We start from the raw sequence: 64073 nt of genomic DNA, 5'->3' as shown, positions 1-64073 counted from the left end.
ACTATTTAGGTATACTTAATATGTAATGACTCATAATAGCAGCCTGTATGTATCAAGTCTGTCACAATACTGAGACCTTGGAAGAAATGTCAATGTTTTTCTCAAATAAAATCAGACAAATGTTTATCTGTTTCTGTGTGGGTTAATAACACTTCATAAAAGATGAAGTTCAGTTCCACCCATGTACTATTCACTCTAAGCTATTCCACCCCGAAGCTGACTTGTTACTGCAAATGTACTTGTGGAATATGTAAGTTCATGAGATAGTATGTAAAACATACTGCAGTGTACTTCAAAGAAGCCAGTATGTATGGGAAGTATATCTCCATCAAAAGTTCAAGTACAAGTATAAGCCAAATATACTTTCCTGTGTACTTTTCAGTATAAGCCAAGTATACTTAAGTATAACTTTGTTAAGTATATCTCTGATAAGCACATCAAAAGTAAACTGAAAGTATCCTCTCTTATTTTTAGTTTAAAAGAGGTATACTAATAGTATACTTAAATAAACTTATTTTTTGTAAGGGTTCTTACTGTGGCCACTGTGACTGACGGGTAGTGAGAAGTCATGATTCTAAATACAAACATAACTGTGAGCGCCACTTCATCACCATCATCATCATCAGCAAAAGCAGTATCATTATCACTTAGCACCTAGCACAGCCAACAAAGCCCTCCACAGTACATTACAATGCTGTTCATTGAAATGCATTATGATGGCCTGGTGAGCGGGACTTGGATGGCCTTAAAGCTAGGTTTCACCATGCATGTAATTATAAATACCTGCCTTTTATGCCATGTTATTATCCTTACATTCTAAAAGCTGTACACGCAGCTTTGACAATAGTGCACTTATGGTCATACCAATAAAGCCAATTTCAGTTAAAATCTTGTGGTGCTAATCTTGTTCCAGGAAATCACTCTATTTCTGTCATATTGCATAACGCTGAGAATGTGACAGGCTGTGCTCCAGTAAGTAAGTGTTTTATGGGAGGGCTTTTATATGGAACTGATACGAGCTCTGCTGGCCTTTAAATACGTGCAAACAGCAGATGGAGATGTGAGATAAAAGGTATCAAGACCACAGGTAAGACCTTCACAGTAATCTTCTACTTCTGGCCTGTCCAGTTTTTCATTTTCCTTTTTCATTCCTTCAAACTCTTGCTACAAGCAGTACCTCAACTACAACTAATATTGCTTTTTGCATTTATTTTAATAATCCATTTTCTTCCCCTTTGTTCTATTGCCTTTCTACAATTTTCCTGCTTTAAAGCACCTATAATCAGTACTTTCATAACAAAATCACATGACTATGTGAAAACAATATGACAGTGTAACAGGGGTCACTCACACTGATTAACCTATAGAGAATTATTGTGGTGGCACAGTGGCGCAGCAGGTAGTGCGTGTGCCTCACAGCAAGAAGGTTGCTGGTTTGATCCCCGGGTCAGGCGGGGCATTTCTGTGTGAAGTTTGCATGTTCTTCCCGTGCATGCGTGGGTTCTCTCCAGGTACGCCGGCTTCCTCCCACAGACCAAAAACATGCTCATTAGGTTAACTGGTGACTCTAAAATTGCCCCTAGGTGTGAGTGTGAATGGTTGTTTGTCTTGTCAGGCAATAAAATGCTAAATTAAAGTGACAAAAGATGCTATGTACATGTTTTTCACTGATATTTACAGGTAGCTGGTTATGGAGGACCACAGATACCTTGTAAGCATTCAATTACTTGGAATCTAATTGGACACTAAAAATAAATTCCTTATTAGGTATTTCATTTCATATATTTGAATGGTTAGAATAAACCATTTACATGACACCTGTGGTCCTCCATAACCTGAGGCTATATAGAAACATAAATAAAAAAAAAAAATATGACAAAAAGAGTCAATTTAAGAAATCAATGCAGAGATCAAATTGAAAAAAGAATACTGAAATGATTACAAAAGGTGGACCTCTATAAAAGATACAATTTGTAAATCAGTTTCTGTTGAAAACTATGTTTGCATCTGCAGTCTGTTTGCTAACCAGTGAAAGCTGTTCTCTACTCCATGAAGGAATTATCATAGTTTAACCTCAGCCTGTACACACAGTGCACAGTGAAGCTGTGATAGGTTTTGACTGGTGAGTGATCGACTATTATAAAATCAAATTTCACTTTGTAGAAATTCTATTTTAACAAAACAAAACAAAACAAAACAAAAACAGAATTAGCCATTCCTGTTAAATACCACATTGCTAATCTTATTTACACATTCAAAACAGTGATGATATGATGTATTGTTGCTACTTTATGTCTATATGCTCTTTCTTCATTTTCATGAAATGAGTGACCAACCGTGTACTAAGTACAACAGAAAAATAAATTTCAATTCTTACATTTGCAGGAACTAACAATAAAGAAATCAAATGGAACCCAGACTGTCAACTGGCTGTGACATATTGTGGACGTACGCAGAACAGTGAAAGGACAAACAGTCCAAAAACGTCCAGCTGTTGTGGAGCTAAATTTTCTCACTCGCCTTCAGTGAGGGTGATGCAACATGTTATGTCAGACTCAGCAAGTTTTCTGTGCAAACACGGCACCCACAGAGGGTCATATTATCTGTCAGGGAAGGAGCTGTCTTTCTGGGTAAAAGCAGTTGGTGCCACATGGCCTTTTCACAATTGCCCTCATATCTGCAGTGTCTATAAAAACATATGATTTCAATATCAGTACAGAATATCGGCTCTTCTGTTTTATAAGGGTTTAGTTACATCCAATAATGGATCAAGAATATTCCAGAGATCCAGTAAAAATAATGATCAAAATGTAAAAAGCAGGCTAGATATCGAGATATCCTCACTTTCAGTCCCTAGTACAATCCAAGCTCCAAAAACACTGGATCCTTCAATTGGCTATAATGCAGCTTGATTACCTCCTTCAAACCCCACACCTGCAGTCTGTAATGCAGGCATTGTTTTTTAGAAATCTGTAGTCTCCCTATCCAATCTGACATAACCTCGATGGCATCACTATGATACCACCAGAGTTGTTCTGTCAGACTTGACAAAGCTCCACCAAAGCCACAGAAAGCACTATATAAAGGCTGTATGGCACTCTCTATTATTAGAAAAGACTGCTATGCAAAGAGGTAAATGGCAATACAAAACGTCCTCCCTATGAGAATAGCAAGTTAGAAAAAAATATAAGATGGCAGAACAAGCTAACCTATGAAGAACAAAGTGTTAGACCACACCTAAAAGTAGTTCCCAACAAATGCACTATTCCTTCCTGTTTGAATAACGTTTGCTAAAAACCACAGTGACCAGATGTTTTATGAAATTACTGAGCCTTTTTTAAAAAACTGGAACTGCTTTAAAACACTCAGAAGCAATCAGTGCCACAGACAGGGCAGGGAGGCCAGAAAGTACCGACCGACAAACATACTGCTGGTTTAGGTATTCTATGGGATTTGCTGTCACTAAGAAACATATAACACTGCTCATAACTTTAACAAAATACTTTAATAAATATTCTCATGGTAGTGCTGGAATCGTGTTGTGGTTCTTCGAAGTGACCAACGACTGAACTAAGATTTTTGGTTAAATCTTTCACAATAAAAGAAGAACAGACTGGGATTCTGTTCGTTCATTTCTAACTGAGTCACTTTGGTCACTTTATTTTGAAAGTAGACATGGGAAGTGAAGAAGAGAAATGTGGTGTAACAGCAGGCTTATCCTTTACAAAAAATTATTTTCATTCACTTCGCCAATAAAAAAACATCTCGTTATTAAGATAGACATGAACAGAAACGAATCAGACTAGATTCCCCTGTGTGCCAACTAATGTCTGAAAGGAAAGTCAAAGTCACAGTGTTTTATTGTCATATGCACAGCATAAACAAGTTTCCTAGTACAATGAAATTCTTACTTTATTATTTTAGACTGATAGTACAAATTAAGAGTCTCTTCGATGGCCGGTCGAAGAAGGCTACAAAATTAGTATTACTTGCCTAAATTTACTGATGTTAAAAACAAAACGTTTGGCTAAATAGAAAGTTAACTTTAAAGCTTATGGCAAATTATAAGAATACGTCTTCTGAAGATAATTTACGCTGCTCAGAATGGCTTTGAGTAACGCGAAGACGAAAAACTTAAAGAGCAAAACGATTGTGCAAAACTTAAGACAAAGAGTAAGAAAAAGAACACAGCTGAGAGTAACTAGACATAGAAAGAAGAAAACAAAAGAACTACTAAAAAAAAAAAAAAAAAACAACTAACGCGCACTACACGCAGTTTTTAAAGGTCGCTCCGGGGCGTGTCGAAAGGGCAGGCCATCGAATCACGTGAGACGGTTTGTGACGCGCGATCGCCTCAAGGAGCTGAACTAATCAATGATTCATACGAGGGGCTCATCTGCTTCTCACTATGGTCAATCACATATAATTTCAATGACAAATTTTCAATGACATTTCAACATTGTTCACAGCATGCATTAGACACTTTCTTTGGTTGGGTGACAACATTAAATGATAATCATGGTACAGTTTTATCCCAACAGGTATAATGACTCAATGAATAACTAATACAAAAATAAAGATAGGAATAAAGAGAGGCAGACTATATTTGCCAAAAATGATTATCACGATTACGGTTACTTATCGATAAATGTGCCAAGTCAAGCATATTCAATCTGATGGTTAAGAACTTCTGGATGGCAGTATGGTTTTGTAATGACAATTCAATTCAATTCAATTTTATTTGTATAGCGCCAAATCACAACAGAAGTTGTCTCAGGACACTTTCCATATAGAGCTGGTACAGACCAAGCTCTTTTATCTACAAAGAAACCAACAGTTCCCCCATGAGCAAGCACTTGGCGACAGTGGCGAGGAAAAACTTCCTTTTAACAGGCAGAAACCTCGAGCAGAACCAGACTCTGGGTGGGCAGCCATCTGCCTCGACCGGTTGGGTGAGAGAGGAAGAGCAAGAGAGGGAGAGTGAGACAGACAGACAGACAGACAGACAGACAGACAGACAGACAGACAGACAGACAGACAGACAGACAGACAGACAGACAGACAGACAGAAAAGCAGTCAGAGAGAGAGAGAGAGAGAGAGAGAGAGAGAGAGACAGAGACAGAGAGACAGACATGCAGTCACAGTAACAGTGACAGTGGATGTAATAATAGCAGTAGCAGTTGCAGTGGATGTCAGGCAGGGCCAAGGCAGGAGATGCAGCTGAAATCCACAATCCAGATTCAGCCACTGTCCATGGGAACCTGCAAGACGACAAAGCATAGAGACTCCGGGGAAGGAGCTAAGTTAGTAACACGCCGTGGTAGGACATGAGAGCGTGCGGATATAGAGGGACAGAAGGACAGGGGAGCTCGGTGTATCTTTGGATGTCCCCCGACAGTCTAATCCTATAGCAGCATAACTAGGGGCTGGTCCAGGACAAGCCTGAGCCAGCCCTAACTATAAGCTTTATCAAAAAGGAAAGTTTTAAGCCTACTCTTAAATGTAGAGACAGTGTCTGCCTCCCGGACAAAGACTGGAAGATGGTTCCACAGGAGAGGAGCTTGATAGCTAAATGCTCTGACTCCTGTTCTGCTTTTTGAGACTTTAGGAACCATAAGTAGACCTGCATTCTGGGAACGCAGTGTTCGAGTAGGGCAATAAGGTACTATGAGCTCTTTAAGATAAGAAGGTGCCTGGCCATTTATGGCTTTGTAAGTAAGGAGGAGAATTTTAAACTCTATTCTAAACTTTACAGGGAGCCAGTGCAAAGTGGCGAGTATTGGAGAAATATGATCTCGCTTCCTGGTTTTTGTCAGAACACGTGCTGCAGCGTTCTGGAGCAACTGGAGAATATTCAGCAACGAATTTGGGCAGCCTGATAGTAAAGAATTGCAATAATCCAGCCTGGAAGTTACGAATGCATGGACTAATTTTTCTGCATTGAGACAAAATATGCCTGATTTTTGCGATATTACGTAGGTGAAAAAAGGCAGTCCTTGAAATTTGTTTTACATGGGAGTGAAAGGACATGTCTTGGTCAAAGATAACTCCCAGATTCTTTACAGTGGTGCTGGAGGCCAGCGCAATGCCATCCATAACTGCTATGTCATCAGAAAGTGACTTTCTAAGATGTTTAGGGCCTACTACTATAACTTCAGTTTTGTCCAAGTTTAGCATCAGAAAATTGCAGGTCATCCAGGTCTTTATGTCATGAAGACATGCTTGTAGTCTAGTTAACTGACTGGTTTCTTCCGGTTTCATTGATAAATATAGCTGGGTATCATCTGCATAGCAATGAAAATTTATTGAGTGCTTCCTGATAATCTTAGAATTGGTCCAAGCACAGAACCCTGCGGAACTCCATAGCTGACTTTAGTGAGCACAGAGGAGTCGTCATTAACGCGTACAAACTGAGAGCGATCTGACAAGTAGGATTTAAACCAGCTTAGCGCAGTTCCCTTAATGCCAATGAAATGTTCCAGTGTCTGCAATAGGATGCCATGGTCAGTGGTGTCAAATGCAGCACTAAGATCCAGTAAGACTAGTACAGAGACAAATCCTTTATCAGATGCAATTAGAAGGTCATTTGTAACTTTAACCAGTGCTGTCTCTGTGCTATGATGCACTCTAAATCCTGACTGGAAATCCTCAAATAAACTATTATTGTTTAGAAAGTCGCACAGCTGATTGGCAACTGCTTTCTCAAGAGTTTTTGAGAGAAAGGGAAGGTTGGATATCGGTCTATAGTTGGCTAAAACCCCTGGATCAAGAGTAGGCTTTTTCAGTAGCGGTTTTATCACAGCTACTTTAAAGGACTGTGGTACGTAGCCTGTTGATAAAGAGAGATTGATCATGTCTAAAACTGAAGAGTCAATTAGAGGTAATACTTCTTTAAACAGCTTAGTCGGGATAGGATCTAAAATACAGGTTGATGATTTTGATGATGAAATTATTGAAATTAGTTGGTGAAGGTCAACAGGAGTAAAACAGTCTAAAACTGCGACAGACTGAGTAACAGTTTCTATGATTTCTGCGTTTGAAGACACAACAGTACCTGTTAACGGCAGGAGTCGATGAATTCTGTCTCTAATAGTTAGAATTTTATCATTAAAGAAGCTCATGAAGTCATTACTGTTCAGAGCTAAAGGAATACATGGTTCAACAGAATTATGGCTCTCTGTCAGCCTGGCTACAGTGCTGAAGAGAAACCTGGGATTGTTCTTATTTTCCTCTATTAGTGCAGAGTAATAGGCTGCCCTGGCACTGCGGAGGGCTTTCCTGTATATTTTAAGACTGTCTTGCCAGGCGGACCGAAATTCTTCCAAATTGGTGGAACGCCATTTCCTTTCTATTTTCCGTGAAGTTTGCTTTAATTTGCGGGTTTGAGGAGTATACCATGGAGCTAACCTCCTATGTTTAATTTTCTTCTTTTTTAGGAGAGCAACAGAGTCAAGTGTCATACGCAATGATCCTGTAGCACTATCAACCAGGAAGTCAATCTGGGAGGGACTAACGTTAGCATAAGACTCCTCTGTTGTATTGAGACATGGCATTGAATTAAATACTGATGGGATCATATCCTTAAATTTAGCTACAGCACTATCAGACAGGAGTCTGGTATAAGAATTTTTGCCTACTGGCTGGTAGTCTGGTAATATGAATTTGAAAGTTATTAAATGATGGTCTGATAAAAGAGGATTCTGTGAGGAGACTATTAAGTCTTCGATTTCAATGCCATATGTCAGAACAAGGTCGAGGGTGTGGTTAAAACAGTGAGTCGGTTCATGTACATTCTGGCGGAAGCCAACTGAGTCTAATACTGAGATAAACGCAGTGCTAAGGCTGTCATTATCAACGTCGACATGTACATTAAAGTCACCTACAATAATTACTTTATCTGCTTCAAGAACTAAATTTGATAGAAACTCCGAGAACTCAGCTATAAATTCGGAGTAAGGACCAGGAGAGCGGTATACTACAACAAATAAACGTGGCTGCGCTGTTTTCCATTTCTCATGAGAAAGAGTGAGAACAAGGCTTTCACATGAGTTATAGTCGAGTTTAGGTTTAGGGTTGATCAAAAGGCTTGAGTCAAAAATGGCTGCAACTCCACCTCCTCTGCCGCTGCCTCGAGGAATGTGAGTATTAATATGGCTCGGAGGAGTAGCTTCATTTAGGCTCACATACTCTTCAGGACACAGCCAGGTTTCAGTCAGACAAAATAAATCAGCATTATGGTCTGATATTAATTAATTTACTAGAACAGCTTTAGAGGACAGAGATCTGATGTTAAGGAGTCCACATTTAATTCTCCTATCTTGTTGTACTATTGCAGAGGTTGTTCTAAGTTTAATTAGATTCTTATGTTTAACTCCTCTTCTCTGTACTTTTGGTTTACTTAGTTTACGTGGTCGGGGGGCAGACACAGTCTCTATGGAGTGTTGGGTGGGTAACTGCTCTAATGGAGGCGCAGAGAAGCGTGTAGGACTGCAGCTCTGCCTCCTGGTCTCAACTCTGAGTTGTCAGGGATTAGGTTCATAAATAAAATCGGTCAGATTTCTAGAGATGAGAGCTGCTCCCTCCAAAGTGGGATGGATGCCGTCTCTCCTAATCAGACCAGGTCTTCCCCAGAAAGTCTGCCAATTATCAATGAAGCCCACACCGTTTGCTGGACACCACCTCGACAGCCAACGATTGAACGATGACATGCGGCTAAACATATCATCACTGGTCAGATTTGGCAGGGGTCCAGAGAAAACTACGGAGTCCGACATCGTTTTAGCATATGTACACACCGATTCCACATTAATTTTAGTGACCTCCGATTGGCGTAACCGGGTGTCATTACCGCCGCCGAATTCAGACAAACTTTTATAAAACCGTTAATATCACAACTTGGTCATACTTCAGACCAGGTCTTCCCCAGAAACTGGAAAAATATCAATATTATGCGTACAGTGAGTCCTGTAGGGTGAAAACATCAAAAGTTAAGTTTAACATAAAAGTCTGGTTATCCTGGAGTATTGAGAAAAAGCACACAAACATGAGTCACTAGTTGCTTTAATGGATGTCCGGTTTACGACCCATCAGCATTTGCTGATATTTGTGGATGATCCTCTGGAGCCTGGCATTTGTCTCTCCAGACGGTTTTATTGTCTTGATCTCCCATGGGCTATCAGGAGAGAATTAGCATTGCCATGAGAAACATAGTGAGGAGAAGGTGAGGAGAAGGCCACCTTTGATGTTGAGGTGTCTGTGTCCCTGGCTTCCCTGAAAAGAAAACATGGAGGAGATGTCTCTTGTCCAGACATCTTGTCTCTGAAATTAACACCTTCCTTGTAAGCAAACCAGGTGGTCTATAACTCAACCAGTTAGACTGGTTTACAACTCCATTTCTCTGGAGTATTGCAGAGAGGGTAAGAGAAGGTCAGTTAGAGGCCAGTTCTGCTACAACAGTAAACATTAGCATGTGCAAATTGGTAAAAGTAAACATTAAACAGTAAGTGTGCAAACTGGTAGCAGCAAACAGTAAGCAGTAAAAAGTCCAAAATGGTAAAACTAAACCGTAAAAACAGTAAAGTACACAGTGAAGAGTAAAGTGTGAGCTACAGTGCAGTGATGAATGCAGCTGAATGAATGAGGTAGTCCACAATTAGACTCCAGTTAACTGTTAAGGATGATGGCTGCGGGAAAGAAAGAGTTCTTTAATCTGGACGTCCTGCATTTCACACTTCCTTACCTCTGGTCTGAGGGTAGAAGTGTGAACAGTCCGTGCTGGGGGGTGGCAGGGGTCTTTCAGGATGGAGGCAGCTCTCTTGTGGACCCTGTGGTGGTAAATGCTCTGCAGAGAGGGCAGTGGAGTCCTGGTGATCCTCCCAGCAGTCTTTACCACTCTCTGCAGGCGTTTGCGGTGACATTCCAAACTTCCTCAATCTCCTCAGGAAGTACAGCCGCTGGTGAGCTTTCTTGACCAGTTGTGTGGTGTGAAGTGTCCAGGTGAGGTCCTCAGTGATGTGGATGCCCAGAAATTTTAGGCTGCTCACCCTCTCCACCTCAAGCCCCCGGATAAACAGTGGACGATGTGGTCTCTGCTCCCTTCTCATGACGACCATAATCTTCTTCATCTTGTCCGTGTTTAGGGTGAGGTTGTTGTCCTCACACCATGACACCAGACTGGCCACCTCCCTCCTGTAAGCTGCTTCCTCTAAGCCAGTGATGCGTCCTATCACTGCGGTGTCGTCTGCGAACGTGAGGATGATGTTGTCCATGTGGGAGGTGACACAGTCATGGGTGGACAAAGTGTAGAGGATAGGGTTGAGGACACATCCTTGTGGGGTGCCAATGTTGGTGATAATGCAGGCCCAGGTCCTATTTCCAATCCTGACGGACTGGGGCTATGCCAGTCAGGAAGACCTCCTCAGAGTTGTTTCTGGTTTTATGTTAAATAAGGTCCAGGAAACTTTTGAAAAAAAAAAAAAAAATGCAGCGTTACCACAGTTGTGACTGAATTTAAATAGTGAATAATTAGATTCGAGAAAACATTTCAGAAATAACTACAATATCTACATTTATCGTTCCTCCTCCACAGCGTCCTGTGAAGCCATGGCCTCAACTTATCTGCTCCCCTTGCTGGTCCTATGCATTCTGAGTATGGCTCAGTCCGATCTCAGAGTGTTTAACCTGCGAGCCACCGATCTTCCCTCTGATGTATTTGGAATCACAGACGGCTATGTCAAGGTGTACTGTGACGCAACCTCTCTGGGCACTACAGCCACCCGTGATGACGAAATCAACCCCTGGTGGGCGGAAGAGTTCGCCTCCTTCGTTGCTCAGGAGAACTCCATACTGACGCTTGAGGTTCATGACAGTGACCTCTTCTTCGATGACCTTGTGGGAACCTGCCAGCGTCAGATCAAGCTGGGAACCCATGAGCATGACTGCTACCTGAAGGAAGGCGGCACCCTCCATTACGCCTACACCCTCAACTGAGACATTACAGTCATGAGTCATGTACAGATGTATGTGGTCTTTAGTCTTTCCATGCAACCTGCACATCTCTCAAACTATCTCTGAGGAATGTTTTCATCCTAATGTATGACCTCCAAGCCAGGAGCTGTGAGTGCTTAGATTCTCTGTCCCAAATCTGTGATTCATCATTGACACACAACAACTGTCACTCAAACTCAGTAACTTCATCAATTAATAACCCTTGTTCTAATGCCTTTGTCACATTATATCATTGGCTATTTTACCTTGTTTCTAAGATTGTCAGTGAGAAATAAAGTGTGCTGCAACAATCTGACTTGCTCAGTCATTTAAAATAAAATTGTGGTAGTGACACAGAAATAATCAGTTTATCTATTGTATTTGACAATCATTTACTACGGTGGATACAGAGCTTAGGTTAATAAATTCCTTATGACATCACATGCACGGTCTGGCAAAACCAAAAGACATTCATGAGAATAGATCACACCTACGGGACTGATGCAGAAAAATGTCCTTTTTTTACTCTTTTTATACACATTTCCCATTCCCTCTCAGGCTTTTAGTCCAACACATACTGTAACTCCAAAAGAGGGAACCCTACACATCAACAGGTTAAACAGCCCAGTGTCCTTTGGAATTATGCCCACATTGGACTGTTCCCCATCTCGTGATTTTCATCCAACACCAACATTACTAATGCAGGAAGTAGTGGGCCATATATGTAGCAAGACGGAGCATTAAGTGGTGAGGTTGGGGTGAGGCTGGGGTGTTAGACTTCTGTACAGGAGACTGTGCATTCAGTCCGAACCCACAATTAACATTAGCATATTTATTGATAGTACAATCTATGCCTAACTTTAACCATACTGTAGTTGTCACATGCCGATATAGTAAAATTAGACTCATAAAACATTGCCATTAAATGTAATCCTGTCAAAGAGCCACAAGATGAGCTGAGTGTCTTTACTGACACATCTGCACACATGGCACATTATTTAAGAAGAAAAAGTACAGGTGATCCATTTAATTCATGTCTGCCAATATTCATGCATGCACAATGCCAGAGAGCTGGCACTGGGACACCTAAATGGAAAGTGGCCATGCTTTTAATAGTTACACACGTGTTTGACAAGTGAACATATCTGCTGTAATAAAGGTCTATGCAGAAGCAAAATGTTTCACAAAGGTTTTACAGGTTGGGAAGCGACTCAGCAGTTTTGTAAGATCATCAGGGCACACGCTCCACATGTCGGTGAGATTTTTTATTTGAAATTTAGAACACACACACACAAAAAAAACAGCGTTTCGGACTGAACTTGTCAAGATGAAGTCAAGCTGCAGACATGGCCACTGAAGGTAAAAGCACAATACGTAAGGCACAAAATCAGGGAAAAAACAGACAAGTGAATTAAAGCTGAATAATTGGAGTGAACACACATGCACAGATGCATTATTGCCCCAGTAGAATTAAAAAAAAGCAAAAACTATAATAACTCTTTGGATGATGCACAGATGTTAGCCGTTGTGTTACTACACATACACATCTATACATTACAAGTACAGTCTCCTGCCCTTACAGTGATGCAGGGCAGCAGCTGAAAACACAGAGGACTAGAACCTGTACGACCTGTCATCTGTGTTTGAACAACCTGTACAATGCTGTTTTCTGTTCACCTACAACATAAAATAAACAGAAAACACCTATGATGGCTGTCTTGCTTACCTCGCAGAAGCTGGAGGGACATCACTGCCAATCTATTAGATTAACAAGCAGTTAACTGTTCTCAATAGTGGCTTTTTCAGCTGCAAAATGATTAGAATGACAGCTGGGTCAAACAAGCCAAGCCAGAGCCAAAAACTCTACCTGTCACGTTATGCAATGCTGGGAGTGTGGCAGGTTGTGCTGTCAGTGTGTTCTGGGAGGGTGAGATGAAGCTGATATGAGGTCTGCTGGCCTTTAAAAACATATGGAACAGTACACAGCGTGGTGAGAAACTAGGATCCAAGATCCAGGTAAGACTACTGTTACTGCAGTTTGTTCAGCATAGAATCTGCGTGTTCTCTACTAATTTCCTCAAACTAATCGAGTCATCTCTGCCCTGCATCTTTGGCAAGAGGCATCTACACTCCTTGTCCAATCTGATTGAATTACTCGAAGGCCTTGTTCAGACTGCCAGCCTAGGCTCTTTTTTTTTTTTTTAATCATTTTGGCATATCCAGAGTGTATTCAGATTGATTTTAGAACACCTGGACAGCAAAAAAAACAAAAAAAAACAAACAAAAAACACAAATACAAATTTTGTAAATGAGATCAAAGCCACATGTTGAGCTAGTTTGAAATGTGATTCCATTGGGATTTCTACAGATGCTTCTCAGTCCCGACACTCTGGCCACTCAAGTCAGATTTCATATTACCACTTGATGACATCAAATCCAGAGTGATGGAAGTGCATCAGAGCAGCTGAGCAGAATCCATGCTGCTATCAGCAGAGTGCATATAGGACTGCACAGAGAGCAGCAGTCCCTGCACAGACGCTGAAATAAAATGTCTGCTGGCACTTTGAGGGAGTCTGTATGGGCAAAGCTGGAATTTCATATGTTTCCACATTGGAAACATGGAAATTAGAGAAGATGGAAGGAGAAGCACAGTAAAACCCAACATATCTACATCACAATATGTTTGATGAAGAAATATGTCTACCAAATGAAAGAACACACCTGAGAGAATAGTTACTGACTGATTTTTCCAAATGTGCACATTGTTTTATTTGCTGTCACTAAATACTATTCAAAGATTATTATAGACATACTTTAGAGGACTCATGGTGGGAACTAAATATCACCATACCAAAATCTTTATTCTTCATTTCTTCTCTCTTTATTTCTTCCTGGAGACTGCTTTACAATGATTGACAGGACTGATAATAACCTATGGTATGGGAATATCACATATTTAAATGCATGCATTGGGAGAATATAAAATAATCCCTAGCTTCAACACAACAAAGGTGTCCATTTCATGGTTTTAAGAAACTTTTAGAAAAACTTGATCATCACAAACTAATGAAAGTCTCTGCTATGATAAAATCAACACCTGGCTTTTAATCCCACTTGTCTGGTGCCCTGCTGTGGCTAGTTTACGTCACGTCTGGTCACCATGTCATAGCTAAAGGGCTCAGAAATAATTTGGTTAGGGTATTATCACAGTCGAGCTATATTACTAACATTAGTCTGTTTGTAACTTCAACCACATATGCCGCCTGTTATAAAACTAAAACAGGGACCCCAGCGATGTCACTGAGAGCAGGTGAGACAGTCATTCAGAAACATGAAGTGGAGCCAGCCTGTAAAGTGCTTTATAGAGGATTAAAAGAATTTTAAGCCGAGACACAGAGGAGAGACTCAGGGAGGTGAACAGTGAATTATAATAATAAAGACAGAGGGAGATAAAAACATGGATGACAGTTCCACTTCTGGAAAAGATAATACAGCTTTGATTCTGGAGATGTTTCTTAGTTGGAAGAAACAGAATTTAAGCTCTTCCTTTATTTGACACTGAAAGCATACATTCGCCAAAGAAACCTTGTTTTTTTTCTTTTGAGATTTGCTTCACATCCAAAATAATGTTTTTTGCATATAATAATAATAATAATAATAATAATAATAATAATAATAATAACTAGAACATTGTGAGAGTGATACAGTGCGCAAACGCTGGGGTGTGTGGCTAATGCTATAGAGGTCAGTGTCCAGTACTAAAGACAGAACACTGACCTCTATAGCACTGCAGTGCTGTTAAAAACACACACAGAAACACACACATCTCAGCTGTGTAGTAAACACCACAGACAACTCTGTGCTAACAAGAACACACAGAATATGTATTAGTTAAGTGAAGCACACCCTGAGGAAGATCCTTGTAAATGTCCCCCACTACATACAAATAAAGTTTAGGCTCCATTCCTTCCTGCCTGGAGAGACTAAAGGCATGGTAATGGCCCCCACCCCTGGGCTCGCTCTCCTAGCCCAGCCGTCCCCGTGGTGATGGGCCCCGTGAGGGTCTGAGAAATGTCTGAGTTTGGCCTCGGCGCACCCCTCGAACACATGTTTCTCACGTAAACAACAAAACTCCTATTGCTGAAATTTCTTCACCATCAAAGCTACAAGGCTTTGCTGTACACACTGATCGCTTTGTTTTTTGCTGGGGTCAAAAATGTGGATTTTAGAGCAAGTTAAAAAATGGCTGGCTTCTGTCTCTCCTGTTTTTGATTTGTATTGGACCCTATGGGCCAGGTCAGAGTTACTCTCCTCGCTCAGAGGTGCAGAAGTCAAACATCGTAAGTGCTATTGTTTAGCCAGGCACATTGTGAGAATCAGCACAAGCGGCACTACAACTTTGGAAAATTTCACACACTTAGAGTGAAATTTGTGCTTTGGAGGAGTGTGGAAAGACAAAATTTCAGACACTTTTCAGAACGTCTCCTCCACTCTAGCACAAACATTCCGTGCAATACACACCCATTATAATCTCAAAATTTCTCCAAAATTGATCATGGTCATTGAACAGTGATTGATCAAAAACTATACGACCTATCAAAACGTGGAATGATACACCAATGTACAAGACTTGTGTCTACATTTTAAAGTTGGAATGGCATCTCTAGGTGAAAGTATGCTGGAGCAGTAGTCCTTTGAAAAAGGTTGATTTTTTTTCACTTTTTTCGCCTCGTCCCATTCACTTTGAATGGGAAATTTTACGGAAGATGAATAATAAGAAGTTGAAGAAGAAGAAACGCGCAGAATAACAAGAGTGTTCAATGCTCAGCACTGTATCACTAATGATAATTGTTATATATAATATAATATATAATAATATAAATGTTAATTTTAAACTAAAATCTAAAATCAGCTAAATAAACGTCCACAGGTGATCATTTGCATTTTTTAAATGTGATACATTTTTTTAAAAAAAACCTTATGAATGTCCTTGTTTCTTAGGGAGAACCAAAATTTAGAAACATAAATAAGTAAAAAAAAAAAAAAAAGGGTTCAGCCCATTGAATGCTTATTTAATGCTAATATATTATTCAGTTGATCTCGCCTGTTGACAGCTGGGATAGACTCCAGCCCCCCCACAACCCCGAAAGGGATAGGCGGTATAGAAAATGGATGGATGGATGGATATTATTCAGTTGAACACTGAAAAACATTTGAAATTTAAAAAATGTGAATAGTCTCTGATGTGGCTGCAGACTTGGCCTCACAAGCACAGATATCAGCGTACCACTAATGATTTTTATACATTGTATTGTGCATCTTAATTCTGTTCCATATGAGGGCTGCAATTTGATTTTATACTGCCATATTTCTTCACGTTTCCCAATTTTCCCAGAATTATCTGTGAATTCTCATGATGGGGTCTCAGGGATTTTTGGACACTCAAGTCAGAATGAAAGGTTACACCAAGATCTTTGATAGACCTGCAGATGACTGAAGGAGGGTTGGAGCAATGGGAACAGGGTTTATCTGAGAGTGGCTCAAATCTCAAAATGATCCTTGTTAAACTGGAGCACATTACAAGCCAGCCAACGCTGATGTCCTTGAGCAACCCAGTATCCCTAAGATTCAAATCCATATTGGATAATTCCACACATCACAATTTCTGTCTAATGCTAACGTTCATGTGATGATGGGAAAGTAAAGGTGTGTAGGTCAGCAGGTCTAGAATGTCATACTTTCATACAGAAATCAGTCTGCATCCTGTCACAGACCTGCAGTTAATATTTGCTGATACAGTGGTTGCCATGTGTTTGTATTGTAGAAAGTAAGAATTATAAAAATGCTGTCTTTTGACAAACGCTTGTTCAAGCATAACACTGGCAATCACAAGCATTGAAAAGATTGTGTCATAAGACTCTCACATGGGATGATTGATTGAAACGCGACTCCATGCAACCAGATTTAAATCTGCTGTTCCTCACCCACAGCCTCCTGTGACGCCATGGCCTCCAGTCTTGCTCTCCTCCTGCTGGTCCTCTGCAGTCTGACCGAGACTGAAGCCCAGCTAAGGCTGTTCAACCTGCGAGCCAGCGATCTTCCTAGCAACCTCTTGGCAACCACAGACGGCTTTGTTAAGGTGTTCTGTGGCTCCACCTCTCTGGGTGAAACGTCTGTTCGTAACAATGACCCAAACCCCTGGTGGGAGGAGGAGTTCAACTACTTCCAGGTTGAGGAGAACGACGTACTGAGGCTTGAGGTGTACGACAGTGGCATCTTCTTCGATGACCTGGTGGGAGACTGCCATCGTCCGTTGAAGAAGGGAACCTATGAGCATGACTGCTACCTGGAGAGGGGAGGGACCCTCCATTATTCCTACACCCTGGGCTGAGAAAGTCATCGGTCTCTGATCTGCATCACTCAGAGGCAGTCTGAGAGATGTTTCCATCATATGAAAAGCAATAAAAATGCAAAATAAAAAATCATCACATAAAGCAAGTCTTAACAATGTGCTTTAAGAAGTGATGTAAAAGAAGTCTCTGATTCTCTGAGCCTAATTTCATCAGGCAGGTCGCTCAAGGCCACTCTCAGTGAGACCGACGGGGTTTGAGAAACTGAACAATACATTTTCTGATTTTGAGTTAATGAGTTGAAGAAAAATTTGTGCCATGCAAAAGTTGACATCACTAAGATGATCTAAGACAGCTGCTGGGGTTTTGGGTCACCAGGTCTCTAGGGAAAGTACATCTGGGTGTTGGATGATTTGGAAGCATACAGGTGGACAATAAAATTGAACCTAGGTAATGAGGATGAGCACTTAAAGTGACCTTTCCAAAAGGTAACAGTGAAACCAGTGCAGTGTCTTTGATCCCAGCTCAGGCTTTGACATGGTCACTTAAAATGGGATAATCTACTGTGCGAAAAGAATTCAAATTCGGCTCTCCCCCGTCAGCTGCTAGACAGAAGTGATTGGTCACTTGAGGAGGGCAGGGTGTGTGCTATGTAAAGGTCGAAAACCTGACAGAAACTCAAAGATGTTATTAAGACACAGAAAGGTTAAAACATGAGCTGAAACTACTTTTTCTAAAACTTTTGATAAAAATGGAAGTTTGAAAATTGGCCTAAAATTATTAATAACAGAAGGATCAAAATGAGGTTTCTATAAATGAGGTCTGACGACAGCATGTTTAAAAATGGATGTCAATAGATGTTTTTTGTCTATTAATGATAATAAAATACTGGGCCCAACTGTGTCAATAACCTCTTCAAGAACTTTAGTGGGAATAATATCAAGACTTCATGATTTCAGGTGAGAAGGACAGTGATACAGGGTCAAAATTACTCAAATAACTATGAATGTCTCTTCTCGCTGTGGATCAAACCATTGTGAGGCAAAGTAGACCAAACTTTTTTTTGTTCCCAGGGGGAAATTTGTCTTGGATAGTGCAACAGTGCTTCACAAAAAAGACGATGCATCTAACTCAACCCAGAAAGGTACTGCACAAATCATACATGTTCCCAGGATGGGGTGTGTAACAACATGGAAACTGGTGTAGTGTGAGTCCAACAACACTGCCACCTGCTGCTTAGACTCTTTGACATTCTTAGAAACAACTCTGTTCCTCTCCTCAATGCAAGAAACTATAAATGAAATAGACTTATTCTTGCCTCTAATGTTACAACTTGTATCTAGTATCTTACATTTGAAGGCAAGGTGTCAGTTCAAAGGCTTTAACAGGCTCATTTAAAGCACCTCAAACTCTTTCCAAAAAAATGAATAGAACATTAGTACATGTTTCAGTGAATTTGATGATGACACAGTTAACAGGACAGGTTTTGTTGTTCTTTGTTCTGAAAAACCATAATTAACTGAGATTACTCTAAAAGGAATCCAGCATCTTTTTGTTCAGGACCAGAGAGGAGCCTGTGGCTGCTTAGAGCTGTGATGCTGCTGGTGAGGAACTCTTCTGGACAACTGGAACCCCACAGTTATTATTATTGATCTTACTGATTTCTTGTGTTATGTGCTACGGCCACAGTGATGCTCGTAAGGAGATCTTGCACATTTATGACCCTGGAACAATGGCTACTAATGACTGTTACACTTCTAGTGTTCATTCCATTTATGTGCTAAAGTGAACTAAATAGTTAATAGTTTGAGCCTGGCGCTACAATAGATAGACCAGTCTGATGAATGTGGAATTCTTCTTTTAATCCAGTACACCCCCCCCCCCCCAAAAAAAATAATTCTACAACAGTTGAAGTACCATCTTCAAAAATCTTTATTTGCCAAAAAAATAGGAATTTCAGTTACTTTACAGAGAAAGGTTAGTCCACATAAAACATTAGAAGAAAAATAAATGCAGTTAATGATCTTAAATGACAAATACATTTGTGAAAGATCAGTTGTACATCACACAGCTAAATAAATGTTGCACCAAATGATGCAAACAACCAAACGAAGACTTAAACTGATGTCACAATATATAATGCTGACTAAATAATATCACATCATTAAGAACAACATTAACGTTGATGATTCAGGACGTTGATTACATGATGACTTCAGAAAATTGTTAGTTCAAAGTGGAACACACATGAGGGGGTTACAGAAAAGATGTACTCTAACACCCACAGGTCTCCATGTTGAAATCTCTACATGTAAAATGGAAAGCAAAGAACATTTTATTCAGACCTGAGTTCTGCTGATGGTTGCAAAGCAAGAACGTGTTTTGGTAATATAATTTTTCATCAACGTAGACAAATTCTAAAACACACAAAATAAAACTCAATCTAAAGTTTCTGGTTCCTTAGTAGTGTAAAAATATTTGTCTGAGCATTTCTATAACATTAAATATGGCCAATTCATTTGATTTCAGCACAGTTCTCACTGGATGCTGTTGCATATTTCTCAGTAAAAAAAACTACAGTTGAGAGATTTGTCAACAGAATTATTTCTCAAACAAAGACTGAAAACATCATCTTCAGTCACTACATTACACAACGCAAACTAGACATTCACATTTTAATGAAATATAAGAAAATATTTACAATATAAAAATACGGATTCACTAATTGTAAAAATTCTTATTAAAATGTAAATTATGGCTTTTTCAGAAACAGTCAAGCAATCAAATGTGGTCCCGTTATGTTTGTGTGCAGGCTTCTATGAACTCATTGCGTGTTTGCTCAAACTTGCATGATTTTAAATAAAAAATAGAATTGATCTTCACATACATTCATTTTTTCTCCCACTTTTCTGATTAATAAGTGTGGACTTTCACAAACAGCATGTGGCCTTGACACATTTTCCTTAGGTTTGGGTAGATGAACACAGCTGTGGCACACTGCTGCCTTCAGCATGTCAAATATTATTTCAATCTTAACCTCTGTAGAACCTCTGCAGCCTTCCATCCTAGTCTTCCAATAATGACACTGACTACTGAAGTACAGTTGTGAAGGTCAGATGAGGGTCATCAGATACCAGAACACTGCTCAGATGTTTAGAATGACAGAACTCTTGAAAGGTATCACCGTGACAATCATGTTATCTTCCATCTCAAGAAGCTAATAAGGCGTGTGCTGCAGCCCAAGACGAGCCAGATTCAGCCTGTTCACTGGGAGCTGTGTTTTAGAGCTCATAGAACATCACTGACTCTCACAGCAATGAGAGCGGATCTTTTGATGCAGTGTTATTATCAGGCTGAACATGGCCCAGCTGTTCTGAGGGTTAAATAACACGTGATGGTGATGCAGCACTTACAGTAGTTTCCACTGCACCCCTGTCACACGTGTGCGAATATTCAGGGTTTGCTCTGAGTCTCAGCTCTTTTAAAGCCATGTTGTGTAGAATGTGTAAGTCATTACAGAGTGTGTGAAATGATGGCATAGGTTATTGTTAGTAGATAAATGAGACAATCCTGGTGAGAGTAAATTCAGCAATGGAAGGGGCATGTGGCCAACGTTTAAGGTTGCATTTCAGAACTGTGGACATAGTGGATTTAAAGCATGGCTATGTAACAGTTGCAGTGGTTACTGTGGTCACAAGCAACAGTAACAGGATAATGTCATTATCTGTAGCTACTTATCTTTGGTAGGATCATGGGGGGCTCAGCTTGTCTCAGCTCACACTAGGCAAGGGGTGGTGTACACCTGGAGAAGTCTATCACATGTTACAAGATAAGAGGAAATGCATAAAGTAGCATGACAGTAGAGGAGGGCCAGTGCTAAGTCAGTGAGCTTACTTAATATCTACAGTTTCTCATCAGTTAAGCTAACCACCAGAAGCTACTGGTCATACCAGACCAAGTAAGGCAGAGCAGTAACACTCCTGAGTTCAAAAGTTACATAGTCTCGCTTTAAATCAAGATGAGAATCCGACAGTAGTTTGTCAGTCTGCATTGTGCATGTTACATGTTGGAGTGTGTGGGTAGTGTGTAGGCTACACACTACCCACACACTCCAACATTAAACAGGAGAAGGGTTTTTTTGGTGCATTTCCCAGTTGGGTGGCGGCACTACTTTGTGCATTTTGTGCCAGTGTCAGTCACAGCATTGAGAACATCCTACACTCTGTTCTGACGCTTAGATTTGTGAGCAGGTGTTACCTCAGTGCCTTTTCTCTTGCGGGGACTTCTCCTCTGAGCTGTTCCAGGGCTCTTTCCCTTAGACTCCTCTGATTTTGGAACTCTGGCGCTGCGGGGTCTGGGTTTCGACGGGGTTGTGATTATTAGTGAAGGAATTGAGCGCCCTCTTAAAACCCTCCTTGGAATCACTTCAGGCTCTGCCTCTTCCTCTTCCTCTGACACACTCTGCTCATCGTCTTCATCCTCCTGACTCAAACCAGCTGTCTGTGCCTCTTCATCTGTATCTAAGACTAAATTTAGGACATTCCCATTTTCACTCGCAACAGCTCCCACGTTACTCTGTAAGTGTTCTTCTGTCCTGCTGTCCTCCAGCTTCGGTTCTTCTGCAGAGCATTCAGCTTTCTTGTTGGCTTTGTCCTCATCTGATTCCACTGCATCAGTCTCAACTCCCTCATCTACCTCATCATTTTCCTTGTAATCTACTCTTGGTCTTTTCCGTACGGATCTCCGTTTTGGATTTTGGATGTCTTCTGCTGTGTCTACAACAGTTTTCACCCTTCTTCTGACACTTCTGCCCTCTGCTGCTGAGGAGTCCACAGTTTTCTCTTCTTCACTTTCTGATGGCTCTTCCTCTTGTGATTCCATCTCTTCTGTTGCTGGTTCTTCACCAGCTGGCTCTACTGGTTCATCCACTCTGTCTTCTGTCAGATCAGCTGTGTCCTGAACCTGGTCCTCTGCAGTGTCTTCAGTTGGACGCCCTGCCTCCTGTCCAGCAGGTGATGGCTCATCAGTTTCTGCTTCTTGCTTAGCATTTAGCGCGCTGTTTTCAGCTGACTCATCAGTCAATTGGTGCACCTCTTGCGTTTCCTCATCCTGCTGCTGAGTCTCCACTACTCCTGGGTCTTTCTGTCTTCTGGATCTTCGTGGAGGTGTGGCATGTGAAGTTTTTGTTTTGCTCCTCAGTGTTCTTGTTGTTACAGCTTCCTCCTCTGTCACCACAGACAGAACAGCAGTGTCAGATCCCACTTGTGTAGCAGCCGTAGAGGTTTCTAGGACTGTGGTTTCCTCTTCCTCAGCTGTCTTTGTCTCCTCTACTACTTTGACTGTGTCAGTCTCGTCCACAGCTGTCTCTTCTTCCTCTCCTTCCGTCTCTTCAGCAGGTGCAGGCTCTTCTTCAGCCTCTTCCTCTGCCTCACACTGCCTGCGGGCTCTTTTGGATTTATGTCTAGGTGTGGCAGGAGCAGACCTCCTTGTCCTCCTCAGACCTCTTGTTCTTCCTGCTGGCTCATCTGTATCAGCACTGTCTTCCATGACTGCATCCTCTTGTTCATTTGCTTCCTGTAGGCTTTTTGTGGTTTTGGATCTCGGTGTGGCTTTCACTGCCTTCCCACCACTTCTAAGAACTCTTGTTTCAATAGTTGGAACTTCTTCCTCAGCAGGAACCTCTCCCTCATCTGTGTTAGGTGTCTCTTCAGGACTTTCTCCAATTGAAGTCTCTCCCAGTCCATCTTCACACGTCTCTGAAACAGCAGACTGTTCCTTGTCCACTGTCTCTTGTTCTGTGAGCGATTCCTCTGCCACAGCTTCTTTTGCCATCTCAACTTCTGGCTCTGTAGTTTCTCCTTCCTGGGCTGCAGCTTCCCCCTCATTCTTTTCTTCAATCTTCTCATCTTGGTTTTCCTCTTTTTCTTTGGCTTCATCCAGTACTGCTGTGGTTTCCTCCACTTGCGTCTCTTCAGCTGGAGTAGCTTCGTCTTCTCCCTCTTCCTCTGTCTCACACTGCCTGCGGGCTCTTTTGGATTTTCGTCTCGGTGTGGCAACAGCAGACCTTCTTCCCCTCCTCGAAACTTTTGTTTCAGTAACTGGTGCTTCATCCTCTTCAGAAACGTCTTTTGCCTCGCCATCCTTAGCTGTCAGCAGTGCATCTTGGGCACTTTCTCCAGCTGCAGTTTCTGCCACTTCAGATGTGGAGGCTGACTGTCCCCCCTCCACTGAATCCTGTGTTGTGACTGCTTCCTCAGCAGCAACATCATCCAAGGTCGTTCCTTCATCAGCACTTTGTCCAACTGGAGCTTCTGTGTCCTCATCTCCAAGTGTCTCAGTAGTGCCGGCCTGTCCCTCCTCTGGATTATCAGCTTCCTCTACTGCAGTATCTGATTTCTCTACCTCCATTTCTGGCTTTACGTTTTCTACTTGTTGAGTTGCCTCCTCTACTTCAAGTCTCTCCCCCTTCTCCTGATCAATCATCTGCTGTGGTTCTTCAGCTTCTTCCTCCATGGCTGTAGATTCCTCTCCTCCCTCTTCTTCTTCTTCCTGGAGTTGCTTGTGTGTTCTTTTTGTTGTACATCTTTGTGCAACAGGGATAGACTTCCTTCCTGTCCTCAGAGCTCTGACTGGAACTTCTGGTTCCTCTTCTGTGCTTTCTGAAGTTTCTTCCTTTTCTTCTTCACCCTTTTTCTGTCTGCCTCTTGTCAATTTGCGTCTTGGTGTGTCTTTCAATGCTTGCTTTCTATGTGTCTGTGTTCTGGTTTTGATGTTGGTAGGTTCCTCCTCCTCCTCCTCCTCCTCCTCCTCCTCCTCCTCCTCCACCTCAACAACTTTAGCTTCATCTCCTTCAACTGTCTCCTCAGCTGTCCCCTTCCCTGCATCTTGTATTGTGACTGCATCTTCGTCTTTCTCCTCCATCCCTTCCTCTTCCACTAACACACTCTCCAACTCAGTTTTTTCTATTGCAACAGGGGATCCAGGAACATCCTCCTCTGCCGTGGTTTCTTCCTCTTCCACTGTTTCTTGGCTCTGCTCTTCTTCTACCTCAGTAGCAGTCTTTTCTACAGGAACATCCTCTTCAACAGCTGCTGTGTCTTCCGGGACTTCATGATGAGTTTTTTTCAAGTCCACTAAAACCACAGTCACTCTTTGAAGATCAGAAAGCTGAGGTGCCATTTCCTCACTCTGCTGCTCCTCTGCTGAAGCTGCTGCCTCCTCTTCACTAGGTGTAACTACAGCTAAGTCAGTGGCGGGTTTGGGTGACGGTGTGTCAGTCTCTTCTTGTACTAGATCACCTGTAGCAGCTGTCACTCCAGCTGTGTTAGCCTCCTCTTCAGTTGCTGTCATGGTTCCTTCTTCTGACACAACTTTTTCCATCTCTACCATAACAGCTTCCTCCTTCTCCACCTCCATTTCATCCCCCACTGAGCCTTTCCCCTCACCCCCTTCTGTTGGTGGCTCTTCAGCTGATACCAGCCCTGCTTCTTCCTCCTCTTCTTCCTCTTCTGCCTCTGCTTCCTCAGCTGATTCCTGTGGCCCCTTTTTCTGGTGTTGTTTACGGTTTCTCCTTCCCCTTCTGCTTTCTGGAGCTTTGGATGTCTTTCCCCCACTTCTCAGGTATCTTGTTACAGCAACTGGTGGTAGTTCCATCTCCTCACCTGCAATGACTGGCTTCCCTTCATTGCATTCTTCAGCTGAGGCCTCTACCTCCCTGTCTGCTACTGTCTTGGATGTGGCCTCTGGCTGCTCTTCCACTACATCTTCCTCCACGGCAGCTTTCCCTTCCTCCACATTTGTTTCTTGCTCTAAACTTTCTTCTGGTTCAGAAGCTGCTTCCTCGTTAAGCTTTCCTCCTGCCTCCTCCTCAGTTTGTTCCCCTCTCTCTTTATCCATCTTTTCTACAGCTGCTTCCTTAGCTGTCTCTTCTTCTCCTTTTTCCTCCACACTTTCAGATTCCTCAGCTCCCTTTTGCTCTTGTTCCTGGATTTGTTTCCGGGTTTGTCTGGGTTTGCCTGTTGGTGTGCCAGGGGCAGATATTCTCCCCCGTCTTAGTGCTCTTGTTGCCACAGCTGGTTCTTCATCTTCACTGTCTTCTGCTTCTTGTTCATCCGCTTGCTTTCTGCCTCTTGTCATTTTGCGTCTTGGTGTTGCTGTGACTGTCTTTGTTTTACTTCTCAAAGCTCTGGTTTTGACTCCTGCTTCTTCCTCTTCCAAGTTCATGGCCTCATCTACTTCAGCTGATGGAAGAGTCTCTTCAGCATCATCCACAACTGGACTGTCTGTATCTGCAGACTGCTTCTCCTCTGCTGAAATTGTCTTTGCCAGAACTTTCTCCTCTCCTTCTATCTCAGCAGTGCATGTTTCTGCTTCATCTTCTTTCTTTTCAGTACTAATGTCATCTATGTTGTCTTCCTCTCGTCTCATACGTTGTCTCATCTTTCTTCCACTTCTAAGAACTCTTGTTTCAATAAATGGCGCTGCCTCTGCTTCACTTGCTTCCCCTTCCACTTTGGCAGATTCTGCTTCTTCTTTATCAGAACTGTCTCCTTCAAGCTCTTCCATCTGAACAGTCTCTGCCTCTGCAGCTTCATCTACATCTACAGATTTTTCTGTACTGTTTTCCTGTTTCTCTCCATTCTCCTCTTCCAACACCAGCATTTCTGGCTCAGGTGTTTGTTCTTCTGCAACACAACTAGAAACATCTTTCTCTTCTGCTGCCATCAGCTCCATCTGTTCATTTCCTGGAGCAGCACTCTCTCCCTCAGCTGCTGTTTCTTCTGCCTCCTTCACGCTTACATGATGACAGGTTGTTTTTAGGTCCACTAAGATGACAGTGGCTTTCTGGAGCTTGGGGATTTCAGAGTCAATGTCCTTTTCCTGAGAATCTTCAGCCACTATCAAGACAGCCTCATCTTGACCATCATCAGGTATTTCTGTTGAAGCAGCAGCAACACTGGCAGGCTCTAGTATCATGTCATCTGCCTCTTCTTCTTTATCTGCGTCCATCACTGATACTTCCTCTGTCGCTCCCTCAGTCTCTTCATCTTTCTGGTCTTCCTTACGCTCCTCCACGTTCACCTCAGTTACAGGTATAACGTCCTCTGTTGCCTCCTCTGCCTCTGGAACTGCACCGTCTTCTGCAACAGTTAATTCCTCGGTTGATACCTCTTCTTCTGTTTTCTCATCAGTCACTTCTTGTTCAGCCGTGTGGCGTTCCCCCACCTCTTTGTCTGTTGCCTTTTCATCAGCTTTCTCTGCACTAGCAGAATCTCCTGCTCCCAGGTCAGCTTCATCTGTACGCTCTTCTTCTTGTTTTTGATGGATTTTGCTTCGTGTTGTGGGCTTAGGGGTGACCTTGCGCCTGCCTCTCAGAGCTCTCCTATGTACAACTGGGGGCTCCTCTATGTCATCATCACACACCTCTTGTTTATCCTGCATCACCTCCTCACCTTTCTGTTCTTTCTCAGATTCGTCAGTTACCTTTTCATCCCCATTTTCCCCAGTAAGAGTGTCTGCTGTATCTGGACGCTGTGCTGAACTCTCCCTCAGTGCAGTGTCGTCCACTCCAAGCTCCTCTCGCTTCTCTGTCTCCTCTTCATTTGTCAGTTGTTCATCTTCCAGCTGTTGCTCTTCTTTTTCTCCTCCCAATTCCTCCACAGCAGCTACATCCTCTTCTGTAGGGGTAATTTCCTCTGGTTCTTGTCCCTCAGTTACAGCTGGTTCCTCCACTGTTTCACTTGTAGAAAGTTTGTTGTCCTCTGCCACTTCATCTACCTCTTTTTCTAGTTCTTCACATAGTCTCTGGCTGTGCCGTGTATACTTGTGTTTAGGCGTGGAGATGCTCGTAACAGTTCTTCTTCTCAAAACTCTCTGTCCATCCTGGGCTGCCGTTTCCTCTTTGACCCCCTCCTCTGTCTTTCTGTGCCGCTCAGATGTCCGTCTGGGGGTTTCACTCTGTACAGTTTTTATGGCCTTTACAACAGTTCTTCCAGTTTTTCCAGTCTCACCTCCCTCTGATGTTTGAGTAAACTGACTTAACTCATGTTGAGGAACTATTTCTTCTGACTTTTCATCAGTGAGCTCAATTTGAGTTCCCTCTTCCATTTTGTTCAGAGTTTCTGCTTCCTTGTGTACCTCTAAAACTTCTTCAGAGACTACCAGCACTGCAGTGTCACACTCTTCCTCTGCTTCAATTTCTGATGCCACATTCTCAACTGTTATCTTTGAGTCATGGGAGGTGGTGTTCAGAGGCTTCGTGGCATCATCTTCTACACGTGGCTCTTCAGGTGTAGGTGCTGATGTGTCATCCACTTCTTGTAGGTCTTGTGTGACTAGCTCTGTGGCTGGTTTGTCTGACATTGTAGCAGCTTCCTCTTTAGGTGCAGCATCAGCGACGTCTTCTTTGTTTTCTTCAGGGGCCAAACTGAATATGACCTAAAAATAGACATAGAAAACTGACTCACAGTGTCAAGTTTCTGTGCTGCTCATATAGAAAAATAGACAAATTTTTGCATATACACACCTCAGTCTGCACCAATTCAGAGACATGTATTTCTATCTTCTGTTGTGCCGAAACTTGCTCCTCTCTGGGGTTTTCTGCTTCAATATCCTCGATTCTAAAAGATGTTGGATATCACTTGTTAATTTCAGCCATTATATGGTGTAAACCCACCGTGACATCACCCACTAGTTTGTGGACTACAGTTTTGAAGCCTTGAGTTTGCATTATGGCCATTTTTTGGAGTCAGAAGTGACCGGATGTGGATGAGAGGGTGGAGCTGCCATGAATATACATTGCTACGTCTCTATCCTGACAGGACCTGACTGAGAGCATGAGGACGCGCCATGGTAGCAAACTGTAAATCACAAGATAGCTGTTCCTTTACGCATACCCTGCTATATTGTCTATTTTACTATAAATGGGACCATCATTTACTAATGAATATCACATTATATTGAAGAAGACCATACAGTCATTCAGAACATGTTTACTGAGGTAATAAATGAAGTGAGAAGTTGCATCATTTTCTCATAAGCTTACACACAGTCACATTCCTTTTGCAGCCAGTGAAAGAATAAAGGTTTAAGGCACTTCCACATTGGGTTCACCTTTCAAAACCGGAAGTTCCATCCACTACTGATACAATCTATTGTACCTATCTGATGGTGTGACAGCAAAAATCACCGTCTCAAAATTGGATTCTGACAAGATGCCTTCTTGCCAAAACAGTCAGGACAACTAATGAACTTACTGCTGACCTCTAAATTTTATTTGTATTTGGTGCAGGGTGGCACAATGTAAACCTTCAACTCAAGTCTCAATATAACCTCAAACCAATTTGAATTGTATTACATAATTCACTGATGAGCATGACTAATGAATATGATTCATGATTTAACAGTTTCATTCATACAGACCTGATAACTTTTTCTGACTTGTCCTCAGTGATCTTTTCGCCCACATTCCTTCGTTTTGAGCCACCACTCCTACCCCGGGCTGCAACAGGCAATTCAGCCTCTGAAATAGTCACAACTGTTACAATGTATACTAACACATTAAAAACAATGACACTGTAGATGTAAGATGATGGGATGCTCACCTTTGGTAGTTCTCATTACTGTTACTTCCTCCTACAAGTCAAAATCACAGGGAGCATTTTTATTTGTAGAAACGATTTGTTTCTCAAATAAATGTTTGGAAGAAATTGGAAGAAATTCTAATAACGTACCACAATTTCAACTGTGCATTCCATCGATTCAGCTTCTTTTATTTGTGTGGTGTTTGCTTCCATCACCACATCTGTTTCAGTCACCTCAGTAATCACTGATTCCTCTGTGAATGAGAGACTCTTGGACACTGCTGAGAAACAGAGTAAGACATGCAGTATTTGAACACAAAATGTTTGACTGAAAAGACGTCCTTTATGGTCTAATCGTTGGTGATACTGTCCCAGGCAACTGATCAATCTAGCTCTACTGTGTAACTTGTGTTATTTCTTACCACTCAGACTCATTGCCTGGATCTTGCTGGAGATATTGGTCCTCTGGTTGGGCCCACCTATGCTCTCAACCTCCCACAGCAGGTCTGCGTCTCCTGGGTACTGACACAGGTACTTCTCACACACTAGAAAGACAGAGGAGTGCACTGAACTTACAGTGATGTACTGCTTTAAGTTCATGAAACACCAGCACAAACACTGCTGACTGTGAGAAAGTAGACTAATACTGTTCATATCAGTAAGGTGTAGTAGCTGCAGGGTGGACTCATGTACCTTTATACATGGGTTTCGTGAGGGGGTACCTCAACCCCAGACAGTCTTCATTGAAGCTGAGCACAAAGTCCTTCAGCATCTGGAGGCCAAAGCCTTTACCACGCTGACATTTCCTGACAAATATGGAGTCCATCACAGGGAGCTGATAGCTTTTGGTTGAAAAAGAATTGCATAAGCTGCCTAGAAGGGAAACAAAAACAAACAGACTCCTGACGACACTCAGAAAAGCATGAAACAAACAATCATTTATCACACATGGACTAAACCAGGTCCTATGTGGATACAAACTTCCTTTTGTGCTGAACACTCTCAAACATCACACAGTGGTTGAAACAACTAAGCTGACATCATTTACAATGTCAGTACATACGGTTGAGAAATTTCTCATAAATGTGGCTGTTCTTCATCATAGATACCAACAGAAAGCAAACTGCAGACCAAAGATAACCAGACAACAGCTGAGATATGTCATTGGAGATGAATGCATTTAAAATGACATAAATTACCTGAGGGTTTGACTGAGTAGAAGCCAACAGCCTCTCCATTATTCCAGATGATTTTTGCATAATCTTTTTCTTCATGGCAGAGGAAGGGACGCTCCTCAGAGCCCCTCTCCTTGTCTCTATAGATGACACGGTTAAGGATGTATAAAACTATTCTTTCTCCTATTGTCTCCACCTGAGGAACACACACACACGCACGCACGCACGCACGCACGCACGCACACACACACACACACACACACACACACACACACACACACACACACACACACACACACACACACACACACACACACAGAAAAACGTGATTCTTAATGTAATATTACCGTATCACATATGTGTTTGAATTCGTCAGGTGACGTGGCAGACCAGGAGCGGTGGGCTGCCAGCGGTGCCCGGGGACCCAGTTCTCTTTCGTCACCATTGGTATATTTTATGGAGGATACCCCAGGTGAACACGGGAGTGAGAGATATAGTGAGAGATATAGTGAGAAGTGGACTTCCTTGCTGGTGAAACACCTCGTCATACCTCCACAGCTCCATCTCGTGCAGGGTCTGCTGTCTTGAGAATGTCGTCCACTGTCCACCACTGGCCCAGCAGGTACAGAGCCACAGCATTCATAGAGCCACTGGGAGAGAAGAGGGCCAGGATCTTCTCTTTAACACTGGATCCATACAGAGGAACGAAGCCCACACTAGAAATGCTTATGGCGACCTGAGGACAGACAGACGACTCAGTACACTCAATCACAGCCTTCAACTGCACCACAGTCCACGTGTATGATTTCAGTGATGTACTGAAAGTGAAAACTAGAGTCTCTGCCTCACAGTTGAATGCCACTGCCATCCAGTCAAGTTGTATTTAAATCCAAACACATCCATAACATGTCTGTCCAGACTCATAGAACATATATAGTGAAGACTTTGAAGGGATTTAGTAAAAAAAAAAAAAAAAAAAAAAAGGTATTAAGTGTATTTTGTGGTGAAATGGAGGTTATCACTATAATGACATGTGTGATTCCAGTGAGAAACTTGCTGTCTTCACTTAGAGACTATTTTTCCAGAGGAGCACAGAGGACTGATAGAGAGCTTCATCATGAGGCAACGACAATCACCTGAAGCTCAATATCAGCAAAACCAATGAGCTTGTGATGGATTACAGTGCTTCAAATATAGATGTTGCTGCAAAGAAGCTACAAACTCTAACACATGGACACTGCACACACATCTTCAACCCGACAGCACAGAAGATCTGAACAATCAGAACAGTTTGAACATTAGTGTCATCAATTCAGTCTCTGACCAAACGTGAAACATGGTCACAGTCTGCCCTTCTGCTCTCCTCCTGAGTTATGGTGCTGAGCAATGGCCTAAAATGGTTTTTGCAGAACATTGTGACATCACTTTGACCTTTTGGACATAAAATTTCATCCCTTTATCATTTCATTCTATGAGATATTTGTGTGACATTTTGTCGTAATTAGCTAATTAACTCCAGAGTTATGGTCAAAAATGTGTGCTGTGTGGTCACAGTGACCTCTGACCACTGCATTCTAATCACTTCATTCTTGAGCCAGAGATTCCCTCCAGACATTGAGATGTTGCATTTACGAGAATGGAGAATGGGACGGACAGACGTCTGGATGAACGGACAGACAACACAAAAACATAATCATCCAGCCATGACTGTTGCCGGAGCGCAGGCAGCGTGAACCATGAACAGCATCGTCTCAGCAGAAGCCAGTCTGAGCTGCAGGCTGATGATCCAAGCATTCAGTGGCCCTACTATGAGCTTTCTGTGATGTTACTACTGGTTCAAAGACTACAGCTGGAGAATAAAGCTTGATTTATACTTGACTCATGGGGTTTAGGCGGTGGTTACAGGAGTCCTGCCATAGATACCTCCAGCACTGCTTTTGATTTATAGTACAGCATCCTAATAATAATTCAAGATTTACAATTATTATTGAAGGCTGTCATTTGTTTTTGCTTACACTATCAGCGCAAGGCCATGTCTTTGAGGGAGTGTTATTATGTATTGTGCTGTCCTGCAGTGGTTCCTAAACACCCCCCTTCAAAGGAAATCTTTTGGAATAATGAGACGTGTTTACACAAATGCTTACAGATTTGAACAGTTCTGTATCATATTATATTATATTATGCCCAGAGGACAAAAATGATGTAAACTCATCTTGTTGCAACATAGAATATACAAGTTGGTGTACATTCTTCTGAAATCACAAACACCTGCTTGTCTTTGACCACGTCATTCACGGAGCCCGTGTACAGTGTAGTGTAGATCGAAGGAATAACGTGAAGGTCACAAGCAGCCATTATGCCACTGCAAGCATGCAAATTTGGATGTGGTGTCTGGTTGAATAAAACTGCTTGGTCTTGTTAAGCAGCCACTAAATCCAGTAGTTTGGTGCTGCTCTGTGGTGAAAACCACAGCAGCATACTGACTGATGGATTAAGTCTAATTTATCATCTAACCACTGTTTTTATTCCACTACATCACTTTCCTCTTTGATGTTATCTTTCAGGGAGTCCTAGTTGAACCTCCACTGTGATTTTCACAGTAGAAGTAGTTCTGACACATCCTGGCCCAAAGATTTTGACACACTACTTTTAAGACACTGAATTCTGCTCTTGGTGACATTTAGGACCCTACATGACACACATGGCTGAAAGGTAGCATAATGGTTCAGTCAGCAGTGAGCGAGGACAGCCCTGGTCTCCACAGATGTCCTGTGTGTGGTGTAGTTTACCTGGGTGGAGTCAGAGAGGGTGAGGTGTTCAGGACAATCAGGGTTGCTGAAGAGGAGGTTGTGCATGTAGTTGCGGGCCAACCGCTCCAGCTCTGCCTGGCTAACATCAGCCAGGAGATCCACGGGGAACTTCATCCCTGCACAACAGACAGCAGTGAGAAGGAGCAGTGTTCAGCCCTCAGTCAGCCATTACTGTCACCCCACCAAGACACATCTGGAACTGTCAAGAAGGCGACCATGATGTGATACAATGACAGAGAAGGCCTTTAACTTATCTCTCAAAAATTATTTAAGTTAGTAGTGAAAGCTATTTAAGAGCTCAAGCACAGGTGGAATGGAGCCTTTCAATGAAGCAGGCAAAATACTTGTATGATCTTGAGTTCTGAATGAATTAAGATTCAAATGCACTTTAAGTGACCAAATCCTTGGCAGCAGTAAAGGAAGGATGTGTAAAGCACCAATTTTGATCTCTAATATTTTAAGAATATGGCTTGTGTTTTTCTAGATTTTTCTTATTGTTGACAAATCAGAAGAAAAGACCAAAACCAGCAACAGTAACAACAGTTAGGGTTGGACAATGTAACTTTATTAATGGCAGCCGGGGAGATTGGGAAAATCATCCACATCTTCTATCACAGTGTATATAATTTCATATCACAGTAATGGGTTCGATCCCCGGGTCAGGCGGGGCCTTTCTGTGTGAAGTTTGCATGTTCTTCCCGTGCATGCGTGGGTTCTCTCTGGGTACTCCGGCTTCCTCCCACAGACCAAGAACATGCTCATTAGGTTAAATGATGACTCAAAATTGTCCGTAGGTGTGAGTGTGAGTGTGAATGTTTGTCTGTCTTTGCATGTGGCCCTGCAATCGGCTGGCGACCGGTTCAGGGTGTACCCCGCCTCTCGCCCATTGTAGCTGGGATAGGCTCCAGCCCCCCGCAACCCCGAAAGGGATAGGCGGTATAGATAATGGATGGATGGATGGTTCACAGTAATGGTATCTATCAAGGCACAGTACTGATCTATAAATTCAATTCAAAGCTTTACAAAAACTATTCAGTGTCAGACTTTCCAACATTGCCTCCACAGCAAACTTTTGGTTCCGCAGGAAACACAAGCTCTTATGTTTCATGAATAACTAGGAAGCTGGGATGTCCTGAGCCAATCACAGGGTCTGTATGAGGGTGAATCAAATGAATCAACCACTGAATTCAGAGCATGCCAGCTTAAGATATACCCCAGAGTGCGCTGTTTAAACATTGGACCCGTGTCTGTAATGTACAGCTGTCTACACAACTTACTTTTAATGTTCTGGGCCACATTTGAAAGAGCTCTTGAAATAAGATGGCCTTGTTGGCCCGATATGATGTATTTAGTCTAGAAATGAGGGCAGTGTTTCTGCAGTTGTCTTCTACAGTTTTAAGGAAGCCAGCCTGCCAGCATCCAAGTGGCAATTCAGATGAAGATTTGAATATTTGAAGGAGTTTTATGAAGAGATAGCAAATGTCAACAGATAAAAAAGTTTTTTATGCAAATTGTGCCATTTAAAAAAATAAGTGTAGAAAAAAAATATCAAATCATATTTTTGCCACAACGTCCAGCTCTTGTTTCCATGTGGGATAAACTTGACCTTGACACGTGGTGGCAGTAACCTGATCCAATCCACCTGCCACCCCAAATCCCAGATAATCCTCAGTGATCTCTATTGAGACTAATAAACTGTGATGGTTACCTTATTAGGTGAGCTTTAGTTAGGACAAGAAGACTAGTTTCTTCTTACTATGTCTTTTTATTATAATTGTTCCTGGAGGGAAGACAGAGGCAGAACTGCTTTGATTGATTTAGATTCAGTGGCTGTGAAGGAGCACCTGAAGCTAACTTGGCTAATCTGTCGAAACATTTGCCTCTAAGGTGAAGCCAATTAAAACTGAGTCAATGGCTTTTATAACCAAACTAAAAGCTGCCAAGAGACTCACAGCAGGCAGCCACATGCAGAGAAAACCCAGTCTGTTTCAAATCAACAGCAATCTTTGTTTCAGTAGGAGTAAATACAGCAACACAGAGCTCACAGTCTACCAACAAGGGCCCAGGCCCAAGAGAAGGAGCACAAACATATGAGGGATACGCTTAAAGCTAGTGGATCCTCACTGGACCTTTGTTAAAACATCCACAAGATCCCGGAAGAACAGCAACAGTGCAGGTGGTGAAGAAAGGAAGAACGAACGCAACACTGTTATCAGCAACCAGGTCGACAACGTCCTATACGACATGTCGGCTCCAGTGATGGCTCCGACGTGATCATATCCCTCTCAGAAGCTTTGTGATTCAGCCTTGAACTGCAGTGCCTTTTAGAAGACTCTGTAAAATAAACCCAAAAAATCCAACACTGAATGCCTTCTGTCATCATTTTTCATTTTTCAGTGTGGAAAACAGTTATGGTTATTGTTAGCATGGTTGTTAGTCATTCACTGGCAATTCCATGATGCCTTGGGCAGAATCTGTTGCCCAATCAGAGGCTGTGTTTCTGACTGGGAGCTCTGATCTCAAATCATTGCACAATGGAAGTCTTATTTTTTTATTATGTCCATGTTAAACATTAGCAGAAGAAAAGTTTAGAATGGTAGCTGTGAGAAATAAGAACATGATAACGTCATGCAGTTGCACCTATTGGTAAAATCAGGTGTCATTGGTCATGTCTGTGTCTTTATATGAAACCGGTTTGAAGTTTTGTATATCATCCCATATATTGTATTGTATATCATATCATTAAAACAATTTCCCCTCAGGGATCAATAAAGTATTTCTGATTCTGATATCATCATGTGTGAATGGGAGCAATATTCAGATAAATCTGTACCACCAACTTCCCACCTCAAGACCGAGCAACATTTGAAGGAAAAGGCTGGTACAGCTGTGGCGTGAATGAAAGCAGTAACACTGCAGGGACAAACATGTCAAGGGTTATGTCCGTCTGATGAAAGACACTGAATGAATGAGAGGCCAAATGTTTTCAGGTATGTAGCACCAAGTCCAGCCACCCGAGACTCACCCCCCTTGGACAGCCATAACCTGGAAGACTGTGAAGCTTCACAGACAACATAGGAGTAGCTGTCACTCAGGAGGTAGAGCAGGTCGTCCACCAATCAGGTGGTTGGTGGTTCGATCTCCGGTCCAAATTGCTGTGTGTGAATGTGGTGCATGTTGTAAAGCAGTCAGTACATCAGAAAGCGCTATATAATTGCAGTACATTTAGCATACAGGCAGACTATTATAGAAAATGTATAGTAGGGTTGGGCGATTATTTTGATTCTCCAGCCTAAATTACAGAATAGAGCCGATTCTAAATCATGTTGGTTAGAAATTAAGTGCATGACTAAATAAAAGATTGGCTTTATCAAACAGAACTAATTTAGACCATTTTTGTGAGCATAAGAAGAAATGACTGTACACACTCGAACAGTCATGCTGTGCAGCGATGCTGACATGAGGCCTGTCATTTCCATTGGCTAAGCTCCACACATCCACAGTGATTTACTACAGAGTTACAGCTATGTTTACGGTGTTTGCTTTGAGCCTGTGCCACATTCAGTGCGCCTACACAAGACATTTGCCAATCAACTTGCACCGACAAGTCATTTAATAGTTTTTGTGACATGAAATACTATGGGTGAGGTTTTAGTAGCTGAACATGTAAAATACAGCAACATTCTGTACCATGGCTGTGACTGTGGCAGGTTCATGTATTGTGAAGGTCTACATATCCTAAACATCACAGACACCTGCTGCACTGCACTGCACTGCACTGCGTTATGGAGCTATGTTTTCAGAAAAAATCTAACTTGTGAGATCTTCTACACGTATGAATAACTGAATTAGCTTGACCTGATTGTTGATCATTTGACATGATGCTGGATTCCAAGTTCATTCAAGAAATGTAACATCAATAACTTTGAAGCATATTTTAGATTAGCCTCTGTTAGACTCCAGGGTGTGATTCCATTAAAGCGTCTTACTAAATAACACACTCCTGCTATGATCAACTTTGAGTCAAAAGCAAACGAACCCTAAACCAGCTTCACCACCTTTTCACACCACAACAAACTCTGTATCCATTACTATAGGCTGGCTTAGAACTATGTAAAACTAGGCAAATGTCCTGTCAGGTACAGGAGGCTGTAGTAGCAAGCAAACAGGGTTAACAGCTACAAAGTGGCGCTGGGGGAAAAGGAGGTCCTAGATTATTTTCTACACATACTTACACACCCACTTCTACGCACAAGCTCATTCACAAGGCTTCAACAACTGCTCACACAAGCTTGACAGAAATACATGCATGACTCAGACCGTCACTCCATGTTTTGCTAAAGTTTCCTGTTCAGACTCGGAGCCCTCTCAGCTAGAAACACCCATTGACATTGCAAGCATACTTAAACATGACTACAGAATGTGAGTGGTTTCAACTTTTCATAAGGTGACTGCAGAAAGAAAACTAATGCAAAATATTTGCCTACTACAGCAGCAACCAAGGTCAAATACCTGGCTGCAGTCTCCAGTGGCTATGTGGGAAGCCAGTGTGGGATCATGGGCATGTCACTGCACCAGTGGCTCATACTGGTTGGCCAGATGGAGTACCTAGTAGCAAAAATGTCAAACAAGACACAGGCCTACACTAACACAGGGCTGACAGACTGTGATGCACATAAAGGAGATGCCATTCTGAATGTATAGAAAAGTGAGGAAATCCAAAACTATCAACACTCTGTCCACGCTCATGTTGAATCTCAATGGTCTGGTTGATCTGGTGTTTTAGCAGTGATGTGCATGGAACCACAGCAGCACACTTGAATCATAAGTGCACAGTGCAGTGCAACAACCAGGGATGAACCTGTGAGAGCAGTTTGGTGAGAGAGCCTTGAACACATGTTGATTACTGTGAGTTTATAGAAGTTGTATAAGATGGGAATTTCCACTAGATTTGACTTTAGGTTTAAACTTAACCTCTAGCCTTTAAAACACAAACTATGCACACATCAACAAATAATGAAGCTCACTCAACAGGAGTGTGTGTCAGCTCACACAAAAAAATCTTTATTTATGCAAATTTTATTACTATAATCAAGTTTTCATCATTTAGTGTGAGCTTCCTGCAGGACCAGTTTCCTGAGCATGTAAACTAAACTTGGAGGAGATGCCAATGCCTTCACATTTATGGCAACATCAAAACAACCTGGAGGCAGGAGAGTCTTTTACAGCTCTTTCTCTTCCGTCTTAAATTAACCCATTGTTCCCCGTCACTCTACGCCTTAGTGTCAAATGTAACTTGTATGTGTGTATGTATATACAAATACATAGCAGCAGTCAGCTATGGTGTTTAATTGTATCCACCCCCAACACATTATGTATCCTACTGTACTGTCCCCGACCTCCCTATTTCTCCCAACAGCCCACTCACACACTGTCACTGAACATCACCAGTCAAGCAGAAAGTCCCATTTGTGTTATGTTTGTGTGTCACAGCTAACCTCTCCCTTGAGGCAGGGAGTTTAAATACCACAGATCCATCCATAGACCAATCAGACGCTGCGCTCCTGTCCTGGTATCCACTACGAAACATGGACAATTTGTCTCTTAGTACACATTTGAATGTGCACTAAAGCGGTGAAAGCAGTCTTTGCTGGTTTAGGTGAATGGGTGATTCTTTGTGATAAATAATTTGCTAACTTCAATTCAGCTGCTTGTAGGGTGTTTCATATAAAGGCCTCATTAGACCTGCAGCACCGACAGAAGGTATTGTGCACATGCATGCCAACAGCAGTTAAGGTTTGTACAGTGGCACGCAATTACACAGGCTTCAAATATTGACAGTACCTTAATTAATTCTTATGACACCGTTCCAAGCTCTAGCTTCAACCCTCAGCAGTGTGACACAGCAGACTGGAAGGCTATTCTGCACAGTTTTCAACTTTAAACTGTGATGTAAGCTATTTAGTTAATTCATGACTTCTCAGTTTTTAAAGCAGAATCACCTATATGTTGTGCACTTGCACTTAAACAGTGCACTGCAGCTGTTTCATGCAGAGATTTTTTTTTTTTTTTTTTTTTTTTTTAAATCAGGCTTATCATTACACTGAGTGCAAGAAACATCTAGGACATCTAGGGATAACGTTAATCCCATGACATGGAGAACTTGACCATTTCTGGGTCAGAAATATCAAATCACCTTCTGGTCTGCCAGGGAGTTTCTGTTCATTTTACAGACTTGGATGACAACAAGCAAATGTATTCAATAAAAACCAACACAGGCCACATGTACAGACCCATATCAATTATGTATGCTCTCATGCTGTCCCCCATCCTGCTCTGTCTCCCACTGACACCCACAAACACACTGTCACTGAGCATCACCAGCAAAGCAGAAAGTCCAGTCTGTCTTTTGCGCGAGTGAGCGAGAGAGAAAACAAAGCTGGCAGCTGACTGTGTGTGTGTGTGTGTGTGTGTGTGTGTGTGTGTGTGTGTGTGTGTGTGTGTGTGTGTGTGTGTGCGCAGATGCATGCATGACTCTGGTGAAAGCAGGTCCAGTGCTCCCCCAGGGGAAGGGAGTAGTGAATACCATGCATGCATCTATAAACCACATATTTCACTTGCCTTCTCTGAAACCAATCCCACTGGGCACCATGCCGAAGACTCAACGCCTGGCCTCAAATGTTGTTAAAAAAAAACAAGCTTGTGCAACATTTCTACGATGGCTGGAAGGAACTGGTGGCAAAATGGCGGCAAAGCCACCATCGCTGGCTGCAACATCCAATTAAAATCCAATATTAACTCTTATTTTGCAGCAGCAGAGGAGCTATGCACCATTCTTACCATGGTGCACTTAAACTTCTACAATGAAAACAGCTCACGTGGGCTTTGTGTCCATTTATCTCATGTGACTACAAGGCCATCTTGTAATATGTGCGATGGTTCCCCTGTCAGATTAAGACAGGGTTTTCCTGTTCTTCCCACTCTGCCAGCAGGATGTAAATGCAGCATTGGCCATTAACATAAAGATAGAGAAACCATCCCTCAGCAGAGGAGGTGGTCTACAACTCTGTCCTTTCATCCCTTCCCTGGAGGTTTAACAACCTGAACACATGATGTTCACACAGCCAGCCACACCCAAGTGCTTCAGTTTTAAAAAAGGTTAAATACCTGGGACTCCCCACCAGCCAGTTAGAAGTGAAGATGAGAGGAAAAATGTTTTCAAGTGTCTACAACAAGTCCAGCTGCCCCTGATTTTACCATCTTGTTTTGCTTTTGACAGGCAGAAGGACAGGAAAAGTGAAAACAGTGACTTTTGGTACATGATGTTCAGACAGCAGGAGCTTCATATGAGCAGACTGCGCTGTACGCCTCATTCTTTCAGTTCGTGAACGTCCAAAGCCGATAATCCCGTGCGATTACAGACTTTTAATGAAAATGCCTGAATGAAGAGGGTCGTTCAAACTGAAGACAGGCTGGAAAACGAGGCTGCGCAAAACGCTGAGTGGGCACTTTTTCTTTCAGGGACGCACAAAGCGTCCAACAAGCGGCTGAACAGAGGGACACTAACGAGGGCAAATACAGTCTGAAAGCGTGATAAAGTGAAGGGGAACAAAGAGTTCCAAAGTCACTGTGTGTGTGTGTGTGTGTGTGTGTGTGTGTGTGTGTGTGTGTGTGTGTGTGTGTGTGTGTGTGTGTGTGAACGGGGGGAGGGGGCGTGTGCTCTCTATGCACGCTGCAAGTGATGGTGACTCTCACTGTGTCCCAGCAGCAGTAACACAAGCCTTCCAACAGTTTTCAGACATGCAGACAGTCAGTGACCGTCCAGCTGTACAGGTCTGCTCCACTTTCTTTAAAAGCATAATAAATCCATATTTACCCCAATGAGTTCAACAGGTTAAAGGTGTGAGTCTGTGAGAGGATCCCAAAACAAAAAGTTAAATGAATGCGCCACAAATCACAGCTCATTGTACTGAAACACTGGATTGCTGAACTTGAATGAGAGCGCTGTGAAAGTTTATGGCAAACTGTGGAAAAGTATAAAGCAGCAGTTTCATCTTCGGACATGCAGAACATTTTGTACCCAGTAAAAACTGAGACACAACTGTGTTGCGCGCGTCGCCTCCAGCGAACGACGCGTGGAGGCTGCGGGTCCCGCTGCTGTCTGAGGCCATCATGAGGCTGTGAGGACTGCGTGTACTGGCGATAGTCTATATTTACTGCCTGCCTGCTCTCCACTCCAGCAGATGCCGCGGCCGGCCTCGTTTCTGCCTCTAATTCCATAAGTGCGCCAACAAAATACCCAGTGAGCAGCACGCACACACACACTTAAAACACACACAGATAGACACGCACGCACAGCCGCAGGAAGCAGCATGGACACACATGAACTTACCTTCACTGGGAACCTTCGCTTTTCTTCCAAACTCTCCTCGTTCAATTTAAATTCCGTAAATACGCGCTGGGTTTATTATGTTGTGAGGTGCGACGCTCTGCGCATGCTCAGCTCAGGCCAATCCTGTGCGGTGGCCTTACATAACTAAGCTATTATCCAATCTAACCCCTGTAACCCTAAAATCACTGACACACCTTGATCCAGCGCAACAGCCACTTCATCACATCAGCATCTTGAAAGGTTTGGACACCATGTTTATGTCCTCATGTGTGGACGAAGTAAGATAAGATAAGATAAGATAAGATAAGATAAGATAAGATAAGATAAGATAAGATAAGATAAGATAAGATAAGATAAGATATACTTTTATTAGTCCCACAGTGGAGAAGTTTCAGGTATTACAGCAGCAAAGTGGATAGCAAGAATAGGGCATCAGTAAAAAAAGACATTATAATATCAAACAAGCAATATAAACAATATAAATAATAAATAAAAATATGAACAACAGGTACTGATTGGATGATAGTACTCCTGACTGGAGTATTGATATTGCAAATAGGAGTAATAATACACCTGACTGAAAGATTGACATATTGCACCTTAAGTTGAGATTCACCTGAGAGCACAAAGTACTGTTTTAGATTCAAATAAACTGAAGTAGATCATCGCAATCACATCTAGCACTTACATTATAATTTGACTGCTTTTTCAGTACCTTTTCTGAGTGTAATACATTTTTCTCCCAAGTATTTTTAAGGATTTTAGTTAAGAGTTTTAAAGTATTTAAAAGTACACCATACTGTAACTCACAGAACTGAAGTGACACTCAGGTACTCAGTACTCAGATAATTATTGGTCAAAAATACCAATTAAAAAATGTAAAAACACATTATTACAAGTCAGAGACATGCATTCAAAATCCCACTGACAAACAAGTACTAAAGTCCTATCAGCAAAAGGATGAAAAGCTAAAGCGTCACTAATGCATCAGAATATTAGTGGAGAAAGAGCAAATTTTGACCATTTTCAGTGGGTTTAAACATACTTTTGAGTAAGTGACCCAAGGCTTTAAATTGCACTTCCAAAGAATATATTGATATTGAGATGCAAACAACTTAATTAATTAAGCATGCTCACCTTCTGCTTTCATCATTTCCTGTTCCTTACTGATCAAAAGACTAATCAGCCAATCTCCCCCAAATGTCACCAATCTGACAGTATTACTTTTTGTCATTGTAAACTGGCCAATGCCACTATCCTGAAACTGTTCTTATGGGCTGCAGTTAGTTTTCATGCCAGTTGTTGGTCATTTGTTTGACCTGTGTTTGTTTGACCTGTGGTGGACGAAGTATCCACATCCTTTCATAGCAAAGAAGCAATAGCACAATGTAATACCACTGTAAAATTACTGCGGCATTTAGGCTTCCAGCGACACACAAAAGCAGCAATGAGCAACAACATACAGTGTCCAAATGCAAGTCAGAGTGTTTCTGTAAATTGTAAATAAGAGTGCAATGATGCAGTGTTGCAGAATGCAAAGAGCGTTGGAATAAATATTGAATGATTAGTGTAGCAGTCTGCTGTAAATATCAGCATCATCAGAATCAGATTGTCCCTCTGATTCTTAAATACGTGAAGTAGGTGGATATGACAGTATGTATGCAATCATGATATCAACACGTTAAAAAAAAATTCATTTGTAAGATTCATAATTTGTAGGTACAGTGAATGCTTAGTGTTACAGGGTTGTTGCACAGAGATTGTCTCTGACACTGTGTGACTTAACTGTGAAACTGTTAAGTGAAAAACACTCTTCTTGTGTCTCGTTGTTTTGTATACAGCGCACTGTAGCTCCAGAGGGGAGAAGTTGGAACAGATTGCGGTGGGTTTGCAGTGATGTGTCCTGCTCATTTCCTGACTCTGAAGGTTGGCCCCATTTTTTGCATCTTCTCGGCAGTCCTGCCTGTCCATCGTGCTCTGCTCCTGTCCTGTTTGGTGGCTGATCAGCAACTCCTGAGACAGACTGAACTTCCTGAGCTGGTGCAGGAAGTACATCATCTACTGGCCCTTTTTGATGATTGTGTCTACGTTGGACGTCCACTCCTGCTTCTGGGAGAAAGTGGATCCCAGGAACCTGAAGGTTTCCAACAATGGGTTGCCAACACCCGTTTCTCAAAGGATTTTCATGAGTACAGACTCAGGGTGAAGGGTTTGTGGTTATTGACTCCTGTGAGCTTGGGGACTGGGATGACTGTGGATGGGCCCACCTGGTGAGACCAGGCTTTCGAACAAGTGGATGAAATGCTGTCTGGACTTATTGTACCCTGCTGTCTCTGAAAGAGCTGGCTCGGGAATGCCTTAGGATACCCCAGGAAGATAGCGGGCCCTACTTGGATGTCAGTGGGTTTGGAGTAAACCCTGGTGAGCATATGTTTAAGGCAATGGCTGATGTCTTCAGAAAACACAAACAAGCCATCACTGCCACCCAGGTCTCATGCTCCCACTCACTCATGTAGATTTGCATGGGACTGGGCATGTGCTGGCAATACAGTGCTCTCCAATACAATACCACCAACCCTTCAATTCAACCAGAGTTGAATCAGGTGTTCTGTGACAGTGTAGACGAAAACTGAACATTAGAATCTTCAGAAGAGATCGGATTTATTGCTGAATCTTTGTGTTGCATTATGTTAAAATGAACAAGTGGCACCTTAAAGTATCGATCCTCATGCTTTCTTTGAAACTCACTGAACCAAAGTCAAAGACCAATTCAAAAAACAAATGGATGAAACATTAATGATTATGTCTCAATGCACAAGGAAGAATGACTAAGTGGTAAGAGAGGAAATGAAGGCAAACTGCATTGCAGCCTTCCCAAATAAAGGCGTCCTTCTAATAAAACCAGTTCCGGGGTTTTATTGCAGTGAACCATTTCAGGAAATGCAGCCTGCATCCTGCATCCTTATGAGGACTGAAGACTGACGACAATGGACTAAGCACCAATCTGAAGAACTTTCTGAAAAACAACTGTGACCCAAAAGAGATGGAAAATTACGATGTGGTAACCATACATATCTATGGTCTGTCCTGGGCCCTGTTCTTTGTATGAAAGTAACTGAAATATTCAGATTAGAATGCTGATGATTTGATTTGAGTCTGGATTTTTAGTTTCTTTGAAGCTGTTTTCTGTGGACATAGAAGTGTTGTCTGTGCAACAAGTCTTTAAGCCCTCAAACATGCAAACGTGCAGATTTATTGACAGTTATCTGGATCATGACCTCCACATTCTCGTGTCAATGCATTGCATGAATTAATTTTCAAGTACAATGGCTCCTCACTCGTAGAAAAGAATGTTGTGTGATCAGTTTAGATGAGAACATGCAGGTTTTTGAAAATTCACCGAGATCGGTTGGTGGAATTATCCAAATGAAATTTTTAGAAAAGACTTGTCTATTTGCCTTGATTTGTTAGTCCTGGGTGAAGTTATCTTTAAAAACAGTGGGCTCTTATTTTGGAATAAAGGCTAAATGAGAGTTGGCTCAGTGCTGATCATGTGATCACAGTTAGTTAAGGGGGTGTGTTGGGAACCCTTCCAGCATGTACTGGGTCAGTAAGTTCATGGACATTCATTAAATGTGTGTTCCCACATTGATGTTACAGGTGTTATTTTGTTCCCATTTGTTCTCCACAATGTTTCCATTCTTCAGAGGAAGTTGTTTAAAGCCATTATTTTGAGTGAATATGGTTAGCTCATGAGTGATGTTGAGTTCAAGATCAACCAAATTGAATTGCATGTGGCAGCAGAACATGAGGTACATACATAAATGACCTTGTCTGTAATTTTGAAATTCGTCATAGTTCACTCGTGTCCTTAAAATTTGTATCTGAAAATGACTTCACATGCGGTTCATCCTGGAACATCTTGGTCATGATCCAACTACAGTAATAAGCTGCACCTCTGCAGGTTTGGGTTTAAGCACATGTTGCTCTGACAGCAGCTGCAGATACATTTTAATCCATCTTTGAAGAACATAAAAATCCATACTTGTGTCAAATCAAGCAGTAACAGCTAAATTTCAAACTTACTGAGGTTTTGTGCTCAATAGTTGTTTTATAACAACAAATCAGCCTTTGTGTGTTCTCAGGTCATGTCCTAGAGATTGGTCAGAGCTTGAATTTATTTTGTGAACATTCAGTAAGGTTTGCATTAATTAACTGCTGTCGTTTCAACACTTAGTTCTATACAGAGTATGAAGATGAAGGATGTCCATGCTGTGGATGAGATTATGTTATGTCTAAGCCTGACAGCACCATGAAGCCATACAGTATGTTGGGCACAACCATGTTGGCTTTTTACTTAAGTGACCCAAACCAAAGTGTACAGAGACAGTAGCAGAAATCATAAATACGTCTCTCCCATTTAAGATAATTTATTTTTGTCGTGCCTTTATTAGACTGTTCATGGTGTTATCCGACACCTGTAATTCAGGAGCCATTTGTTATGAAGTGGCCGGTTCAGGGCCATTTCTATAGGATCAAAGCCAATTGTGACTAACTTGAATGCTAGCCATCGAGTAACTGATATGTAAGTCATTGTTTATAGTTTACCCCTCACAGCCAAATACTTGTTTCATGAAAAATATCCATGTGTTATAAACCTGAGCCTCACATGTTTTTTAGGCTACATCATAAAATTCAAGAGAAATGATATCATATTAATATAGAGTGGGAGAAAGTTGCACTAAATGAAAGAGAAAATGTGGTCTGCACACATTCATGTTGTGTTTTTGTCTGAAAATACAATGATGGAAATTGAGATGCTTTTGTAATGTGAGATTTTCTCATTTTCACATTAATAACAGGAGCGTCTTCATTCCCAGTAGATGGCACTGTTCACTCAAAGTTCATTCTGCCTGTGGTTCGGCAACAACCACATCACTAACACACAGCACACTACATCAGCGACTCCTGCGTCAGTGTTGCACCATGACAAATGAGTAACCAACATGAAGCTGTGCAAAGTTTTCTTGAGGACACAATGATGGAAAACCCCGCCTGGTTAACGGCCATCAGTTGTGAGAGGCATGGAGTTCCAACGGTAAGAACAGTCCAGTAACTTTGCTTTTTTTTATTTCAATTTTTTATTTTTATTTCTATTTTTTTTCCTCGGTATACTTGTCTTGCTATATACAGGGTCTCAAGCACATTTGTCAAACTGAGGTGGAGAGGATAATTCATTTTATTTTATTTCACAAATTAGCACTAGTGGTCAAATTAGTCTTCATTTACAGACAGTTTTACAAACCAAAGCTGAATATGAACATTTACTACATCTTTTCATGGTTCTGTTATTTACAGAACATGACAATTTAACTGTGGATCATGCGTCTGCTAAAGTTTTCAGATGTCTCTGCAGCTGTTGGGTGTATCTGTGGTGGACAGCAGGTGGAGTACTGAGACCCAGTGGACAGTTGTGTGGAGTAGGAGGAACCACCTACTCCTGATCATGGTCAAGACCAAAGAGATGGTGCTTGAACTTGTAGAACACCTCTAACAAATGGTTTAAAGGATGGTCTTAAATTCAGAAAAAACAAAAACAAAACCCATTATACTTAAATTATACTTTTTGAAGAACCTACTAAATACACTTTGTGCTATTTTTGTCATCTTCAATTATACCAAGTAGTCCTTGAGTACACCTCAGTACCACCAAATAGTGAGAAATGCCGTCATCATCACCCAAAGTGACCAAAGAGACATCTTCTCAATACTTGTTCTGTCTAACCAACAGTCCAAAAAAACATCAAAATGATTCAAAATGAATTTAGATGATTCAAATAATTAACATGACACACAGCGAATCCTCACATTTGTGGATGTTTCTAATGTATGTACAGTAGTAGCCTCAAGGTCCTTGAGTTATGCATCCATCTATTCATGTACTTCTGACATGATCCCTCCATGGGATCAGTAAAGTTTATCTGATGTTATCTTATATTGTGTCTGTTCACAGAGTCAGCAGACAAATATGTGTCAATGTTTTTTTTTTTTTTTTTTATCACAATTAAAGGAACGGAAAGGGAAAGGAATATAGTTGGGATGGAGTTGTAGAGGGAGAAAATATTAGAATCCAAAAGATAAGACATGCAGTTTTCCTGTGTGAGGAGCTGGATACTCTCTTTCATTTCTGCCTCCTTGCACTTCCAGATCTTTTCCTTTCCGAGCAGCATCTCATCCAGCTCTCTCTTTTCCTTCTGCCCCTGCAGTGCTCTACTTTCTCAGTTCTCAGACACTTTAGAGAGCTCCTTCTGGCAGCACTCTTCAGTCTCAGAGAGCTGCTTCCTAGAGCTCGCTGCTCTCCCTGGGAGCTCTTTCTTGAATGCTTCCTGCGTCTTGAAGCTGGCATGTCTCTCTGAGAGCTCCTTCTGGTGGCTTTGCTCTCTCTCTGCCAGCTGCTTTCAGAGCTCCTCCTCTAGAGCATCACAAGTCAGTTTGCCCTCTTTCAGAGCTGACTATGCGCTGCTCAGCAGGGCCAAGTGAGCTGCTCAGCTCATTATCCTTTACGCTAAGGAGCTCCTTAAGCTGCCTGATGTCCTTCTGCCACCTCTCTTCCATGCATGAATCGGTCCATTCATGAACAGAGGCTCTCCTCCTCATCTCTGTCTGAGTGTGAAGAAGATCTACTCATCTCTCTTTTGAATGTATTTCTCGGCCTTCTCACACTCTTTCTTCATCTCTCTGTAGGTAACTCTGGCGGCATCATATCTTTTCTCCAGGGCAGAGAGACGGTGGTGGAGACAGCAAATTTTATTCTTTCTCTATCCAATCTCCTCTCTCACCTTCTGGAGGTCCACCTTGGGCCACCTGTTCTCCTCCTCAGTGACTGACAGCTCCTTCTGAATGATCTTGTTCTCATGAAGAAGCTGTTGTGTGTCACTTCTGAAAGACTCCCTCTTCTTCTGGACCACAATGTTCACTGTGGTCCTCATATTCTCATCCCTCATCTGTCTCCTGATGTCCTCTGTGACCCTGTGACCCTGTTAAACACCTGTGCAGAAAAAGCAACGAAATACATCTTTTTCATGTCCAGTGATGGAGTAACTCATTACAAGGTAGCAAATTACTGCCATTCCACTCATTTTGGTACTAACTAGAAACATAACTGATTATTTTTCAAACTGAATAATGTCATTTTGATATCTGAAATTTAATTGCATACACCACTCATACTGTCATCTTGGTCAAAGAGAAATGAGGTATATTTTGATGGAATATAATGACATTCAACACAGAGAAAAGGACCCCCAAAACACAGTAGAAATCCGTGCTGGGGTCAAGACATGGAACAGCCACATCACACACAGACTACTGTTATATTTGCTATACAGTACAGTTATATTATATCTACAGGTGCTGGTCATAAAATTAGAATCTCATGGAAATGTTGATTTATTTCAGTAATTCCATTCAAAAAGTAAAACTTGTATATTATATTCATTCATTACACACAGACTGATATATTTCAAATGTTTAATTCTTTAATTTTTATGATTTTAAACTAACAACCAAAATCCAAATTTCAGTATCTCAGAAAATTAGAATATCACTTAAGACTGATACAAAAAAAAAAAAGGATTTCTAAAAATGTTGTCCAACTGAAAGGTATAAATATGAAAAGTATGAGCATGTACAGCACTCAATACTTAGTTGGGGCTCCTTTTGCCTGAATTACTGCAGCAGTGCGGCGTGGCATGGAGTCGATCAGGCTGTGGCACTGCTCAGGTGTTATGAGAGCCCAGGTTGCTTTGATGGTGGCCTTCAGCTCTTCTGCGTTGTTGAGTCTGGCATCTCGCATCTTCCTCTTCACAATACCCCATAAATTTTCTATGGGGTTAAGGTCAGGGGAGTTTGCTGGCCAGTCAAGAACAGGGATACCATGGTCCTTAAACCAGGTACTGGTAGCTTTGGCACTGTGAGCAGGTGCCAAGTCCTGTTGAAAAATGAAATCTGCATCTCCATAAAGTTGGTCAGCAGCAGGAAGCATGAAGTGCTCCAAAACTTCCTGATAGACAGCTGCATTGACCTTGGACCTAAGGAAACAGAGTGGACCAACGCCAGCAGATGACATGGCACCCCAAACCATCACTGACTGTGGAAACTTGACACTCGACCTCAGGCAACGTGGATTCTGTGCCTCTCCTCTCTTCCTCCAGACTCTGGGACCTTGATTACCAAAGGACATGCAAAATTTACTTTCATCCGAGAACATGACTTTGGACCACTCAGCAGCAGTCCAGTCCTTTTTGTCTTTAGACAAGGTGAGACGCTTCTGACGCTGTCTCTTGTTCAAGAGTGGCTTGACACAAGGAATGCGACAGCTGAAACCCATGTCTTGCATACGTCTGTGAGTGGTGGTTCTTGAAGCACTGACTCCAGCTGCAGTCCACTCTTTGTGAATCTCCCCCGCAGTTTTGAATGGGTTTTGTCTCACTGTCCTCTCCAGGGTGCGGTTATCCCTATTGCTTGTACACTTTTTTCTACCACATCTTTTCCTTCCCTTTGCCTTTCTACTAATGTGCTTGGACACAGAGCTCTGTGAACATCCAGCCTCTTTAGCAACGACCTTTTGGGACTTGCCCTCCTTGTGCAAGGTGTCAATGATCGTCTTTTGGACAACTGTCAGGTCAGCAGTCTTCCCCATGATTACAGAACTAGACTGAGAGACCATTTAAAGGCCTTTGCAGGTGTTTGGAGTTAATTAGCTGATTAGAGTGTGGCACCAGATATCTTCAATATTGACCTTTTCCACAATATTCTAATTTTCTGGGATACTCAATTGGGGGTTTTCATTAGTTGTCAGGTATAATCATCAATATTAAAAGAAGTAAATACTTGAAATATGTTGGTCTGTGTGAAATGAATGTATACATTATACAAGTTTCACTTTTTGAAAGGAATTACTGAAAAAAAATCAACTTTTCCATGATATTCTAATTTTATGACCAGCACCTGTAGTATCTACTGTTGCCTCTGCATGACCTGGTCTCTATGGTAACAGTAGCTTACCTTCTGAAGCATTTATTTACACTTCAAGTCCATTGTTAACAAAACACACTTGAAGGTGACATTTATGCACAATAGGAAGGCACTTAAGAAATATATATCGACATGTTGCAACCAAGGTGGAGCAGAGCATGCTGCACCCTGGACAGAGACTGCCACACACACACGCCCACACACACACACACACACACACACACACACACACACACACACACACACACACACACACACACACACACACACACACACACACACACACACACACACACACACACCTGTTTTGCAACAAGTTTGCACAAAGTGGGAGGTATAACGATGGCTCATATTTCCCATTGTGCTGTGCTGGACTGAGTAGTTTTTGAATGTGTTGAATGTGTGTGTTCAGAACATGGTTTTTTGTCTGGTTTTAGCCATTAGTGAGATGACTGGTGTGTTTCTTGACGTCAGCTGTGTTATCTTTCATGAACATATTACAATTTCACAGATAGTTGTTGAACTTTTTCATTTTGTAATGTGTTACCATCATAACTGGTGGTCTGATGAGTCCACACTTCATATTGTTGTTGGAAATCTTAAACATCATGTCCTCCGAGCTTAAGAGGAAAAGGACCATCCAGATTGTTACCAGTGCAAAGTTCAAACGACAGCATGTGTGATGGTTTGGGAATGTGTTAGGGCGTGTGGCATGGCTAACTTGCACATCTGTGAGGGCTCCATTCATGCTGAAAGGTACATACAGGTTTTGTGGCAACATACATCCACACATCTTTTTCAGGGATGTCCCTACATATTCCAGCAAGACAATGACAAGCCAGAGTGTTACAACAGCATGGCTTTGTAACAAGAATGTGTGGATACTAAACTCTGCCTGTCTGCCTGACAACACAGATCCTGGACTTTTGAGCAACTGAAGTCATAATATTAAGCAAGAAAGGGGAAAAAATCATTTTAAAAACTTCAACAATTAGTGTCCTCAGTTCCCAAACACTTACTGAGTGCAGGTAAAAGCAGTGGCATTGCTCAGGTCTCTTGCGGCTCCAAGCAAGAAATCCCTGGGGCCCCTACCCGTGCACACATAAATGCACAATTTCTGGGACATTTGAGATGAATACTGAAAAAATAGATTAGTGGTTCTCAAAGTGAGGTCCAGGGACCAACAGAGGTCCCCGAAAGCCCAGGTCTATTAATAATCCTTGTTCTAAATAAGTGGCCAGGGCCCCCCTAGTGGCCGGGGGCTCCAAGCAATTGCCTGGCTTGCCTGTCCACATGCCCCACCCCTGGGTAAAAGAAAAGGTGACTAACAAAGTGGTGAACATGCTGCTGTCTCGTGTTGTAGGCATCACATTTAGAATGTTAATAATAATAATAATAATAATAATAATAATAATAATAATAATAATAATAATAATAATAATAATAATTTTAGTGTAAAGTTTGAACAGTACATATTTGACATTTGTACTCTGTTCAATTGAATGTCCTGTAGATTGGAAATTATTGGCAAATCATTGCATTCAGTTTTTATTTATGTGTCACACAGTTTCACAAGTTTTTTGGAATCAGGGCTTGTAGATGGACACATAAACAGGCCTTTACTCATTTGGCCAAGGCCAGCAGGTCATCAAGTATACAAAGCTTCATCCTCTGTGGACCATAAATACCACAGAGTTTCATGTCGATCTGGAATGAATCAACAGGTGTAAAGTTACCTTGCTCTGAAGCAAAGAGTTGGATGGATGACTGGCATTCAAATAAAGATTGATTAGATCCATGTGATTGATTTGATCAGTGAGGTGACTTAACCATGACATTTAATCAGCTTTGTCTTACTGTTTGACATAAATATTTGATTGTTTTACCATCTCTGAAAACTTATCTTAACTCATCACTAAATCAAACAGTCTTTTCTTATGAAAGCAGATCATTTCTTTCCTGCGACTCTCTGCTCAGCAGCCAAGCGAGGAGTGTGTGAGAAAAGTTATCACATACAGTGCTCTGTGTTATTCCAGGCAATTACCTCATGTAGTGAGGTGTTGGTTGGAACCAGTGGCTGTCTGTACAGACAAGGCCTCCATTATGCTTCGAGAACTGCGCTTTTCATTGGCCATCAGTCATAAAGCTCGCTTTTCATGCTCATGAAAACATGAGGTCCACATCCATCAGGACGATTGAGCAACAAGCAACTGGCTTGCAGTGAATGAAAGAAAAGGTTAGGCCACCACAAATTTTGTGTTCTTTTTCTGTCCCTGTCAACACACAAGTGCGTTGTGTCTGTAGCGACATCCAAATTAATTCAAATGAGTGAGGCAGACGTGAAGGCTGTCGCTTATTTTTGAAGCCAAACAGCTGTCTGAAACCCACACTCGCCTTGTATCTTACATTTGCAAAAGCATGATTATTTGTTTGCTCAGGCTGTGTACTCAAGCAGATATTTGCATTGAGGTGAGAGTGGTATGGCAACAGAGAGTGAAGGAGAGAGGAGAGAGGAGTAATCCAGCCTGAGGCAGAAAGAGGAAAACAGAGAATCAAATTACTGGTAACAATCTGCTTCCTGGGATTGTCATAACACATTTGTTCTTCTTTGCATAATTTTATTTTCTCGTATTTTCTTGTAGGATATGCAGCCAAAGGACAGAATACAGAATCCAAGAGTTGCCACACACTAAATCTCCAAACTGTCTTTTTTATTTTTAACATCATAAGTTATAGAGTCAATGAGACATTTTCTGGTTCAGGTTTCTGAGTTTGTCAGACATGCCTTATCTCAAATAAACACTAGCACTAACCTCTGACCATTCATTCACAGGTAGAATGGGTGGACTTATTTACCAACGTCCCATCCCCCACCCATCTCTGGATTCTTAATCCGGCAGTTGGGTCCTGGGTTACACTACAGGAACAAAGACAGGTTGTTTGCTCAGAGGTATTCCTGGTCCATCAAGGTATAAGACATCGCCACAGGAACTGGGCAGGACTGATGACAGCAGGCAGAGTCCATATTTGGATACATGCTGAGAGGCCCTTCTTTGGGTTTATACTGACAAATATTATAATGCCAGTCATCCCCATTCAAATGTATGTGAAAACAGCTTGTGCTTTTAGGGTTGACAAAACAGTAAGTATACTTTGGAAGAATTAACAACTGCTTTTCATCGCCTGGTCACTTCATGCTATACTTCCCTAGTAGCTTTCCTATAGCATATATTATATCATATCAATCAGCATGGTCCAGTTGTCAGGTTTCCCAAAACCTGATAAAGCTCAAAAATATTGATACAAATTTAAAAAAGGTGATCAGAGGAAAGACAATTTTATCAGCTGCATGTATTATGTGTATTTATGGAGTGGACATTCAGAGGGAAAAGTGGACTAGCAGACATTACTGTCTTACAGTGATAGTGCTTGCAGTCACAGTGGTTTTCACTGCAGAATAAAAATGTGAAATATGTCCACAGAAAATGCTGAAACCATTCCTGTTTGGACAAGCACTCCTGCTTTATCACATCATTAAGTACACTGCCTCTTTGTCAGTCCTCAGGTAGCACTGCAAAAAAACGAAAGGGCAAACCCTTTACACCAGTTCTTTTTGGAAAATACGAACTCCAGCACGTACTTGATGCCCTCGGCCTCCTCTACATCAGACCGCTACCCAAACACTGAAGAATAATAAAGAACTGCATTACCTCTTTTTCTGTCTTCCTCTTCTTTACTTCCTCCCTCAGTGGCCTGAGAAGCTGCACAGCACGTTGTTGCGGATAACATCTTGTTTGAACACTCTAACATCTTGTTTTGTACTCTGGCATACGAAAACATCTTGTCACTGTGATAGAAGGCCTGACTCTTAGCCCTGAGTCATAAATATCATATCCCCAGAGACAATCAGTAGTGGCAAACAAGATGTCCATGGCACCTCTACTCCTTATTTACGATGTCTGCAATATTATCCTCACGCCGGACACAACACACATACACACATATGTTTTACTTATCACATGTTCAGTGGTTAGAACTTGAAGATGTCTAGAATGTCCTGAACTGATTAAAGTACTGGGCTGGTCAATCCCAACTCCTTAAATGTGAACGATTGTCTGTGAACGGTACTCATTCTGGCTGAGATCCTGAGGGAGCTCTGTCAGTCTGAGTCCAGCGCTGCATTGCTTTACCTGTGACCTACAATAAATACTTTGACTGTGAACTGAAGACTTCTCCGGACTGTTCTTGAGCTTCCAATAAAGAACCGAGCTTCAAAGCTAACAACGTATGTTAGAGACACTGGAGACCTCCAAAGAAAAACACACAGCATCATTCATTGAAGCAAATGCCCTAATATGACATATTATATTATATTATATTATATTATATTATATTATATTATATTATATTATATTATATTATATTATATTATATTATATTAGAAGTGACAAAGAACTCTAATGGCCAGAGCAATTTCAATTGTTTTCTGTCAGAAGCAAAGGGGAAGTCCACTGTGGGAAGAGATTAGGGTGAATGGATTGGTCAACAAAACTTCAGATACTTTTCGGAATCTGCTTTTCATTTCCCCTTTTCTTCCTGGCAGTCAACATTTTAGCCAGGACCATCAACATTTCTGAAACCTAACCATGTCAGATCACAGATCACGAGTACTGAGGTCACAAGAAGCCTGTTGCTGACAGCTAATGCTAGCAAGACTGTAAAATGTGTGACAAACACAACTCTGATGTTGAATCAGTGATGAAATAAAAAGTCATGCCTAGTGGGTATCACTGCTATGTTAGGAAGCTAGACTAAATTCCACTCACAGCCTGTTAGCCAAGCTTGCTAGATTCCAAGTAAAACAAAAAATATTTAATGTTGTAATGGACATAATATTCCATATGCCTAGCCAAAACTATGCGGCCTTGCTGATAGAGAAATCCAGTCTGTAATGCACAGTGGCACAGCCGAAGTTAACAGTGCCCTGAGTCCTGTCAAAAATCTAAAGTGTCCTGTATAGAGTCTTATAGAGTCTCTGCCCGTAATCACATGCATGTTTCATGGTGTTGAAACGTGCTCAGTAGGTGTGCTGAAGTAATTGTAAGTGTGTACACTTGTGTTTGCATGAATGTGCAGGTCTTATGGGTCCTTGGGGGATATGAAAATATAGCTTGCCTAACCATAAGGATGTCACATCTGAAACTGTTTTTTTTTTTTTTTTCTGCAAGGGTTTTTCATCCTGCTGTTGGGACATCAAATCAAAAAATGGCTTTGACGGGCAGTTACAAATGATTTTTCTGTTGTTTAATTTGAATGATCTGTTTAATTTTTTACACACCAACTGCTTCAGTCTTTAGTTTCTACAGGGCGTATTTTTTTAATGACATGCCTGGGAACCTATCAGTGACCTGCAGTTTTACTTCAGGCTACTACTGTTGAAAGCAATCAGCCAGCCAACTGGCTAAGTCCACTGGGCATTTGGCCAGTGATTTCATATTTGCATAAAAAACAATCTTGGGAACAGTGAGCCAAAATATAATTTCTTCAAGTGGGGGAGGTTGCTCCTGATGTCTTGCATTTTAAAGCTAAAAAATGCTACAAAAAAAATCACAAATTAGATTAGAACAAAACAGGGAATGAAGGGACCAGCCAAAACTTGAATTATAAATTCACAGACTTGGAAGATGACACAGCACCTCTTTTGGGAAGAGGTCTTAATGAGCCAAAGGAAAAGAAAATAACAAACAGCTCAGCTTGGACTCTGATCAAAATACCAGACCACAGAGAAAGAATGATGCTTATTGTTCATTGTATACCTGCAGATAGACAGACACGTAGGAGGGGGCAGAAGTTTCGTATTCACATTTCACCTGTCCTCTGCAACCCCTCTGCACTACAGAGCAGCCATGAATTGACTTTATTGTGAGAAGCAGGCCAATAATGAAGAGGAGGACCGCCAGTGAGGCCACTGATGACTAGCCACTGCTTGTCCAATCAAAAGATACCTAATGTGAAAAAAGAACATTAGTTCCACCCACGAGCGCTGTGCTGCTTACAACTACCATTCAGCGATAATGAAGCATTAAGAAGGTTCATCAAGCAGTGCTGAGGTAGACCTGCAGACCTCTACGTGGTGACACTTCTGTTACAGCGAAGAGGTGGTCACATTAGAAAAGAAGTCCATTATCTGGGATTTGAAAAGCAGTTGACAAACAATCTCAGCATAACGTCCATTAGTACTGAAGCTTTTGATCAAATCACACAATCTCACCCAGCAGATCGATTTTAACCTTCTGTGATGGAACTGTAGATGATCTAATTTGGATTTTCTTGAGTGTTTTAAGGGCTTCTCATCTATGTTCACTTGAAGACACCTTGTGAGCAAATTAAAGAGGTACTCCAGTAATTATATTTTTTTTGTCAAGTTTGATGAAGCACCTCAGAGCCTCATACAATATTATGCAACTGTGTCCATGGGCTGAGTGCTAAACCGATCTTGGTTTGCAAAAATCTGTGCAACTGTCTCTACTACAATGTGTGAGCCCATTTACATTTACAAAGATACAGAGCTGAACCCTGGACAGAATACTGCACATCCTGGCAAAATAAGGTAAATTGAATTGTAGCTCTTGAAAAAAATGCACTAAAAATGTTTGCAGTAAAAAAAGTTTGCACTAATTATGAATAATGGGCAAAATGACTGAATGTGATATATAAAAGGGAACCTGAAGTGAGGAACACATAGAGAATTATGACCTACTCTGAGTTGATCTTAACTCAGGGCGCTCTAGCCTCTTTCACTTCATAGTTTTGGTTTTACATCCCACACTGCTCTGTCTTGGTTCAGTCACTTAATAGCAAAATGCAAAAAGTGCTGAAAGTAGCTGTCTGAAGAATATAAAAAAGAGAGCTTGAGAGCTGCTGTCTCACCTGTACATACCAGACCACAAAGTGGGCATGCTGTCAGATTGATGGTTTTATTGATGGAAGGAGCACCCTGAATTCCAACACTGGAAAGGTGTAGCGAGATGGAGATGAAGTGGGATGGAGACAGTCTGGAAAGCCTTGTATCTGAGGTCCAGTGTACAGGTTCACCTCAACTAGGTACAGCCAGGCCAATGTAAGATCTGCCTCACATGGGCAATTCAAACTAAAGCCCCACAATGCCCCTCACCTTGATCAAAGCGTGTACCTTCTAGAAGGAAGATGGGTATGAATCAGGACTGGGCTTGGGAAAGGTGAAGTCACCACCAACAACACAATCCTTCTCCAGGTTAACAGGAGTCCAAAGGGTCAGAGGCCTTGGACCTGGAGGGAGCACTTAGGCTGCATCCACGCTGTATCTGGACGATCACACTGGAAAACCCAGTCCACAGGGATACCTTGTGCCAAGACTTTTGGAAATGTTGCTTACATAGTTTTAGTTTGAAAACTCTGGTATTGCAATGCAGTCTGGACAGATGGAAACTGAGACTTTTGGGAATGATGATGCAGACACCCATGGTCACTTCCTGATTGTGTCTAATCAGTCATGACATCTGTGCAGGAGACCAACACCAAACACCGGCACAGGCATGGCCAGTGTACACGAATGGCCATGTGATATGCAATTTCAGGTGTGTTAGTCTGGACAGTCATCTAATCGAGATGTAATAAATAAACAAAGATGTCACTTTTAAGATATTAAGCTGCAGAAAGCACAACTGAATGACTGACTTCACCTGATGTTCAAAGTTAAGTTTGTTGTCAAAGATAATGCACAGATTTCTGCACTGGATGCAACAGCAAAGAGAACCTAAGTGAGAGACGTGCTCGATGGAAAGGTCTGGACTGATGATATCTGAGTTTAACTGCAGAAAGTTTTGAGAGAGCTGGATTTTTACATCTGTAAGACAAAAAAAGGTAAGGAAGATAAGGAAGAACAACTAAAGGGCACGGTCCAGGGACTGATTATGAATGTGGAAGGCCAGCTTCTTCAAGCCTGAAGTGCACACAAATTTCCATCATAATAAAGTGAGCTGAAGAGTTAGCCATTTGACACCTCTCCCATTATGTCTTTTAAAATCGTCCTGTGAAAGATAACAGCTGATTAAAGACTTCTAGCATTTACCAGCCAGTCAAGCAGACAGAAACATGAGCTTCTGCTATGCAACTACCACCTGCTGCTGCTGTACTGCAGCACCTCATCCTTTGTGTTGTGTTACCTTTGTAAAAACAATGACCTGTTCCAATTTCATCCTGTCTGAGCACTGGCTCATCAACACACACTGACTTGAATGCAGCAGATGAACAGGGCTGCAGTAGATATGCAGTAAAAGGCTCAAAAGAATTGGGGTAACAGGAACTCAGAATCTGGCTGAGAATGAACACGTCTAAAGCTGCCTCCAGACTCATGTCCTCCATCTCTGTAATTATACTGAAGAGTGACAAAAGGCCACTCTGTCTTCCCTCTGCTCCAACTTTTGTGCTTGAATTTCTTAAAACCTCCACAGGCTTGTTAATATAGCATATATTATAGCATTCTTCCTCTCTGGAACACTCTGACAGACTGAGGAATATGAGCCGATGCCTAAGCACCCTGAGTTATGGTGGCTCACAGGCTCCCACCTCCTCACACTTACTTGATATACTTTAGATCAGTCTTGTTAAGTCATCAGTATTTAGAGCCAAGTCTTGAGGCAGCCAGAGGCAGAATTAAAAGATCACTTTCTACAGTTAGATGCACTTAGGACAAAATGCAGTTAGACCCATCAGATCTATATATGAAAAACATCCTGACTCACTGTACATCCACACAGCTGAGCAGAGCCCATTAAATCAGAATACTCGATTAAAGGCGCCTTGTGGAGTTGTCATTGTAAACAACCAGCAAATTGCAGGGTGCATCCTTAAGCCTACATGTTGAATGCATTTCCTGCCTCATAAAACATTTGTCTCCCATGCTCTTTTTTCATTCGTCACTCCCATCATGAGCTCTTTACCATTAACGCCTTTGAGTACAGGCTGTTGGAAAGTGTGTACTCTTAACCTCATCTGTCTGCTTCACGGTGCCTCGCCCTCTCTGTAAAGCAGGCATTTTTGCCCTGCCTTCAAAACAGGTATACACACTTTTACTACACAGAGGACAGTGACCTACTACAGGTCCCTATCTCTGCAGACACAAGATAGCAGAAACTCTTTTATTGACACATTACCACCGCACATTGTCAGTGTGCATTAATGCTCACGTGTTCCCATGTGCAAACACTAGAAAACTGTAAAGATAACAGGTACCTGCTTACTAAGATGTTGCTCTAGAGCACCATAACTGGTCCAGCCCTCCACGGTGTACCTTTGACTGAATGGGTGAGCTAAGGACAGTCATTTATCATTCTTTAAGAAGGCGGAGCTGGCTCAGAGATGAGACTACAATGGATCATTGCTGAGAGGGAGACCACAACTACAGACCAAACAACCCATAAGAAGCATCACACGTTTATTCAGGAATAAATAAATCATCAAAGCTTTAATATAATTCTAAACTTCTTCAGATCAATTCCTGATTCCTTCATGATAAAAACCAAAAAAAACATGGAGCAATACATTTACAGATCACATGAGAACATGAGTCTTTGGCATTTTTCTCTAAGAGTAGACTGTGAAATCAAAATCAAGACCATCATGGACACGATATTTGAATGTGATATCAAATGGCATTTGTATTTAGGGTGGCATTTTCTGAAACAACCATTATTCCTTTAGACATAGGCACTTTTTTTCACTTCCTTCTGACGCTGATTAAATGCCTTGTGTGGTCAGTGAAAGTTGACAATGAGAATGATTAGGCTGGATGAAATAATCTAGCAGGGCAGAGAATTAAAAAAAAAAAAACAATTATAATTCATTGAAAGTCCAGCAATGAATATTTAGAAATATTAGTAAACTGTCCGTTTTGAAGAACAATCACTTTCACAGTGCTAAATCATTGATGCATTGTTGGTGCAGTGTTTTAATGTTGCAGATGGTGCAATGCCTTTTGCTTGAGAAATCTTAACCTGCAAAGCCATCCAACAAAAGCTGTACAAACTTCAAGATTTTAAATGAAATAGGTAATACAGTAGTCTGTAAACTGCACGTCCCATCGTACTTCAGCACAGTGATTGAGCACATCTATTTTGTTACACTCCCTTTTCTTAATTTTGCACCTTAACACCTACTGTGGAACAACCCTCTCCTCTCCCTGTCACATTTCCCCTTCTCTTCAGTATCATGTTTGTGTATATTGACGTTTTTCCATCAGCTTCTCCTCCAAACACTTAATCAGGATCGGGTCCACTTTGGGGTCAAATTTGTTAGCAAACCAATGACCATAGTTGAGGAGCCATCGAAGTTCAGCAGTTCCGTAGATGCAGACACTCCGCATGTGTGTACCTGTGCAGGCTGGGTAAAGGTTTCCTTCTAAATAGTTCCATTTGACGAGGCGTGTCTTACTCCTCAGATCTGTAACATCTGCCTCTGACCTGGGAATGTGTCCAGGCACCCCAGGGACCCTGACAAGGGTGGCCCAGAAGTGTTCATCTGGTGAGTATGTATCAGCAGACCATGTCAGAAAGTCCTGTGCCACCTGGCTGTGGTTAATATGATTCACAAAGTCCCATGACAAGACAAAGTATGCGCTGCCAATGAACATCTCGATACCATGAGGAGGGACATCTTTGGCCACTGTGGTTTTGACAGGAATACGATGGTATTCATAAGGCACATTTTTCAGCTCGTGCTGGAAGCTGAAGCGCTGTTTCTTGAGCTCACTGGGTCGGCTGGACTCCAGCATGTTACTGCCATTCAGTCGTTTCAGCTCCATTACCAGTTCATAGTTTGACTTGAGAGGAAAGTCCTGGCCACACAGGTTGATGACATACTTCCACTTGACCTCTGACTTCAGCAAGTCAGAGAGGCAGTTCAGGTCAGCCTTAAGCCTGCTAATGTGGGCATATTCCACAGACTCCAACTTTGATGCAATGAACACATTTTCAGTACACTTTGCCAGGTTTTTAATTGCCTTTATAAATGTTGGAGAGGACTTCTGATCATAGTGAATGCAATAGATGTTATGAGGTGCATAGATGGCATGAAGAATACGCTCCACCATGGGTGCATTCTTATGCACCACCAGAGAGTAAGCCAAAGGGAAGCTCCGCTCTGCATCTGACACTGGTACCTCATTATAACCCCTCGTCTTGATGAAAGTTTGACAGTCTGAGGTGAAACTCACAGTGCTATCATCGTCCACGTCAACAATGGTTTTCTGTTTTATCTCAAGAGCTTTGCCTATCTCCACAGGGTCCAGCTCATAGATGGCAGTGCAGTTGATGTCATACCTGCGGTTGTGGAGTCTGGGTAAGCTGAGAGTGATTCCATAGGGCTCGATGTAGATGCTTTCCCTCACTGTCACTTTAATGTAGACCAGCTTGAGCAGACACACCACCAACAGAGACAGAGAAAACAGGAAGCACCTGTGTCTCAATCTATGTATGTAGTGGGCACATCTTATTTTCATTCTACGAGCAAAGGGATTAAAAAAAATCATGAACATGTGCTTAATTACTGTAGGCAGTTATGCAAATAGGTTAAAATAAGTGACAGAATACCTTGAGTGAGCATTATAACATTACTTTAATACAATTTTAGTAATATTTTTGTAACATTTTTGTCAAGGTATAAAGACTTTGAGAAAAGTTAACCAGAGAGCAGTCCAAATAAATCATTCACAGCACTGTGACAGAGCTGTGCATCTTTCTTTTCCTCAGATATTTTACCTCATGAACACATCAACTTCATTCACATTTCAAATGCGTTTTTGTCTGATAACTGTTATGAAAAATCAAATACATTCACACTTGGAAGAACCTGTGTCAGCATTACCTTGCTCGCTAAAGTTGTCTTTGAGCGGCTCTCTGGTCAGACTTCTCCCACAGATCCCTAAACACAGGTAGAAACATTTCGTCTGTCAGTTCAAGGGTAAAAACGAAATAGAGGAGAGAAAACCAAGTGAAAAGAAAGCGAGGAAACAACGGAGCGACTTCAAACTGACTGAACAAATTCCACAGAAGTTAGAAACCTGGTGTATGTGGAGCAGTTGTCAGCATTACGCACCGGTCCCACTTCACTGAAAAACGTCCAAAATGGATCACATGATGAGGCTGTACGGTACAACCGGTCTATCCTGAAACCATTTCTATACATCTGCTGTCTGTCTGTGCGGGAACAGCAGAGAGCGAGGGAGCTGGGGGCTTACCACACGCGTAACAAGCCGAGCAGTCATGAGCCCCGTCCGCTGTGTCCATCGCGGACCGGAGTGACGGCTGAGGGGGGAGTGGCAGAGGGGAGGGTCACGGCAGCAGTCCGCCCACTGCCCGCACATCACCACCACCCGATACATCTACCACCGACTCACTAATGAATCATTAGTAATGATTAACCCTCTTCAGCACAAGCAAGCGCAGTCTAAGAATGTAGCGAGACAGCGCTCCTCTCACCCTCCACACCGCTGCTCATCCATGTGCAGTCTCCTGTGTTCAGTCTCTGCCGTGCAGTGTGCCAGCGCGGCCTCCGCCATCATTCTGAGCCCACGGCTCCCAGCCAGCAGCTCCCACTTTGAACCACACACCACAGCAGACACTTAAATCTAATGGATTTTCTTTATTATCGCAACAGTTCAAATATCAAACCCTGTAAGCACCTGAACAATGCTCAGCTAAACTTGAACACCCTGTACTGTACATGCAGTGTGAAGCTAGAGTCTGCCGCCACATGGCCAAGTAGAACTTTGGCTCTTTCTAGTCTGATATTAACAGTTACACCATAAAAGCAGAGGTACAACAAGCTCATATAACACGGGAAAAGAAGGAAAATAAATGAATGCTCAGAAACACTTTTCAATGCTATTCACCCTGTACCCTCCTTAGTTTAGCACATTCACAGTGACTACAGTCAACTGAGTTTGAGTAAGTTCATTTCTAAAGTTGAATTCTCAAAGCAAACACAATTATGAAAAAAATGTGGGGAGAGATAATTAGAATAATTCATTGCCCCAGTCTTCACACTCAGAAGAGTCTTTATTCAAGAGCCTCTCCCAGTAGCAGTCCAGCATAACCATCGGCAGCAGTTCCTCATCATCTACCAGATGGATTATCTTGATTTTCATGAGACGGTTGAGGCTGGTTGCCTCTGCGGAAACTGAAAAGGCACACAAACACATTCAAACTACATGAAGTCCTTCTTTACTATAAGTGTGCAATTGATTTTAAAGAGGCTGTTTGCAACAGTGGTCAGAGAAGCTCCAGGTGGGAGACGAACGAGGCAGGTGATTAATTATTGACACAGAAAAAGTCATGCTTCAGTGACCGCCTGCCTGCCTGCCTGCCTGCCTGCCTGCCTGCCTGCCTGCCTGCCTGCCTGCCTGCCTGCCTGCATGCTTGTTTGCGTTGCTCTGAAGGAAATGTCAAAGGCAGGATGTATGTGGAGCTGAGCCTGGGTTAGACATGTCAGCAGACAGGAACTACAGACCTGTGGTCAGCGCCCCCTGAGAAGATCCGGCTCCGCAGTGCAGAACAACGTCCTCAGGACATGTCTGTAGTGTGTTTCCTTCAGCCTCCACGTTCAATGAGTAATAAGACAAAGGTTTGTCTCTGAACGTCACCTGAGCAAACAGTGGAAGGAACCTATCAGGGATGTCTTTGAATAGCACTGACATGTCTGTTTA

General features: G+C 42.0%; 4 protein-coding genes across 5 annotated transcripts; 2 read left to right on the top strand and 2 right to left on the bottom strand.

Annotated features, from left to right (window-relative positions):
* The first annotated feature begins 10603 nt into the window (after positions 1-10603).
* LOC139333146 (perforin-1-like) lies at positions 10604-11032 on the top strand. The gene has a single exon (XM_070965429.1). The coding sequence runs from the start codon at positions 10604-10606 to the stop codon at positions 10988-10990; it is 387 nt and encodes a 128-aa protein (XP_070821530.1). The 3' UTR covers positions 10991-11032.
* Positions 11033-16991: 5959 nt separating this feature from the next.
* LOC139331965 (perforin-1-like) lies at positions 16992-17378 on the top strand. The gene has a single exon (XM_070963577.1). It carries the CDS (start codon positions 16992-16994, stop codon positions 17376-17378), a length of 387 nt encoding a protein of 128 aa, XP_070819678.1.
* Positions 17379-20096: 2718 nt separating this feature from the next.
* LOC139332256 (A-kinase anchor protein 12-like) lies at positions 20097-41401 on the bottom strand. Its single transcript, XM_070964020.1, has 13 exons — positions 41297-41401; positions 32884-33020; positions 30645-30830; positions 30119-30290; positions 29613-29792; positions 29342-29464; positions 29070-29200; positions 28941-28971; positions 28759-28858; positions 27863-27956; positions 23871-27774; positions 21435-23729; positions 20097-21339 (listed from the first exon to the last, which is right to left on the bottom strand). The coding sequence occupies exons 2-12, from the start codon at positions 33016-33018 to the stop codon at positions 21553-21555; spliced, it is 7233 nt and encodes a 2410-aa protein (XP_070820121.1). The 5' UTR covers positions 33019-33020; positions 41297-41401; the 3' UTR covers positions 20097-21339; positions 21435-21552.
* Positions 41402-59790: 18389 nt separating this feature from the next.
* On the bottom strand, positions 59791-62668 carry LOC139331960 (beta-1,3-galactosyl-O-glycosyl-glycoprotein beta-1,6-N-acetylglucosaminyltransferase 4-like). 2 transcript variants are annotated; one of them, XM_070963569.1, is made up of 3 exons: positions 62465-62668; positions 62234-62290; positions 59791-61869 (listed from the first exon to the last, which is right to left on the bottom strand). In XM_070963569.1, exon 3 carries the CDS (start codon positions 61866-61868, stop codon positions 60579-60581), a length of 1290 nt encoding a protein of 429 aa, XP_070819670.1. In that variant the 5' UTR covers position 61869; positions 62234-62290; positions 62465-62668; the 3' UTR covers positions 59791-60578. The 2 variants fall into 2 exon arrangements, with proteins under 2 accessions (XP_070819670.1, XP_070819669.1); XM_070963568.1 differs by having other exon boundaries at positions 62430-62652.
* Positions 62669-64073: the final 1405 nt, after the last annotated feature.

This window comes from Chaetodon trifascialis, chromosome 6, assembly GCF_039877785.1.
Source record: "Chaetodon trifascialis isolate fChaTrf1 chromosome 6, fChaTrf1.hap1, whole genome shotgun sequence".
Lineage (NCBI taxonomy): Eukaryota > Metazoa > Chordata > Actinopteri > Chaetodontiformes > Chaetodontidae > Chaetodon > Chaetodon trifascialis.
Note: the sequence above shows the minus strand (reverse complement) of the source record. Positions and strands in the feature narration are given on the sequence as shown.

What these genes read in the sequence shown, in the direction of transcription:
- LOC139333146 (XM_070965429.1), top strand. Translation starts at nt 10,604, where the DNA reads ATGGCCTCAACTTATCTGCTCCCCTTGCTGGTCCTATGCATTCTGAGT.
- LOC139331965 (XM_070963577.1), top strand. Translation starts at nt 16,992, where the DNA reads ATGGCCTCCAGTCTTGCTCTCCTCCTGCTGGTCCTCTGCAGTCTGACC.
- LOC139332256 (XM_070964020.1), bottom strand. Translation starts at nt 33,018, where the DNA reads ATGAAGTTCCCCGTGGATCTCCTGGCTGATGTTAGCCAGGCAGAGCTG. An exon ending in CCCTCTCTGACTCCACCCAG is followed by an intron (nt 30,831 to 32,883) that starts GTAAACTACACC and finishes GTCTGTCCTCAG; the next exon opens with GTCGCCATAAGCATTTCTAG. An exon ending in CCAGGCAATGAGTCTGAGTG is followed by an intron (nt 29,201 to 29,341) that starts GTAAGAAATAAC and finishes TCTGTTTCTCAG; the next exon opens with CAGTGTCCAAGAGTCTCTCA.
- LOC139331960 (XM_070963569.1), bottom strand. Translation starts at nt 61,868, where the DNA reads ATGAAAATAAGATGTGCCCACTACATACATAGATTGAGACACAGGTGC.